Raw genomic sequence first — 71,114 nt, forward strand, 5'->3', positions numbered from 1 at the left:
TCTACTACTAGAGTCGGTTTACAAAAATTGACAAAAGCGCGTACCTACAATACATTGTATATCTATTCAAATACACCAAAATAAATATTAAAAAATTAATAAAATATTATAATACTAACCGAGCAACCGAATGTGACGTACAAAAACTCAAATCGGTCACCAACATCTGTTTTAATATGTGTCACCGTACCCGGATTATGTTTGACCAGATTGTGACAATACGCCGGAAGTTTGGTAAAAGAATCCTCTTTCGTACCCCTTAACAACAACAATGCATATTGCTTCGCACGCCATGCCTGATGGTATGAGATATTGATATTCATTTGAGCATTCATATCATTAATAATATCTTTTCCCCGATAAACTCTACTATAGTCTTCAACCAAAACATCAGCAACATATTCACCCAAAACATATTTGTTTGCTTGTCGATGATTAGGTTGCAAAAATGTTGAAGAACATGTGTGTACATTAACAAATTTATTCACTTGGAAAAGTCCATCAGAATTTTAATTGTTTTTGCTCTTAGTAACCAAGAACAATTTTTGGAAACACACACAACTTCATACCTTGATTTGGTGGATCTACTTGTCCTCGTCTGGAAACCTTCTCGAAGACATTTTTTACCAATACACCGCTTTAAAAGTTCTTTGTTCTTAAATATACTCTCACATTCAATCTTTTGAAGATTAATGTCTACCATCTGTGTTGGGATATCTTCATTAATATCAACTGGGCATGCTGGTACAGGGGGCATACCGTGAAAAAGGTTATCGGGAAACTTAGCTTTAACTTCATCACCCAACTCATCTCTATCGGAATTGCTTTGTAGCTCGGTTATATCTAAACGTACATCACCAACATCAACATAATGCCCTTAAACATGCTTTTTTCATTTTTTTTTTACTTGAATTTTTTTTCTTTTTAGTTTTATCTACCACACGCCTATTCATAACTTTAACTTCTTGTTCGGCAACATCATCACAACGACCACCCACATCATTAAGATATGTACCAACATCATCATCACCAACAGACTTGTAATTCTCAGGATCCACATAGTGAATAGGTGAATAACTAACATTAACATTTTCAGCAACACTGTGAAACTGAGGTACACTAGGAGTATTGAAAGTACCTATCGGATCGTTGCTCCCTTTATAACTTCATAAATTACCAACAAGCTGATTTCCAGTTTGACTACCCCCATTAACCTCCTCAACTTCATCAACCACCACAAACACTTTCACAGCCCTTCATCCACTACATTTGATTACGTTTATCAACATTCTAACATCCATGTCTTCAACTATAGCTATATAATAATTTAATTCAAGATGATGGAAACAAAGACTAATTCTATATTTGTCTAACAAACCAATTTTGCTTCTCACCAAAGATATAAAATCACTATAACTAATATACTCAGAAAATATCAAAACAAATTCAGAAATACCTCCCTGTGGACATACGTATTCCAGATTAGTTCCATTAACTTGTCATCTCCCACCGGTTACAAGACAAACCAAATATTCAATCATTTTTTAGAGCAAATTTTAGAGAAACTTCCTTAACAAAATAACAACCAAATTGATAATTTTCTACAAAACTTTTTATATAGCAACATGATTTCGTATTCAAACTGAAAAAAAAAAAATTAAAAATCGCAAAATGGAACCAGAGTAAATCGCAGATGGGGCTATTCCATCTGCGATTTTACCCTACATTTTCAATATATATAAAGAAAAAAAAAACACCTACGAATATACAAGCAGCTAAAGCACAACTGTGCTTTAGCTGCTTGTATATTCGCAGATGGAAAGCTCATTTCGCAGATGGGACTAATCTATCTGCGAAATTCAAGGCTATTTTTGCAATTTGGTTTTATTTTTTTTTTTTTTGTTATTTTTGTAATGTAATTAATATGAATAGTTATTTTTTTTTTTTTTAAGGATTTTCCAAACTAGACAAAACTCAGAACAGAAGTATAAAGATATAATTAAAGCATTTTGAAGAAGTTGAGCATTGTGAATTGTGAGTTGTGAAAAGTCTTCCCGTGGGTGAAGTTCGTTAAACCACCACCTGTCCAGTTCAGCTCACTCACAAATCTAACGCCGCTCTCCCCTCGTTCATATCGCCATTGATTTAACTCGACGCTCCTTCCATTCTCTGGTTTCGCCGCCCTCAAACCCTTACAAAATCCCTACAAATTTCCTCCGACATTGTCTCCCTTTGATTCGATCTGAATCTCTATACCTCCTATACTTGGAGTTACCGTCCTCCTTCATCAATGGCGTCCTTCGCTGTTCCTTCGCCCAAGACATCGGCTTTGTTCGCGGTTCAGCCAAATCACAAGCAGAGTCCTAGTCCCAAGCACCGCAACAACTCGGTTGCTCTTTTCCAGTCGGATTTGAAATCCAGCCGTGCATTGGTTGCTGGATCATCTTCACTGGGATTTCAGGTGTTTGATTTTTGCTTTTCTTACTGAATTTACTTGAATCTAGGATATTAGTACATGCTTGATGTTGGACTTACCTAATTGCTCAAGTGATTGCATTTCAGAACTTCTTTTGCATATTTTTAGATACTTTATCTCTGCTTGCGTAGTCCTTAGACATTGTATGTTTCAATTGATTAGCTAATTTGTTAGCTAGGAGTTCGACTTTCTTTGTTGTTATCGGCATCTTTTGAGTTTTTCGAGATAAAAAGTAGTCTTATAGCACGAGAAGCTTTTATTGCAATTCAAATTTGTAAATGTAAGATGATTTCTTCTTAATTGGTTATTTATTTATCTATACCGAGACCAAAACTAGTCTAAAATCATCAGTACCAAGTTGGAGACATGCTAGGATGGAAGTTTGCCGAAGCATATGAACTCTTTCTTCCATGGATATCTGTTGAAGAATTTTGCTGGTTTGCCTCCTGTTACTATTGGTTCAATTTAAAGATGGAAGAATCAGGGTGAAGGATAAGATAAACTATGCTTATTCCTGTAAGGAATCAAGAACAAAAAACCGACACAAACCAACTAATTAAATGATGGGGATTACATTGATCATATAACACGATAATAATCTTGGCTTTTCTTTCTGAATTGCAAATTCTTGGCTCTATCCAGAAAGATTTATTTGCTTATTTTTACCTGTAGACATCAAAGAAGAACCAGAAAGATGGTATGAGAGTATCTGCTCAGCTTAATAAGGTTAGTTAATTGGTGCATACATTTCTATGTTGCCTTTATCCATATCTAATACCCTTTATTCTTAAGGTCATTGCTCTTCAGGAAACAAATTCATCACCATCTTCAGAGAAAGCAACAAAGACATCCCCATCAGAAACCACCATCCCTGATGATGCAACAATTACTGCATTCATGAATCAAGTGGCAGAGCTTGTTCAGTATGTGAAACCACTTTACATACAGTAGACACAAGTTTTGTATAATATTTAATGCATGTATTTCAGGCTTGTGGATTCAAGAGACATTGTGGAGCTGGAGCTAAAGCAACAGGGGTGTGAGGTTGTTATAAGAAAGAAGGAAGCTTTGGCACCACCTCCAGCATCTCCTATGGTTATGATGCAATCTCCACAACCACAGGCTATGTATCAATCACTACCACCTCCACCTCCCGCTCCTTCTGCATCACCACCACCACCACCACCACCATCAGCTGCCCCTGCAAAGCCAAAGTCCTCCCATCCTCCATTGAAATCCCCCATGGCTGGAACCTTCTATCGTTCTCCTGCACCAGGAGCCCCTGCCTTTGTCAAGGTAACTTTTCATACTCACATGCTTCAGAATTTTAGGGTTTAGGGTTTAGGGTATCTACATTGTTATTGTTGGGAAAGATTTAAAAGCATATTGTTATTATTGATGTAAAAAAAAATAGAGTACATTGCCTATATTTGGTACAAAGAGTAAAAAATATGGTGTATTTGTTGACATTTGAGGTTGGTATTTTGTTAACGTATGTTATGTATTACAGGTTGGAGACAAGGTTAAAAAAGGTCAAGTTATCTGCATTATTGAGGCAATGAAATTGATGAATGAGATTGAGGTAACTAATGTTGTTGCACTTTCTTTTCTTTAACATTTTGGGTTATTCATGTTAACTGAATTATTTTTTGTAAGATAAGTTGTCAACTGGAATAACTATATTTAATGTAACATAAAATGATAACAAAATCTCGTATGAGATGTGTATCAGCCCAATTAAAGCATGTTAGAAGATATAATAATAATTTCTATTATTTTGTTATTAGGCTGATCAAGATGGAACAGTAGCTGACATTGTTGCTGAAGATGGAAAACCAGTTAGCCTGGATACGGTCTCTCTCTCTCTCTCTCTCTCTCTCTCTCTCTCTCTCACACACACACACACACACGGGAAATTTTGTTTTTTTAAAACAGTCAAAAAAAAATATAATGGTTTAATCACTACCTAAAATTGAATTGATTGATTTTTTGTGTGTTTAAGTTTAAAGTATGACTAAAAATTAGCATTGCATTGTTGGAATGGTTGCAGCCTCTGATTGTTATTGAGCCATGAAGATTGAAGAGGAGTATCAGGGCAACCATGTGATAAATTGAGCGAGCTTAATTAATTAGACTGTTTTTGTTTTTATTTTTATTGTGGTCTTGTTATCAAAATTTATGTAACAGATTGGTTTTGTTCACTTCATTTCATGTAAGATAAAATAACCAACCAACCAACCATTTTTAATGAGGATGTTGTTTAGCCAAGCCGTTGTTTTTTTTAATCATGGATGAAATAACAAGTATGTGTTAGTGTTGAAGCTATGATACATTTACGCAAATTAATATTTCTGTATGAAAATAAAATAAAAATAACTGTCTTATTTATTTAAGCTGAAAATAAATATATGTGTTCTTAGCAAAATTTCAGTTTTATGTTATGGATAACATTCCATGTTAAAAAGGCCACTTTCATGGTTTTGAAAAACGGATCAAATTGGAACACAAAAAATCCACTTAAAGGGTTAACCCACTGTCCCACTATACCCAATCATAACAGTATAAACGGGAAAAAAATATATATTCAAGAACTCGGTATCAGTAAAAAAAATTAAAATTAAAAGAAAAACTTTTATGGTTTCAAAATTCTTATTTTGGATGATTTGTATTGAGAAATCTTCGAAAAAATTCTAAAATTTTATCTTAATTTACGAAAAAAAATCCCAAACTAAAGTTTTTTCACGAAAAACTATGAATTACCGGTAAAAATTGACAATTTGACCCATTTTTTGCGGTTTATCAATTTCATTTCTTATCTGGTTTCATTAAAGTCTCGTTATCTTATCCTAATTAAATGGAGAAAATTGTCAAATCATCACTAAAATTTATTAGTTTGAGACTTATTTATAAATTATGATAAAATAATGAGACTTTACCCGAAGCCGACAAACCGGGAAAAAGGGATTAAACTTAAATCGTCATTTTTACCCATAATTCATATTTTTTTTAAAATAAATTTTAGGATTTTTGCTCATTTATACTTTTAAAACTATGCTATCATATTACTTATAAATTGAACGTGCAAACACCTGGCCCTGTAACACTGCCGCAGCCAGTGGTCTTCTTCTTTGTTGTTCATCGTCTCTTACTGTTGTATTTTGGTTTCAGAAATCCAGTGAACGAATTCGAAAACCATAACTCAAATGGAATCGAGACTTTCTTCACTTTCTTTATCTGAATCAACCCACCAAAGCCCTCAGAATTCAGGAGTCAAATCTTCACCATCTTCAGTAAGTGTAAGTCGGCTATGGAGACCAGCAGCACAGAGAAATATGAAAAATCAATGGTCTAGATTGAATTCTCTTAGACATGAGTGGATATCTTCATCTTCAACTGCGAGATCACACGCCACTTCACTCGTCAATGCTTATCTTTCTCAGAGGCATTTTCGCAAACACCTTCTTAGCAATTTCGCTGTGAATAAGAATGCTCTAAATTCTAGTGTGAACTTCATTTATTTGCGGTTGTTTTCTGCTACAGGTACATGAAGGATATGGAATTGGGTGTTTTGAGTGACATGGCTGACATTCAGAAAAAAGCTTGCTTGAAGTTATTAAAGCAACAGGTGATCAATTGTATCTTTTCATATTGATTCCAGTTGTGTTGTAGCATCTGAGCTTGTAATCGTAACCTAATACGACATATGAGGGTTGAAAGATTCAAGATTGAAGCTGATTATAGTAAATTCAAAGAGCCGAGTTTCGGTTTCAATTTTGTCGACAAATACTATATACTAGTATTAATAGCATACTGTTCATTTCAGTATCTTAATTCATCATATATTTTATGTGTTCTATAAATCGGATTATATTTTAATCTTCACTCATTTCTTGTAGGTTCTTCATCAAGATGAACTCATATCATCATACAAGGACATGGTAAGTGCATTTCAATAGTGAAGAATTAAACACCATTATACCCATTTTATATTTATGATCTACAGGTGACTACTGTAGTCAACATGGTCAACACAAGTGCATCCATGAGATGTTTCCTAAAAGGGGCAACCAATAGCCCCTTCATACAATTCTCTAGCACTTCTGAAGACACAAATGACAATGGTGACGGTGGAGGGATACCAGTCTTTACATTTTACCCTATATCTACTTTTGGTATGTCACTATTGTCTATAGTAGAATACACATTAAAAAAAAAGGTAGAGAAATTAACACTAATATTTTATTTATTTATAATGATGCTAGAGAAATTAGCTTGGGAGATGGTTGAGATGTTTAAGTTGGAACTATATTTAAAGGTACATTTTGAAAATGCAACATATGTTTTTCACTTTTTCTACAAACATTTGTTATAATATATATATATATATATATATATATATATATATATATATATATATATATATATATATATATATATATATATATATATATATAGTTTATATGATTTTACCATGGTTTGAGCATGAAAGTGCAGCGATTACTTGTGATAGAGTTTCTTTCACTTAGAAGCAAAGAAGATCCGATTAATAAAAGACTGTGTTGGTCGGATGAAATATATGAAGGAGAATTTGGTAATTTAAGTAGGTGCAACTTGGATCATAGAGAAGCTCCAGAATCAACTTTTGTACAACCCAATTTCCAACCAGATTCTGATATCTTACAGGTATATATATATATATATATATATATATATATATATATATATATATATATATATATATATATATATATATATATCACTCTAATCAAAGGGGTTGTTTCTTTTTTTCCCCATTCATTAAGTTCTATATGGGTAAAGTGGCTGAATGCATAATGTTAAAGTGTTGTGTATCTTTTTTGTTTTGTGCATCTGAGTGAGAGACTAAATGACCATTTTATCCTTGCATTCTAACTTTTTTGCACAAAATTAATCAATTTTAATGTGAAAGGGTAAATAAGTAAAGTGTTAGTATCTTAATGCATTAAGTCATTTTGTCCAGATTAAGTGTTTAACCCATTAGCTCAAGTATTGTAATTCAAACTGAAATACAAATACACCATTTGAAGATATGAATCTTTTTTAACTTTATTTGTATTATTTTGCAGGTGTATTTAACAGCCTGGCTGACTGATGTCAATATAGATAAGCTCAGGTACGAACACTTTTAAAACATTTTTTTTTTTAATTTCAATATAGTAAATTAATTTGATTATAGCATTACCTGTGTAGTTTATCACTATCTAAAGATGTTTGCATACATACAGGGTTGATGATATATTTTCTGAAGTGGGAGAAGACATGCATGTTAACTATGTGTGAGATACTGATACCTTTGTTTAGGTTAAAGAAACTTTGCTATCTTTTATGTTGCTCGTTTTTTTGTTAGGGTTAATGCAAGAAATAGTTATATATTTTCATTGATTTGTTTATTATAGTATACTATATTCATTTGTTTTTATTATTGTGTGTATTTTGACAAGTCTATTCAATTACCACAATAATATTCACTGTTATAATTTTGTAGATTTTTTAAACTTTAATATTTATAATAAGAAGAAAAGTTGAGAAATACAATGTTATAATTTTGTGGATTTTTTAAAATTACAGTGTTTTCATATAAACAATTCAAAACGTGATGTTGTAACCGAAAGAAATGAAAACTGGATGTTATAACTTATAATACATAAATATTGAAAGTACATTATCATTTCTTATACAGCCAAATTTCATTCTTTAAGCAACAAACATTTGAAAATTGGCAATTAGATTGGTTTTATCTTAAACACGATTGAGTACGAAGGTTGATAGTTTTGTATTTTTATGAAAATATTACCAAGTTAGTTGTATTTTTTGTAGGTTTTTTTTTTTTTTTTTCTTTTTGGTACATTTATTGAGATTAAAACGAGATCTAATTTTACATTTTTCTTAAAGAGAGTTAAATTCATATCTATAGAACCATGTTAAACTTCTTTTTTCAGTTTATGCAATAAAATGGAATTCTTGCCGGTTTATGTAACACTATCTTGATGCATCCAATTTATGCAATATAGTCTATCGCTAATCAATTTATGCATGTATAATTTGGTTAATTTTTAGCAGGAAATTGAAACATGGTTGTATAATTTATGTCAAAATCTTTTTTTGTTATATGCATTTCACCTCTCCCCCAAACCTTGCACTTTGCAATATCAAGGAGCACGACACAGTTCCGAAAGGGACTGGTTTATTACCAGCGCCATAGGAAATCCATTTTTTTAATACCAAAAAACAGTATAACAATTTAGCACTAGCTATATGACACCTACATGATAGAAATGTACACGTGACACGTCAGCAACAAAATGGAAGTTGCAGTCTTGGAACATAAATTACTTGTAATGATGCTGAGGTGTTAACCGTTTTAAATTAGGGAAGTTGTTTCTTGTAATCATTTTATATTAAATTTATGTTTGATGGAATAGTTGCAAAGTTAATTGTTTGTTAATAAAAATAGATGTTTGATAAACTAGTTTAAAAAAATGTAAATGACAAAATGGCATTTTAAAAAAAGGGAGAATTTCGTATAAGAAATAATTCAATATTATTAGAAAATGTATGATTAGCTAACTAGATAATTCAATAGTACTCCAAAAACATGGAACTACTAAAACATTCATAAAATGTGTTGATTTGATTTTTTAGGACGAGTACACCAAGCCAACGTTAGGTCACCCCTCCTTATGAGTTTACTTATGACCATGCATTAGTAATTTAGTATATGCTTCTTTTGAAGCAACATAAATCTAAGATGTAAATTTATGATAATAAACAAGTTACAAAACTATCTAAATAATTAAGAAATAATGTCTAGGAGAATTTTAAAAAGCTTCGTAAACTCTAGTCTAAAGAGCCTGCTAAAAAGTTAGCTTATAGGCTGATAGTTGAATTTATCAAATATCATAATCTAAAAAAAAAAAAAAAAAAAAAAAAAAAGACATAACCTTGATAAAAAAAACGATCAGTTTGATTTGGGTTGGGAATAAAAATTCTAAGCAACTATAAGCCAGCAAAACGTACAAGGTCCAAATATTCAAACCGTATAAACCATTTTTACTAGTTGGAACCGATATAAACCAGAGCTGATTCAAAATAACAAAAACTGTAGGGTCAATGAGCAATTGAAATATATTAATAAAATGTCATGTTAAACCCCTGAACAATCTTTAATGGCCAAAAAACATCTTATAACGTTGTGAAGTGATGCATTTTGCTTACTGGAATTTGACCCTTTGTTTCTGATTGACAGTGAACCGAAATAAGTCCGGCAAATGAGGCGAAAACATAGTTTTTTTTTGTGTGCTTCGAATAAGATAATAATAAGAGTGAAAATATTTAGGGAACCCAACAGAAACAGACAACAAATTCCCATAAAATACATATCTGATCTTGATCCATTCATTCATTCATTCATTAAACCTCTGAGATTTAGAACATTTTATCTACTACTCATAAATGGAATTTTGCTAACTAATTGGCTCTTCTTCAACTGTTCATTCCCACATCTACCCCCCACCCCAAAAGGAAATCCCACACTTGTATCTCTCTCTCTCTCTCAAGAATATGTAAGTAACCTAAAGCCCAACCTATTTTACTCACTTTCTCCTCCACCTGCCTTTTCCATAACTTTTTGGTAATGCACATGCACATTACGTGCAAGAAAACTGATGAGGGTAGCAAAAGGGCAACTTGATGTTTTTACCAATTACCATTACCAATCAATCATCATAGTGAGAGGCATTGTACCCTTTCCGGAAGATTCTTTGGCAATTGGACTGCAATAACATATCTTTGAGGGGAAGGTTTTGGTGCATTTGCAGCTGCATCAGCAGTTGATGATGAACCTTCAGCATCCGTTTGTCCCCCCCTTCCATGGAATTTCGCAAAACGATTGATGATGCTGAATTTCTCTAAATCTTGACATTCCACTCTTAAATCCAAGATTGATGCTCTCTTATCCAGTCTACCACACACAACAAAAACAAACATCATCAATAATCCATAACCATTACCATATTATAAACCCTAAACTGCACTACTTTACTCTTTTTTAGGCAAATCAAAAAAAGTTACCTTGAAAAATCATTTTCTAGACTTTTTGATTTACTCACGCAGTCTTCCACAGCTTCTTCAAGACGACGATCCTCGGTTTTCTCAGATTCTTTGCTTTTATCAGAGAGGCTGCATTTGCCCAAACAATATACAATATATATAAATACAAGAATGCAAAAAGCTTAAATGATTTAAAAAACATCTCAAGGATCTTTCTTACGAATTTGATCCACCATGAGAATCATTACAACTTGTTCCGGATGATACTAAATTGCATGCAGTTCCTAAAGCCTTTCGAGCCGCATAAAAAGCCACACTCTCATAACTCAAAGTAGCATCAGTTGACAGAATAGTGGCTGGGGGAGGAGGAAACAGTTGCTGCATCAGCTGTGTTGATAAGATAATACGTCTCTTTTGTCTTGGCACGTCTTCAATCACTTCACCATCATCTTCCACCTGTCACCACCATATACTTATTATTAGAAACTACAAAAGAAAAAATATATATACAAGTAGTCAAAAGAAATTAAAAAAAAAAAAAAAAAAAAAGCACGCCTTTTCCATCAACCGATTCGCTGCTCCACACCATTCCATTGAAGCAGTACTGCAATCAAAGAAATCAAAAACAGGTTAAGAAAACAATCTTGTATGAAAGAGGAAAGACGTGAATGCCCTTTTGACACGTACCATATGTCTTGATGACTTTTAGAAGCCCCTGAAACCTCCTTGAGCCAAGGATGAAGTTCAGGTGTAGAGTACTTGCGCTTCTTTGATCTCAAAGCAACCGAATTTTGAACACTGATGTTTGTTTGCAATGGAGGGGAGGCAAATTGCTCGGGTGTAAAAGATGAAGGAATCAAGGGTTTTGAGATAACGACAGCCTGGCTGGGATCAGCTGCAGCACTTGCTTGTTCCTTATCATGTGCCTCCATAGTCTTTACAGCATCAGGTCTTTGTGACATCATTTGACCACTTTTCAGCACTGTTCCGTATTGATCAAACCAGGATGGAGCCATTTGGGGATTTACATGAGAGTGTTCAATTTTGACACCAGGAAGGATGCTTTGAGACCCGTTTTGATCAGATGCAGATGCAGATGCTACTTCTTTTGCAGGAATCTCAGAATCTTGGACTGTTGGTTGCCCTGACCATGGAGCTACATGCTGACCACTGTCGTCTTTCGGTCTCTTTGATATGAGGGTATTTTGGTCATTGTCCATAGCCTTCATTTGGTTTGGTAAAGAATAAAGAGTATTTGGTTTAAGAGAACGACCAAAAGCTTCAATATCCCTCTGAGATGCAGTAGGGTTAAGAGATGATGACTCATTGACATCTGTCGTTTCCTTTTCAGATGGGGATTCTTTTGTTGGCTGCTTTTGTTCCTCTACATTCTGCTGACCTGAAGATGTCGATTCCACTATATTTAACGGGTGCAATGTGGAAAGATTTGATTGGCCTTGGGCTTGGGCTTGGGCTTTGCGAGCTTGGGCTGCTGAAAAAAGTTGTTGAGTTGGGATATTGGCCCATGCATTGGGCAACATTTTTGGGAATGCAGTTTGTTGAGAGTTTCCACGAGGCTGAGCAGCAGCAGCAGCAGCAGCAGGGAATTTCTCTTTCTCTTTCTCTTTCTCTTTCTCTTTCTCCCCTGTTGAAGGCTGTGAAGCAGAGTTTTCATAAAGACCCGAGTTAAGTGATCTGACACGGGTGGCTTCATCTGCTTGCCTGATTTGAGGAGTATGATGATGCCCTTCATTGCCAGAATGATTTGTGCCCCTTGTCTGGTTTTGAAACTGATTTCTTGAATTTGGAAAATCAGTACCCAGAGCTGCAGAGAAGTTGGTTCCCATCTTATGCCCCCCTGAGCTTTCACTTGCACTTTGTCCCGAGATACTTGTTCTATCATTTTTGAATTCTCCACGTGATGCTTCTTGGAAAGGAGGAAAAGGGGACAAATTCACATGACCCTTACCTCTTGAATTAGCCTGAGCCTGAGCCTGAGCTTGGGCCTGAGCCTGGGCCTGGGCCTGACTCAAAGAATTAGGTTTAATGGTCTGCATAGCCCTCTGTGATGGAGGTCCGAGTTGTAAACCAATCCCCTGAGAGTTGGATGACTGACTTCTTTGGTGGCCTCCAAAAGATCCATCAGAATTTTCTGGTTCAGGGATCTCAGATGACAAATTGCGTTCTAATGAGTTCATTTGCCTTGCAATTCCACGGTCTCTTGATTGATCCACCTTGTGAAGAAGCTCCAGCATATTTTGACTGTTAAATTTAATAACAAAAGCCATCAAAATGACATTATAAGATCATGTACTTTCTTTTTTATTATAGTAAATCAAGAAAAAAGAGACCCGCGACTCAAATAGTATACCTAGGTTGAGATGCCTTATCTGATCTGTCATGAGGAGCAAAAAGATCAGGCACATGACCAGGAATCATACCCTTGAAGCGCATATCATGTAACCCTTTTGGGACTCCTTCAAGCTCCTGAAAGAAAAAAAAAAAAAAAAAAAAAAAAAAGGTGTTCATATCTAACTAGAAAATATCACATGAGAGAGAAATATTAGGTATGAATATATACAAAAAACCACCTTTCCCACTTCAAAAACTTTAGTGGGTTGACCTTGACCACCAATTTTGGCATGTCCAAAATTTCCTTGAGAATGCTGAAGGGGGATGCCCTTTGTATTGGCAGCTTGTGTTCTTCCATAGGGCATTCCAACATCTTCATCTAAGTTTCCCATTGGATGATACTGAAACTTTCTTTGAGCTGAAGGCTTTCGGTTACCCTGATTAGATAAACTTTGTTTTGATCTCGAGTCACCAGCATCTGATGAAAAAGTCTCCCTTTGGCCAAGAGCATTAGGAAGGTGAGATGAACTTGACCTGTAACTGTCATTAGAGTTCTCCCTCTCATGCATCTTTAAATCTTCCTTATCAGAGCTATTAAACGATGATTCAGACACTTGTGGGCCCTTGTTCACCCGACCCTGTGATCTCTCTGAGTTCTCACTTCCTCTAGATTTAGAATCAACATGTTTCCAGTAATTAAGTTGATTGTTGTTTGGAGAAAATTGGTTGCTGCCTAAATTTGGAGCAAGACCTCCTCTGTTTACAGTCTCCCTGTTAACATTGGGATGAACACGGGAATTAATACCAGATATACCCTCACCTTGTCCTTGACCCATTCCATTCTGCATCACTCTCTTCCAATCATTGCTCTGATGAGATTGCTGCAGTGAACTGTTATCCTCATTGATATTGAAACCAGTGTTAGAAGGTGGAGGAGCAGACTCATTCGCATTCCAATGATTTTGTTTGGTATTTGGCTGCTGCTGCTGAGAGCTTTCATATAGCCGGCTTTCTTGAGCTCCACGGTTTAACCAATTGCTTCCTCCTGAAGTATTTTGATTCATCTGTTTAGAATGATTCATATTTAATCTCTCATCGTTCTCATATGGATTGTTCTTAAACCCCATGTTTCCACGATGCTTATTGTTCATATTGCCACCATCAGAGAGAGGAACAGATCCAGGATTAGGCACGTTCATATCATTCTGTTTGACCAATGGAACTTCAGGATTCTGAAAATTCAAATCAGGCCATTCTTCCTGTACACCTGCACCACTGCTAACCGTTTCTGCTACTGCAGATTGCATCAGAGCACTCCAGCTACCACTCTGAAGAGAAGAAGGCAAACCACTTGCAAACTCATTATTATCATCCAATAAACTAGAGACACCTCCACCTGTGTTTTTACTAGTACCAAAAGCTTCCCAAATGTTAGTATCATCTGAACCAAATAAGATCTTCTCCTCATCAGGATCTAAAGCAGCTTCACCACTTGCTGATTTATCCTCTACTACAGGCCCAAATAGATCCTGTGCTACATTCTGTGAGGAGGCTTTTACTTGCTGAATGTGCCCTTGTCCAGATGTGTTTCCAAATAAACTTTTACCAGGGACAACTTGCTGTTCTGGAATTACATAGTGGTTACCAGGAAATGGATTTTGTGGTTGCTGATGTGGAAATTGGTTTAGAGGCGCCCGTGAGCTGGACACAGGTACTCCATACAAGGACTGATCAACTTGTTGATGAACAAAACCCATTGACCGCTGGGGTTGACCCTGTTCAGGGGAAAACGCAAGTCCACCCTGCACCTGCGGAGAACCACGCTGCAACCAGTTTGTGTTGGCATTACCAACTGCCACCTCAGCCCAATCAGAAGTTGGAGTGCCATTAATGTGACTTCCGGAAGCTTGTCTTGCAAAGAGAGAAGCTTGATTTAATGAGTTTTGTTGTTGTCTTTGAAGCTCCTCTTGCCTTTGTAGCTCTTGTCTTTGAAGCTCTTGCATCTTCCTGAGCATCAGTTGATGTTGAAGTTGCTGTATGTCACCGAATCCAGGCTGCTGCTGCTGCTGCTGCTGTTGTTGTTGTAATGGTTGCATAAAGCCTGGATATTGATTGTTCATTTGATGTTGACCTTGACCTCCAAAAAGGTCAAAACCACTATGAGCTTCTGAAGCTTCTGACCTAAATGGATTCTTTGGAGGTTCTTCGGGAACAGGTTCCCGTTGTGACTCATAGAATGGAAAGCCCCTTTGGTTTACATTGTTTCGACCATACTCTGTTTCCACTCCCAGAAAATTTGCTTCATTTGGTGGTGTTTGAAAGTTTTGGCGTCCATACATGTAGCCATTTGAGTTTGACTGTTCGTGGAGGGACAAATTTTTAGCAAACTCAGGCCTTGTTTGTGTAAGGTTGAAAAGATGAGGGTCAACACGTTGACTTCCGTGTCCTCTCTCGGTTTCTGTTTATGCATGAAAAGAAAGTGAGGATAAAAAGTCAAGTAAACATCAAAAAGCTTGCAGTTATGAGTGAATTATGTTTTACCTGATTGTTGTGGATTGAAGTTTCTTGGACTCGAATCTGAGACACCAAACTGTTTCTGATTACCAGCCCACAGATTGTCATTTAAAGGCCAATTCCCATCCCCACGTGGGCCCTGGGATAGGTTGTCTTGTGCAAAGAAATTGTGAACCCTATCCCCAACTCCGTTGCCAGGCATTAATGATTCAGGCCCCAAGTTTTGAGGCTAAAACAAGGTGTCGTGTAGATTTACCTTCAACAAGTATCCAAAATATAAAAACCTAACCAGCTTCGGTTACAAATCCAGTCCCTTGAGGTCCCAATTGTGTGTAGTTTTCAGCATATATGAAGTAATCTCATGTCACACTTCCATCAAGTCAACCAAGCTTTTGGCATATCCTGCATACAAAAAATTCAAGTTATGGATAACCAGTTAGCTATAGATATACAAGGACAGCATGCTCAAGAACAGATATTAATCCAAATGATTACTGGATGTGGACAAAAATGTATCAGAACCTCCTTAGATAGTTTTCTGGAGATATAATTTAGAGAAATTTTAAACCAGAAATGGATGTGCTTGCACTATAAAAGGAATTTCGAGTTTTCGACTCTCCTATCCCACATTAAGTGTTTCCTTTACTGTTAGAATCATCCTACATTAGCTTCTATAGAAAACCTGTGGTGATAAACAAATAAGCTGCTCCAAAAGTTCCAACAACTTCAGATTGTTCTCTTTTAGAACTGAGTCTAGGTTGAATAATGTTGCAAAACAAATTAGATGCAACTAATTAGTAAGTTGTTTATTAGAATCCATGAGTCCAAACAAAGAGTTTTAAGTAAATCTACATAGACAAAAGGCAGTGAAACCCCCTTGAATGTTTCCTACTATATGCTCATCTGCTCTTTATTAGGTGTCCTTGTTGTCCGCATACACTTTTATTTGTCATGTCTCAATAGTCAATACGTTATAACTTTAACAAAAAAAATCTTCATATCTGTCTGGTTACTCAGCACTATTTAGTTCTGTATCAATAAAACTACACAAAAACAGCACAACTAAGGAAAGAAACCTAGAGCGAAATTATAGAATCATATAATATGATTCGTTGATACAAGAATGTTTGCTAAGGCAACAGCAGACTAAGCAAGATTATGATTGTCAATGGGGTTTGGATTGTTTGTTTCATGAATCAAAATATCTGATTTTGACGATTATGGTTCAGCTTTATTGTTAGAGTTTCATCAGTTATAACAACCAACTCAAAGAGAAAAGGGCCACAGTAACGATAAATCTATCAGCTTGAGCAACAGTTAACATGTATTGCAGCTTATTTTTTAGCATCACGGTGTCATTAATATACATCTCCAGTTTCTAGTTGGTTAAGACTTTTAAGAATAGCATAACTCATTCTCCTAGGTCAAATCTTTGAAGGCGCCAAATACAGTGCTTCAAGTAATCTATATGTAATATATGTAAGATGTTGGACAATTTTATTATGTGATCATGATATCAAAAATCTACATGCAATATTTAGCACAACATCAATAGCACATGCTTGGTTCCTTACAATAGTAGCATTCACATGTGTAATCCTATACTAAAGCCAACAAATAGCTTGAAAGAGAAGTTCCTCTTCAGAAAGTGAATACTAACTAAATATTCTCGGCGACCTCACTGTTTCTGTGAGAAATAACTCATGACGACTCAAATTCCTCAACTTTGACTATTCAAAATTCAGAAGACCCTGCTTCACTGAATTACTTAATACCAAATAGAAACCAATGTATGATGTGTCAGGTTCAAAAATACATTTAAAATCTGACACTCAAAGTAATTGAATGAACTGGTAACATTTGATTAGGGAAGACACGGGTGCAGACATGCAACAAACTATCTGCTAAAGCAATGACTGCGGTTAGGGGTCATTCTGGTAGGCCTTAGTGAGCTCATATCAGCTTTATAAGGTTAGGTATCATTGCTCTTAACTAAAACACACAGTCATATACGCCTTGTTACCAAATTCATTTGCCTCTTACACTTAGATAAAGAAACACTGGTATAGTGTAGCTAACTGAGCATTAGTGGGTATATAAAGAGCTGAAGCTTTCAATAAACAACGCTTCACAAGATTCAATCAAAAGTCATATTATAGCTCCATATTTGGAACCAAGGAGGTTATATGAAGTTAGGTACTATCAAAAGAACACACCCACACAAAACTCTATGGCATAACACAAATAGCAACAGTTAATCAAAACAAAAAGCAAGTTAAGCAAGCATATACTCCGAAAAACAATACTAACCAAGCCGCCACAGTCGTCACCACAACTAACCAGCTAAAAATCAGGCTAAACACACGAATATACATACATTGCATGGATAAATAAGAAAACCCCTTGAAGATATTCACGTTTAAAACCCAAAATTCCTTACTAAAACGCAAAATCTGCACAATATAGTGAGAAGATCAAATTTGCTAAACGTTTTCCACACCGAAATTCCATTCAAATCAACAGTTTATTTAATCAGAAAAGAAGAAGAAAATACCAGGCCAAAGGCGTTACCATCGAAAAGTAAAATTAAAGGCTTTTGCTTTTTGGATGATAAAAAAATTAGGGTTTTGAGGGAAATGAAAAAGATGTGTACGAACTTACTTAGAACATTGAAGCAGAGACGTCGGTGGAGCTGAAAATCGGAGCTTCGTAGAGCTTTAACTTCGGAACTAGGGTTTGAATCGGTGAGAAAAACGGGGGAGGTCGAGAAGATGAGGGATTCAGAGAGAGATAAAGTGATCGTGTGAAATTTTCAACGAACTGTAGAATGAGAGCCTAGGCCCTGGACCTAAGCGGAGGTTCGGGTGAGTACGAACCGTGTGGTTCGGATCGAGCCTGAAAGATTGCACCTCTCCCTCTCCCTCACCTGGTTGTTATTAATAAGAAATTCGAAAGAGGGTATCTATACATCATTTCAAAAACAAAATAAGGTAGAATATGGACTTTTTTTATTTTAGTTTTTCAAATTAATTTTATGAAATAATCATAAAATAATATATTTTTAGAACGGTATTTCTAATCGACATATCTGTTTTAAACCGAACTAACTTTAATCCCTAACGAATTGACGGAAGACGTTATGATTGTGTTTGCTTTTTTTAATATTATTTTTATTATTTATATCTTCTCTTGAACATAATATATATGAGAAATTTGTATAAATAAGACAAAAGAAATAAAAGTATTTATTTATTTATTTTATAGAAAATCTAAAAAAAAAAAAAAGATTTTACAATTGAAAAACATTTCTAATATTTAGTTTCCAAAGTTTGTTATTTTTCTCAACTTGTTTCTCTAAAAAAATCCTATTTATTTCTATTTTTCAAATTGGTTTTGTTGTTTTTTATTTGCTCTTTTTGGTTTGTTTTGTACAAGATTGTTTTTTATTTTTTGTTTTTTGTTAATTTTATTTGAATTTGAACATGGTTTTTATTGATATTTTGAATGTCATGGTTTTCAAAAATGGTAGACAATGGTGGTTGTGATAATGGTTTTAGTATAGTTGCTGAAATTTGATGATTTCGTTAAATTTAATTTAATTTAAATAAAGAAAATAAATTCTAGCATACAAAATTTTTTTTTTTTAAAAAAAAAAAAATTCTTCTATGTACACATTGAAACTTTTGCTCCATATTTTCGGGTACGCGCTCACTGTCCTTTAAGGACTTCAGAGGGAGTGGTGCGCCGAATTTTCACATGGTGAAGGACCCCATTACTGTCAGGAAATGGATCGCAGACATTGAGTCTGCGCATTTGACGAGCTTCTACCCAGAAGGGTCGAAGGTCCGCTTTGTTGCGGGGTGTCTGAGGGATAGAGCTAGAGACTGGTGGAAGTCAGTTGGTGACTCATTGGGAGCCCCAGTCGTCGAGGCTATGACGTGGTCAGATTTCGTGACCAGATTCAGGGTTGAGTTTGCGCCAGCTGTAGAGCTTCAGCAGCTAGTCAGAGAGTTTTATATTTTTAAATGACTTGTTTGGATGAGGTAATTATAATTTATTAGCTAGAAGAAGATATATTAATAAAATGGGTTTCCCAACCCCCCGGCTATGCGAGGATTTAGGGGAGGGGCTCGCTCTTTGCACGATATGCGAAGACATTGTAGTACATCACGACCTTTCTCCTGATCAGTCCTTCTGTGGTTTGGGTAGGATTTGAATTAACTTGGTTTAATCATGTGGAGTGTTTACCATGTCTTCATTCACAACCAACTAAGCCATTAAGTGATTGTTTATCAGTGCATCTAACACTGAGCATACCAGAGAAAAAGAACGTCTCGTAATCAATGTCAACGGTCATCAAAGGTTCTTGAAGCTTCCCTAACCTAGTCAACGATATATTAATATTTAATTTTAAATCATTGTAAAATATTAAATATCAATACATCAATAACTTATACTTCATCCACACAAATCATGTCATGCTTGATGTGTAACTCATCGGTTGTGCACTTGAGTCCCACACATCGTTGTGCATGATGAACAACGCCTCGCCTCCTTACTCCATGTGCCTCACACACACTCATCACATTTTTTCTCATCATGTGAAATTTCATACTACTTTAGGCTTCGAGTGTTTATGAAACAACTTCTCCTCCCAAAACAAAAGTGAATCCACCTACCAATCTCCGACTTAATGAACCTAATATCCCCTCTTGGGCCCCTTATTATATTTGAAATTCTTAAATACAGGTTATAAACCTACATGTTAGGGCTTGGATAAGGTTTATTTATTATTTAGTCAAAGACTTCTACTAGTCAAATGCAAAATACTTGTTTTACCATTTACTGTAGAAAATTCCCTTTCTTCCACACAAATCGACGTCAATCTTTATAGGGACAAGGCTTTAATGATACATATGACAATGATATCGAAAATTACATCACAATGTTTAAGCCTGAAAATAGAAACTCATACTTCACTAAGGTAATGATAAGCAATTAATCATTGGGGTATACAATATAAAACTAAACAAAACAATTGTATGAATGATCACAAAACCAATGTAACACCTCACAATCACATACCCCGAAGTGATATTTCCAACTGCTCTATCTTCTTAGCCATATCATGTTTCCCACAATTCTTTAATCCATCAGTCACCATATCAAAATGTCGTGACATTGGTGACAATTTAAACTCAATCATCTCCATCAAATAATTACCAGCTTCAACATATCTCCCACCACGCACACACATCTTCAAAATCATACTATAAACAGGTCGATTTGGTGGATGCCCTTTCACCTTCATATCACTAAAAAAACTAAACGCATCATCAAACCTTCCATTCCTAAAAAGCCCTTTCAAAATCGGAGCATATAAACTCGGGAACGGTTTATTCCCATCTTCAATTGATCTATAAAGAACACTAAACGCCTCATCAATCTTCCCAATCTTTGAAGTTGCAGTGATCATGATCTTGTAAGTATCGATATCAGGACATAACCCTAATCTACAAACATCATGGTAGAGAGCGATACAGAAATCAATCTCACCCCATTCGCATATAGCTTCTGATAATGTATTAAATGTGGTGACATCACATACGAAGCCCTCTTTTGTCATTTTACGCACTAACCCTTTTGCTGATTCAAGATAACCAGCATTCAATAAGCCATCAATCAAAAGATCACGACCACGAACAGGTGGATTGAACCCCTTTTGACTCATTTCTTCTAAAAAACTTTGGGCTTCTTTCATCTTTCCAGCAGAGCACCACCCGTTGACTAAAATAGAGTATGTTTTTTTATCTGGGGTTATTCCTTTACGGACCATTCTTCTAACCAAAGCATATGCTCCTTGAAAATTCTTGACTTCACAAAGGGCAAAGAGTAAGGAATTGTGTATTTCAGTGGTTTGGGTGCAATTAAAGTTCTTGCATTTGTTAAAAAGCTCAACAGCTTGATCGATAAGCCCGTTTTTGCCATAATGCTCGATTATAAAAGAAACAACGGATGATGAAATTGGGAGTTTTTGGGTTTTCATCTGGTGTGCGACCTTCCACATGGTCTCCCAATGGCGGGTTTTGGCTAAGATTTTGAGGAGTTCTTCAAATTCAACGGTGGTAGGTTCGTATTGGGGGTGTTGGGTTCGAACCCAATTGAAGAAACGGAAAGATTCGATACCTGAATTGGAACAGCTGCGGAGTACACGATAAACAAGCTCTGAATTGACGATTCTGGAAATGCACATTTTGTTTAGGGTTCTTTCTAAGTAGATATCACGGCGCACAATGTTGGAAATGTGATGAATTGTAGCAAAATAATCGTCGTTTGTTTCGTGGTCTCTTGCCCTGCCATTACCCATCTTGCCATTACTCATCTGGTCTGTCATGGCGGTTTTGAGGGTTCTGAAAGCAGTGTCGATGGAGAACGTGGCGGTGGCGGTGGTTCTTTTTACCGACGTCAATCTTGTAAAGAGAATCATTGGAGATGGATACGCTTTGTATTTTCTACTCCCAATTTCACGGTTTGTTTAGCAATTCAAGAAATTTGATACCTGGATAAATTTACAACGAGGATAAAGTCGATCCAAAATCACTGAACAATTTTACCATGAAAAACATATGCTTTTTGCTATAAAGGATTATCAAGAGTTTGAATTGATACCTGGAACGAAGGGGGAGATTCTATTCGGAATTGGGGATTTTTGTAGAAGAGAAGACGAGAGAGTTGAATATGAGAGAAGGAACGTGTGATTGCGCCATTGTAGTTTATCGATATGAAAGGTTGTTGTGTTCCTCTGTGGCGGAAGAGATGTATGATTACCCGTTAACGACGACGACTGCTGTTGCGACGGAGTTAGGGAGGGGATGCCGGGACGAAGGAGGAGACGATGGTTGGACCTAAGCCAGGCCCAAATAAAATATTATGTCGAAGCATTTGGGTTGGGCCGTTTCTTCCTAAAGGAAAACAAAGATAATAAATATTAGATAAAAATTAAAAAAGAGATTGTTTTACTTGTGCTTTTTAGTTATTTCTATGACTAGTATATATGTGAATATTAACTCAAAAAAAGAAAAAAATAATAATATTTACCTCTAATGGGGCAAAGAAAAAAAGAACTCTAAGCACAAATATTAAGGTTAGGTATCATTGCTCTTAACTAAGTATACAAAATATAAAAACCCAACCACCTTTGGTTACAAATCCAGTCCCTTGAGGTCCCAATTGTGTATAGTTTTCAGCATATATCAAGTAATCTCATATCACACTTCCATCAAGTCAACCAAGCTTTTGACATATCCTGCATACAAAAAATTCAAGTTATGGACAACCAGTTAGCTAAAGATATAGAAAGACAGCATGCTAAAGAACAGATATTAATCCAAATGATTACTGGATGTGAAAAAAAATGTATCAGAACCTCCTTAGATAGTTTTCTGGAGATATATTTTAGAGAACTTTTAAACCAGAAATGGATGTGCTTGCACTATAAAAGGAATTTCGACTCTCCTATCCCACATTAAGTGTTTTCTTTACTGTTTCAACCATCCTACATTAGCTTCTATAGAAAACTTGTAGTGATAAACAAATACAAATAAGCTGCTCCAAAAGTTCCAACAACTTCAGATCGTTCTCTTTTAGAACCGAGCCTAGGTTGAATAATGTTATAAAACAAATTAGATGTAACTAACTAGTAAGTTGTTTATTCAAATCCATGAGTCCAAACAAAGAAAGAGTTTTAAGTAAGTCTACATAGACAAAAGGCAATGAAACCCCCTTGAATGTTTCCTACTATATGCTCCTCTGCTCTTTATTAGGTGTCCTTGTTGTCCGCATACACTTTTATTTGTCATGTCTCAATGGTCATACGTTATAACTTTAACAAATGTCATCATTAAAAAAATCTTCATATTTGTCTGGTTACTAAGCACTATTTAGTTCTGTATCAATAAAACTACACAAAAACAGCACAATTAAGGAAAGAAATCTATTAATATGATTTGTTGATACAAGAATGTTTGCCAAGGCAACAGCAGACTAAGCAAAATTATGATTGCCAATGGGGTTTGGATTGTTTGTTTCATGAATCAAAATATCTGATTTTGACAATTATGGTTCCTGCTTGGATCTAAACCCCAGCAAATGGTGACTAACTAATGGTTGTTAATCAATTTTCAGCTTTATTGGTAGAGTTTCATCAGTTATAAGTAACAACTAACTCAAAGAGAAAAGGGCCACAGTGACGATGAATCTATCAGCTTGAACAACAACAGTTAACTGCATTTGCATCACGGTGTCATTAGGATACATCCCCAATTTCTAGTTGGTTAAGATTTTTTAAAAATAACATAGCTCATTCTCCTATGTCAAATCTTTGAAGGAGCCAAATACAGTGACTATCTATATATAATATACGTAAGATGTTGGACAATTTTATTATGTGATCATGATATCAAAAATCTGCAAGCAATATTTATCACAACAGCAATAGCACATGCATACAATACAATAGTAACATTCACATGCATAATCCTATAGTAAAGCCAACAGATAGCTTGAAAGAGACGTTCCTCTTCAGCAACTAAATATTTTAGGTGACCTAACTGGTTCTGTGAGAAATAACTCATGACAGGCTCAAATTCCTAAACCTTGACTATTCAAAATTCAGAAGACCCTGCTTCACTGAATTACTTAATACCAAATAGAAACCAATGTATGATGTGTCAGGTTCAAAAATACATTTAAAATCTGCACTCAAAGTAATTAAATGAATTGGTAACATTTGATTAGGGAAGACACAGGTGCAGACATGCAACTAACTATCTGATAAAGCAATGAACTGCGGTTAGGGGTCTTTCTTGTAAGCCTTAGTGAGCTCATATGAACTGCATATAGACCACATCAGATCAAAATTGAAATATAACCTAACAAGTAGCAATCACTTTGATGAACAGGGGCAACAACACAAGGGGTAGGATCGACAAAATCAAGCCAAAAAAATTGATGGAGAGAGCGACACAAAATGCTTACTTTCACCATCGTGCTTGAATGCTGTTTGGGATTGGGATTGAAACAGAATAATCGAGTTTTAGGGGAAAAATATCCTTACCAAAAGTTGAGTTGTCGATGAGGGACCTGGAAGGCTTCGGCGATGACGGCACTGGCGAAAGATCCGGCCGGCTGGTTCCGAAGATGGAGTGGATGAGGGAACGTCGTGTGTATTGAAAGAGAAGAGGGAAAGTGGGGCTGAAATATCAAGGGAAAACCCGGAGATGATGCCGGAGGCGATGCAGCTGGAGCAGGAGACGAAGGCGCCACAGGCGAATCCGACGGCGGCGGCAGGAGAGGGGATCGGAGTTGTAGCAGTGTGGAGTGGAGGAGAGGCGTCGTTGATGGTTGGGAGGGGAAAAAGAGGCTGCGTCGTTGTGGGCAAAACAGGAAACACACGTTATTTTTTCGGATGCAGTCACTGATAAATTAAAAATTAAGAGGTGTTTTTTAACCGACAAAATTGCAAAAATATCCGTGTTATGTAAAATTTTGGGGTTTTAGTAAAGGGTGTTGCTAATAAGACACCCCTTTGACACCCCATTGACCACTTTTTAAAAAGTCAACCAATAATTAACTGCTTATAATCAGTTTTTCCGGAAAACAATACAATTTCAGCCAATAAAAAATTTTTAAAAATTAATTAGGTTGTCCATATTGCAATATAGGGTGTCTTTTTAGCCAATCCCTTTAGTAAATCATGACTTTTTTGGATTGGTGGTCCTTTTGAGCTAGGTTCTTTGTGTTTTTGGTCCCTCAGTAAACTGAAAATACTATTATGCCCTTCTGATATATTTTTTTATGTTTTTTCTATTTAATTTAAATGAAAAATAAAATAATTGCCCAATTTGGGTCTCACTTCTCTCTCTCTCTCTCTCTCTCTCTCTCTCTCTCTCTCTCTCTCTCTCTCTCTCTCAACCTTATCCTTCTACACTCTTCCTCTTGAAGGCCTGCTGCTCATAAAACAAAGAAGGGAACAAGAACCTCTAAGGGCAGCCACCCACGACTACCCACCGTCGCTAATGCTGTGGAGTTCCGGTCATCACCGCCACCACCAAGCTGTTGTTGTCAGGGAACTCCAACCATCACTAGTCACCGAATTCGGTCACCACCAATCCCCGTAGAGGGTAAGCCGTAAACAAAGCAACAGAAGCCGCCGGAAGTCCACCACTCGCCTACATCACTCAGTGCCACCACGTCTCCGTTACTGTGAAGCTCCGTCGTCATCAGTCGTTGCTTCCTCTTGACCCCTCATCGAACTCACCGGAGCAGCAAGAAAATGAAGCAGTCGGAGCTATCGTCGACCGCCATTACATCCCACCACCACTGCAGTCCACCACCATCGCCTTGCTGCCATTAGTAAGTATGTTCAAGTTTCTTTTGGGTTTAAATTCGTCCCACCGGATACCTGCATCTGGATTCGTGGGCGGTGACAGGTGGTGGTGGGGACTGTCCACCACAGCAACGGCGGCAAGTAGTGGTTGCACAATAGCTTCGTTGCTTCCGTCTTCCTAATACAAGGGTGATCGAAGAGGAAAAAAGGAGCAAGGATTGGGGTTTGTTTGGGGTTTCTCAAATCAACACAAAAGAAAAAGAGATGGGGTGAGGCTGGAATGGTTTTATGGTGGGCTGAGATGTAGCGATTCACGGTGGAGTTTGGTGGTCGAATGGAGGCTAGCAGGTGGTGTGGTGGCTATCTCCAGATTGTCGGAGGTAGCAGCCCCTTCTTGTTCGTTGAAATCGGGAACAAAAGAAAGAAATGGGTATACGACCCGGAGAGAGAGAGAGAGAGAGAGAGAGAGAGACTTTTATTTTTTTAATTGGTTAGATAAATAAATAAGTACTTAGATTTTAAAAAAAATGAAAGAAATGAAAAATAAATAACCTAAGAGTATTACAGTCATTTCACTATTTAGAGGGACCAAAAACGCAATGAAACTAGCTCAAAAGGACCACCAATCCAAAAAAATCGTAGTTTGGACTAAAACCCCAAATTTTTGCATACCACGGGGACCAATTTTTGCAGTTTTGTCTTTTTAATTTAAGTGGCATAAAATAAGATGCTATCAAACACCCTAAATCTAAATTTTTAAGAGGTTACCTCTTGATTTTTCAATTAAGAGGTAAACAAACAACCCCTTACTTGGAACATTGAAGTAGAGACGTCGGTGGAGCTGGAAATCGGACATCGTAAAGCTTTAACTTCGGAACTAGTGTTTGAATCGGTGAGAAAAACGAGGGAGGTCGAGAATATGAGGGATTCAGAGAGAGATAAAGTGATCGTGTGAAATTTTCAACGAACTGTAGAATGAGAGCCTAGGCCCTGGACCTAAGCGGAGGTTCGGGTGAGTACGAGCCGTGTGGTTCGGATCGAGCCTAAAAGATTGCACCTCTCCCTCTCCCTCTCCTGGTTCTTATCAATAAGAGCGGTCCGAGTTAATTTTTGAAAATAAGGACTAAACGTGCAATTTGAGACATGGACCAAGGACGAATCGTGTAATTTACTCTTTAAGTAATAAAACTACTATACATACTGGTGTTAGCCAGGGTTTTCATATAATACACTATTATACATATTGGTGTTAGCTAGAGTCTTCTTACTATATATTACTAGCTTGCAATACTGGTGGTAGCCAGGGATTTCATACAAGAACTTTCATACAAAACAATACGATATAGTTGATGGTACAAGGCATACATACAAGTATTTTCAGACATGAGAACAGAATTCAATAACGAACATACAATTGGTCTTAGGGTTTAAGACTACTTTTCATTACTTAAGAAAATATTGGATTTTCTTGGAAACATACAAACATTTCTACAAATTCATTGACAGATTTTCACTACAAAACATCGCTTATGAACTCGCTAGCTTTATGTTAATACTCTTTCAAAACTGTTTGTATTCTCAGGAAATTAGTAGACAGGTACCTCCTAGAGTTTTGAGAAGTTTGAGCAACTAAAGTCATATTTTTATATTTTATTTACACTTTTAATGTATTCAAACAAGTCTTAAACAGATGTAAACCTTTTTCATATATGTATTCAATGTTTGGCTGTGTTTACTATGATTGCTATGATACAATGGTTGTGATACTACACATGACGTAATCCACCCCCGAACGTTTCCGTTGTTCCGGTTTGGGGGTGTGACACTAAGGAAGATGTTTACAATCCAATAAGGCCGAAGAAGAGTCTTATGGCCCAAAATACTATTGCTTAATTAAATTCGGCCCAACTAGGCCCAAATGTGGATTCTCGGCCCAAAAGAACCAAGTTGAGAGGTTATCGGCCCATTAGGGCCCAATAAGGAAGTTTTGGTCCATTAAGAGGGTTGACCTGAGAATCCAAGGTCAAAACCTAAAGCTGAGTGAATATAGCTTATTGGGTTAGGTTTAGAGCTTTCACGAGGAAGTTTCGACTCGATTCAAGTTTTGGATGTATCAACTGATATAACAATGAAGTTTGGTTCACATTTAAACATAGCGTTACATAGTTACACAAAGAATTATCTTGTACATGAATAGGAAAACCTAGCCCTAAAATACTAGTTGTGACATTGGGCCTTGAGTTGGACCTTTCTATTGGGCTTTGGTGATTAGGCTATTGATGGGCCATCCAAGAACAAGTATATGTACTATAATATTTGGATGGGCTTTAGGGTAAGGCCCATGTGAGGGTTTGGGCCCAATTTGGAGATAAATGGGCCATAATTGGGCCTTGATGATTATGAGATATTGGACCATCGGAATGCCAAATGTTTGGACTAGAATAAATGGTTGGGCCTTAAGGTAAGACCATTGTCACAACTAGGAATTTTAATGCTTTGTAAACATTAAACAAGGATAACCTTGCAACTAAAACTTGAAAGCAATGTATGATGCTTATTCAATGACAACAAAAATTCCGTCAAACACTCTATTCAAAACACTCAAATAGTCAACAAAAGGTTGGAAACCTTAGAAATCCCGGTTTAAGTCCATTATGGACTAGGATTTCTTTATTGGGCCTAATGGGCCAATAAACCTCCAATGTGACTATTTTGGGCTTAGAACTCTTAAATGGGCTCTAATTGGACCCACTCTCACGAGACTTAACCTTTTTGGGCCTTATAAGCCTAAAATGGACTAGTTTATTTTTAATGGGCCTTATTGGGCCATAAGTAATTTAAATTCCTTATTAGGTCATAAAACCTAACCTTTTTAAGTCATATGGGCCGTGAGACGCCTTAGAGGCCCAATGGGCCAAAAAATTTATTTGAGCCTCCTAAATTCGAGCATGGGCCCAAAAATGACTCCTTCCCTCTCTTTTAGCCCAACTCGGCCCAATGAGAAAAGAAAAATGAATAAAAGGAAAAAATGGGGAATTATGGGAGGAAGACACATCATTTTTACATATTGGATATCCATGCTAGATTTCCCTCCTCCCCATGCATCCATCACTTCGTCACTTCTCTCTCCCCTCTCTTCTTCTACTCTCGGTCGAGGATCATCAAGCACACACACACATCTTCAAACTCTCATCCCAAACACTCTCAAGCACATCCTCTTCTCCATTCAAATTTTCGAGATTTTAGAACATTTCAAGGAGGTTCTTCTACAAGAATCATCATCCTAGGTAATTTGATGTTTAGATCCATAATCTAGTCTCTTTATTTCATAAAAAATCTCTTCTAACCTCACACGAACTCATGATCATCATCCTAGAAAACTCTAAGTTCAAGATCCACCCAAGAAGGCTTCTTATGACCAAATTCTTCCATTTTCTTTCTTCAAACCCGAAGCAACAAACCTAAGGTGAGTTCATACCCCTCTATTTTCGGTTTTCATATGTTTTATGGGGGAGAATGCAAGTAAAATGTGAAGATCTATGTGTATTTGTATGATATGTGTGATTTCTTGTGTTTTTATGATATATATGTGCTAAAAATGAAAGATATTTCGAGATCTATGGTTCAAGAAGGAAAAATATGTGACCTAGTTCATATTTCACTTAACATGTCAAGATAAACTAATATACAAGCTTTAAAATAACACACTACAATATATAACTCATTATTGGACTATTTTTGTCAAATAAACAAAAGTTTGGGAAAAAATTGTCATTTACGGTTTTTACAAGGTTCGAAATGCCAAAACAGTTAAAATGGAAATTTCTATAAACATTACGTTTTTCAAAGGACTAAAAATGAAATTTGTGGCTTATTGGGCTAAATTTTGGGCTTTTCGGCCCATAGGCCCAAAGTTGCGAAAAATATGGATTTAAGGGGGCTGAAATGGTAAAATTCTCAAAACAGTGGGTAGAAAGGTAAATAAGTCTATTTCTGGGGTTTAAAATGATCATATTTGTTAAAAAGGATTGAAAATGCAAAGATTTTGGATTTTGGGTAAAAAGTGTAAAAATTGCGAAAAAGGTGGACTAAAATGAAAATCTTATAACTAAAGGGTTGAGACTTTCTAAAAATTTACTTTTGGGCTTAAAACATTATTTAAATAAGTATTTGGGTCAAAGATGTCAAGAAAAATGGTTCAAGGACCTAAAATGTCATTTTTTTTTATAAAAAAGGACAAAAATTGCCAACTTTACAAAATAAGGGGCTGAAAAGGTCAAACTAATGTTTTTTGTTCAATTATGTTGATAATAATAATAATTAGGTCAAAATATACAAAATTTTATAACTTATGGGTTGTAAATAGAAAAATAACTATTTTATAAATCTATAAATCGTTATAAAACAAATTCGTGATTTATACGACATATCGATTAAACAACTCACAACATTAATTCTATGCAAAACAAGTAAAACGTTCAAATGGTTGGGCTTGAGAGATTCTAATCATGCTTAATGGACCTTCGTGACTCATTAACATGACTTTTGGGCCCAACATAAATAATACATGTTATTGGGCCTCTTGCGACCCAATTACATGCTTAAGGGACCCTCAATGGTTTTTACATGCTATTGGGCCTTAGTGGACCATTAGCATTACTAGTATGGTCCAAATAAATCATATGCGAAATGGGCCAGTGCGCTTTTTCGTATACTCGACAGCCTTAAATAACATACGAAACTAGTAGGGCCTAGTAGTCCTCTTCTCCCGTCTGTTAGGCTTACCTTCTCTTCAAGTAAAATAAAGTTAGATCATTAATCAAGGTTAATCAAATTCATGTGGATTTAGTGAATAATAACGGGTGACACCAATAAGTGTCGGTCGTAGTCTGTAGTTGTAATCAAAGTCTTCTGGAGGGAGAGCGAGAGTTTGTGTATAGATCTATACGGGGGTGACTCCCCCACACCTAAGCTGTTCGCTACAGTTAGACTCGGTCAGTCTAGGGTGACAAAGTCTTACGATCAAATTTCGGACATCATTAATCAAGGGAAATCATATTCAGGCGAACTAGTCATTATCATGCATGGTTATAATGACTCACGTAGAAATCCGACATCATTAATCAAGGGAAATCATATTCATTCGATGTAACGATTCAATAAAGCAAAACAATCATAATTTTTATCGAAAAACATCGGGTTTTCCGGGAAAACCAATCTTACTCATTTGTACTTTTGAAAACTTTAACGCAAAACTTCTCATTTATTCACGTATTGAAATCACTCACGCACATACTTACAGGATCATCACCACATTTTCAAGAAAAGTTTTAATACAGAAAATATCGGATTTTATGGGTTTTTCAAATGACATAAACTATTTCACATCAAACACGCTTATGAACTCACCAACATTATATATGTTGACCGTTTTTCAAAATAACTTGTATTATCAGGTAATCGTTAGGCAAGGAGGCATCCAGTGTGTTGAAAGTTTCTTTTGTAGTTGCTAATCACCAAAGTCTTTATATTTTGGAATCATGTAATGTAAACCTTGTACTTGATGTAAACAATGTCAGTTGTACTATGTAATGGTTGGTGATGCATGTGTTATGTTTCATGTATATTCATTGTGATGATATTTCAATTTAAGTCACGCGAGCCCTCAGACGTTTCCGCCGTCTGGTTCGGGGGTGTGACAACCATGTAGAGGTTTGGGCCTAATTTGGAAAATTGGACCATATGTTGGGCTTTGGTTCATTGTTTGACTTTTGGGTACTTGGAGTGTAAGTTTGGGCCTTGGGCTTGAATCAAGCTAGGTTGGGGGTAAAGTAGTGTTTGTACCCCAAACATGGACTTATGGTTATGTATTGGAACCCAATTATTAATTGGGTGTTGTTTTGATGTTGACAGTTCGGGAATCTGTCATCCAGCAGCTAGAGTTTTGTCCGCGGGACTTCAACAGTGTGAGGTGAGTTACCTTTCCTGTAGAAGTGTGTCGAAGGCACCAAGGCCGGCCCACTAGTAGTTGTTTATAATAGAGATGCTTGTCTTTGTGATAATTGTCTGGTATGCCACTATATGTAGAGATTTATGTGCTTGAATGCTATGTGATATGTGGAGTGGTAGGAGGGGTGGAATAGACCCCGTAGCCGGTTGAGATAAACCGAAGGGTAGGTCGGGCACCCAGATATGCCTGACAATATGTTATTATGTGGTAGTAGTAGGAGGTGAGATAGACCCCGCAACCGGTTGAAATAAACTGGAGGGTAGGTTGGGCACCCCAGATATGCCTGACAGGGTAGGTCGAGCACCCAAATATGCTTGACATGGGTAGGTCGGGCACCCTAGATATGCTTGACAGAGTAGGCGAGTAGGATGGACAGTATGTGATTATGTGGTATGATGGGGGAACTCAAAAAGCTTCGTGCTTACAGTTTTCAGTTTTGGTTTCATGTACTTTTTCTTCAAAAGGAAATGATCCGGCATGATTGCAGCGCATCACACTATGGTTTTCTGCACACGAGATATTTGGGAGTTGTACTCTGGTTTTATTGTTATGACATGACTTGGTTTCTTGAGATATTAGTTTTGATTATGATATGAGATGATACTATGAATGTTTTCAGATCATTGGTTTTTACAATTATTTAATTAAAAATGAAATTTTTGGTTATGAATTAATAAAAAAACCAGACCTGATACCTGTTGAAGTTGTCAAGATCGAATACGAGGGAAAGGATGACATCCTTGATGATTATGAGAGGTATCAACAAATGAACGTGTCATCCAACATTTACGCGAGGCATACTCGTATCACATCCTCGTCCAAGAAATGATCAACCGGGTTACTGAAAACCTCCTCTACTTATCTCAACTTGACCGAGTCACTCACTCAAACACCTGTTTCCACAAATTCCGTCGATGACAAACGAGCCCATAAATATTCATCAAACTGAAGACAATTATCATACAAAATTCACTCATTCCAAAGTAAAGTTTATATTCATCTACCTTAAAGTATAGTTCTTTTATGTCGGTGGATATATAATAACTTTTTTACATAACATGTAGCGCATACAAAAAAGTCCCTTCTACGCATGCAATACCAAGGTACCTACATGACTACTTAATTATTTAATTATGTTTACTATATTTCTACTTAATACACCACATGATAACGAGTATTGAAACCGAACTATTGAGAAACACAGAAAAAGTACATATTAAAAAAAAAAACTATTTTTGTTTCAGACAAGTTCTTCGGATTTTAGATAAGAGTTTCTATTTCTAATTACATTTTTTCCTAATAGAACACCATAAAATGTAATTTAAAAACATACACTCGGTACACCTAATCTTTTCTATTTATCCAACTGGTATGAAAAGACATTTAAGAGGATATGGTTTGTATCATATTTCAATTTTTCTTTAATAGATAGACCACTTACACCGTTGTGTACACTTCAGATCACGTGTATGAAACAACATGTTTTCCAAAACAATGGTCCTTTTTGTAAATTACAATAACCTTAAATTAGTAAGTGGTCAATTTTATGCATATACCTATATTTAAATTTCATATTATGTCCACAAACTCAACATTTTACGATAGAAAGATGGAGTTATTTGTAACACATTAGTAAAAAAGTTAAAATCAAATTCCAAAACTCCAGTGTCACGTGATAGATAACCTTAACGTTCTCAACTCTGCGGTATATATAAGCATGTCGGTTTTCTTCAGCGGCGGGAGGTCAGTCGAGCTTATTCTTTCCGAAATACTTCATCGGCGATTTAGAGAGAGTGAAGAATGGTGGGCGAAGAGAAAAGGCATCAGATGATGCAAAATTTGTTTGGTGATCAATCGGAAGAAGAAGAGGAAGAAGAGGTCGAATCGGAGCACGAATCAAATCGACAACCCGATTATGCATCCGTATGATTCCTCTCAATTTACTCAACTGACGCTAGGTTTTGTTTTTATTTAATTGTTTCGACTTTGAACTAAGAAAGAGAAGTTCGGTTTTTTGTAACATCGTATCGTAATTTAGTTTCATTTTTTTGATTTTGTAGTTAGGTCTTATTGTCTACAATTAGTATATCGTTGTTGGGGGTTTGAGTCTAACGGAGTTATTGCTTGTTTGAAGTAGAGAATATAAGGCTATAATTCATTATAGGGATGTTCTGCATAATCAGCTAATTAATGTGATTATTTACCGATTCTATGTCTGTTGGAGAAGTTCAAACTGGGCGTGATTCGTGAAGTAGTACAAGAACTTATTACAGGAGTTCAACTACTATATTTAATTTTGATTTGGAATAAAGTGTCCGAGAGTTCATTGATATTTGTTTTCTGCAACCTTATTACAAAGGCTGTTATGCATTTAGGAGAAAGAGGTATATTTGACTCTTTAGTGTTTAGAACAGAAGGTCTACTTTTCAACCTTGTGGAGTTATTGATCGACATTGCTCCTCAAAAAATTTCAAGTATAGCACTTGGTTTGACTCATGAAAGCCTCTACACAATCCTTTAAAGGAATAGGAAAAGGAATGATTTTTCTATCTCTAATTTCCTGGTTGTATTTGGTCATCTGGTTTCATGTTCAAATAAAGGTAACCTTGTGTTACTCTTGGTTGATTATAATAAAATAATGAAAGGGTAATCCTATAAGCCGATTGTTATATCACTACTTAATACTTAGGTTTATTGTCACCACATCAGAAGTTTACTTGAGTTAACTTCTAAGTGTTAGTTATATACTGTGGGGCTCGGGACATCATGGCACACTTAAATATGAAACACATGCTTATAAAAACACAATGTATTTCTATTCAATCGGGTTAATATATTAACTATTGCTTGCTATCATAATATAGAATTTTTTTTTTAATTCTACAATCATAGTTTTAGAACATCAAACTATATGGTACTTTTTAACCTGTCAATGAATTCTTGATTTGCTGGCGAATCATATGTAGCCATTTTTGTATCACATATCCCATTTTGACAAATAAAAAGATGTTTAAAAGATCATTAAAGAACTCGATACGAAAAAAAATATCATCAGTCAACACCCACAAACTTCCAACTTTCTAGTTTAGGCTTTCCCGAACTCTTTTCATTTGGTCAAGAGTGAATAGTCAGTGATAAGATACATTATCTATTGCTGTTTACATTTTATGAAAGAAGTTTTGATTCTTTGCATGCCAGATTTAGTGTTAACTAATATCAAGGTTTCTATAATCTTGATATTCTGAATTATCTACTTGCGACATGGATACACATATACTTTTATCTTGAAAGCAAAATTGATGATTCAGTTATGTTCTACTTCTACACAAGAAGCATTTATTATAAAGTATTGTATTTTTAATATAGTAAAAATATTTTTTTGTTGGTTTCTGCACACGCGTAGCATGCTTATGGTTAGTGACGCAAAATTCATGTTTTGATGTAATCAAATACCGCTTCAATAAACCTCATGCTTTGCTGTCATCAATAGGCATAAATTTGGAATATAAGATCTGCAAATCAGAGTGAGTGTATGCAAATCTTTTAAAGGCTTTATAAGGATTGAGTTGTCAAGAACTTGTATTTATCTTATAGATATATTGAATAATCTGAAAGGTAAAAAAAAGTGAGGAAGTGTTCTTTTTATCTTACTGATGCTTTAATTTAATGTTTAGGATGAAGGGGACATGGGGTTGAAGCCTGAAGGTGAAGATGTTGTAGAAGGTCAAGGGGAAGCGGAGGTGGGTAGTGATAGTGAGGGTGAAGAATTACAGGAGATGGATCAAGAACAAATAGAGAGTGAAGGCGAGAGAGACCAAAGCTCTCAAGAAGTAGATTTGGGAGATCAAAGAGAAGAAAGTGAAGGAAAAGATTCAGGAAGTGATCAACTTGGTCAAAAAGTTGTGACAAGTAGGAGGCGAGAAGTTGTGGAAAGTGAGTCAGAAAGATCAGAAGAGAATCAATATATGGATAATGCAGATGAAGATGTTGATCAACCCAGAAGTCCAAGGTAATGATGTCTGTCATAAAGATTTGTATACTCAAAAAATTTGTTTCCTTTTTTGGACTGAATGATTGTTTTACTCTTACATTCCAACTACCAATTTTAACAATCTTTATCAGAGATTGGGAGGAAAAAAGAAGGGCAAATAGGTAACGTATTGGTGTCTTAATGGGTTAAGCCACATTAAGTCATTATGTCCAGATTAAGTCAGATAGAAACAACCATATATATATAGCTGTCTAGATTAAGTGGTTAATTAAGTAAAAAGAAACAGCTCCTTTGTGAAAGAGGCGTCTACTTATGCAATTGTAAATTTGGCAGTAGGTCACCTGAAGAAGAGAAAGATGAAGCTCACATATCACAAACAGCACCAGAGATTCGTGATGTATTTGGGGAATCAGATGATGATGAAGAGCCAGCAGAATACGATGCTGTTCAGACTCATCTTGAGGAGGATGCCAATGTTAGTATCTGTTTTTTTTTAAAAAAATATTTATTATTATTATTATTATTATTATTATTATTATGATAATGTGTTTTTTATTCCACAGAGATCCCCTATGGAAGAGGATGAAGGTTATGAGAAAGATCTGAGACCAGAGGACATGTTAGCTGATGAAGAGGGTCGTTATGATTCTGAAGAGGATCATATTATTAAAGCTAAGGAGAAACCAGTGGGACCCCCTATGGAGCTAGGGATACCTTTGAGACCTCCTCCCTCACATCCTGAAAAGGTTTAGTAAATTTTGATTTGCTGTTATAATTGTGAACTTCCGTGATGTGTATTTAAATCCAAGAAATAGCAATGTTGTTACATTGATTTGTTTATCATAGCATCTTACTTTATTTTTTCCTATTATACTTTAAAAAAGCTACCCAATTGTAGCAATATGATCCAAATACAAAGCTTTTTTGGTGTTTAATGGTTTAATAAGGAAAAAGTTGCATGCGATAGAAAGAAACAAAAGTAGGAGGCTGTAATACAGAAATAAATGAGAGTAGATTGCATGTTAGACATAAATTTGAAAGCTATTATTTGCATACTATATCTAAATTACATCCTGTTTTTTGTCTTGCCTTGGTTGCAGATGAATATGATTAAAGTCTCGAATATTATGGGAATTGATCCGAAACCATTTGATCCAAAGACCTTTGTTGAAGAAGATGCATTTGTTGCTGATGAATCTGGAAATAACAAACGTATTCGTTTGGAGAATAATATTGTTCGCTACAGGGCTGTTAGAAATGCTAATGGAACAACCTCTGTAAGTCATTGATTTTATTTGGATAATAATTAAAGTAGCAAACTCGTATGTATGTATGTATGTATGCAGGTTGTTAAAGAATTTGTATGGTATTTTTGAATGTAGTATGAAAGCAATGCACGGTTTGTGAGATGGTCAGATGGCAGCTTACAGTTGCTTATTGGGAATGAAGTTCTTGATATTTCAGTGCAGGATGCGCAACATGATCAAGCTCATCTTTTCCTTAGACATGAAAAGGTTTGGTTTTTATTTTCATGTAAAATACAATTACAATTTTACTTTTATTATGTTAACAGCATTGGATTTCATGATTGTTTTGGTAGGGAATACTTCAGTCGCAGGGGAGAGTGTTAAAGAAGATGAGATTTATGCCTTCATCCTTGACTTCTAACTCTCATAGATTATTAACTGCACTTGTTGATTCGCGTCATAAAAAGGTGTTTAGGGTGAAAAAAACTGTCACCGACATTGATCCCGAGAGGGAGAAGGAGCAAAAAGAGAAGGTTATTATATTATATTATATAATACTCTACTAATTATTTAGGAATTTTGATGATTCATTCATTAATTAAGTTGATTCTTTCTTTTTGTATATAGGCTGAAAGTCAAAGTATTAGGGCCAACGAACTTCTCAGTAGAAAGAAGGAAAAGGTTAACCGCAAATACACACCAACTGTGCGTAAGGAGCGACAACTTTCACCTGGCTTCCTGGAGGATGCACTTGAGGAGGTATAAAATCTCCTTCACTCTCACTGAAACTATAATAATAATAATAATAATAATAATGAATGATTTGGTAGATTTTGTAAAAAGTAAATAGCTTGATATGAATAAAAAAATATAAATTGGAAGTATAATGTTGTAATGGAAAGAAATGAATAGATTGTGATTTGTTGAATCAGGACGATGAACAAGATTACTATGATTCTCGGCGTCGGCGCCGCTTTGAGGAGGACCTGGAAATGGAAGCACGTGCTGAAAAGCGTATTATTAATGCTAAAAAAGTATATATAGCTTCTTCAACTTCAAAAGAATCATCTTCTCTTTTCGTACCTTTTTCTAATATAAACATATTTTGTCTTTTTTTTTTTTTTTACAAAAAAAAATAGTCTCAAGGAGGAGGGCACAAAGATACCCCCCGCAAATCGTTGCAAGGCATGAACATGAAGTCATCTAGACGTGGTCCGCCTGATGATTATGAAAGCGAACGGGAGGAGTCCGAATATGAAACTGAAGGTGAGGAAGATGAGACAGAGACACGTAGAGACCGTTATGATGATGATGAGGATGAGTATGAGGAGCCCTTGGCGGATGATGCTTCAGATGAAGAGAGGGTACTTTTTTTTTTTAAAAAAAAAACTTTTATCATCTTGTTATGTTATGTTAATCGTCAAATCGTTCAGGAGTTGAAGCACAACAAGGCTGCGCGGCAGGAGATAGAATCAGAGGAGGAGTCTCCCCCAAGAAAGGCTTCTGCTTCTGCTTCCCATCGTAGAAAGGCGCTTGTTTATGACAGTGATGAAGATTAAAAAAATATATATATACTTATATATTTATATTCTTACAAATTGGTACAAGATAGGAGGGGGGAGCTTCATTTGTATGGAAGGAATATGGATTGTCTCTTGAACAAATTTGTGTTTACTTATTAAATCCAATACATTTTGAACAACCTTTTCCTCCATGGCCCATGCACTTTCTCAGATGTCCCTAACTTTTCATTCCATTGCAGTCAAGTTTGCATGGGACCAAAACCAAACTTAGTGATGGATGGAGATTCCTAACCAATCAAGTTTGGTTAAATTAGTTAAAATTGGTTTCAGTTATTGAATAAAATCGGGTTTAGACTTGTATCCAAACTGATACAACCCAAGTGATTCTTGAATTCGTGTTACTAAGTTATAGAACTTGGCAGAGTTTCCAAACATGGCTTCGTTATATGACAAATTAGCGATTTTGATATAGTTCATGATCATGAAATGATGGGTTGGTTGGCCTTTTCTAAACCTGTTATTGACCTTAACATTGCTTCAACCACAAAGATCATGACTTGCTCTTGCCCCATGACTCTTATGCAAACTCTCAGCTATCATGGTGAAAGCATAATGTTGTATTAGGAAGAAATGAAAGTGGGATGCTATAATAAACATGAATGCATTGAAAGTATGTTGCTATTTCTTGCAAAAAAACATAAAAACTAAGTATTGTTTGGAAAACCTTAGCAGCCCAAGTCCTGCATTCTACGTTCATTTCAGTTTATAATGTTTTTTCATATGAAGACATCGTACTTTGAAAAAACCTATCAAATTCTAGGATTGTAATATATTGTAGCAATGTGTCACAACTAGGAATTCTAATGCTTTTGTAAACATTAACAATGACGACATTTGTGACTAAAACTTGAAATTATGCATGATGTTTATTCAATAACACCAAAGTTCCATCAATCGCCCTATGCAAACACTTCAAATAGTCAACAAAAGATTGGAAACCCTAAAAATCCCGGCTTAAGTCCATTATGGACTAGGATTTTCTTATTGGACCTAATTGACCAATAAGCCTCCAATTTGACTATTTTGGGCTTAGGACCCTTAAATGGGCCCTAATTAGACCTCTTGCATGAAACTTAACATTTTGGGCTATAATGGGACTAAAATGAATTAGTTTACCTTTAGTGGGCCTTGTTGGGCAATAACAAACCTAATAAGCCCCAATGGGCCGAAAATCTTGTCTATAAACATCATAATCTTGAACCAAGGATTTAAGTGGACCCAAATAAATTCACTTCTCCTTTCCTAGGCCCATTCTCGGCTAAAAAAAAAGAAAAAAGAAAAATGAAGCATTATCCAACAAGAGACACATCACCATTACATGATGGACTTCCATGCAACTTAACCACTACGTAATCCCAAATCTCATGCACCTAGGTAACCATCACATCTTCTCTTTCCCTCCTCTCTTATTCTCAGCCGAAGGAAAGAACACACATACAAACAATTTCAAACTCTCTCTAAGTATAACATTCAAGAACATCCCTCCTCTTTCATCAAAAAGTTTCGAGACTTACTAGCATTTCAAGAAGGTTACATCCAAAAATCACTCCAAGTTGCATACTAGTAGGTAAGATCTCACAAAATCTAAGCAACCTACTTTCTTTTGAAACTTATTCACTTCTCTTACTCCTTATTTTTGTGATTATACTTTCTTAGAACCTCTTTAAGTTCGAAAATCCTCTCAAGGAATTTGCTAGAGCCAAAAGCACATCAACTTCTCCCATTTCTTCTTCAAAACCGTGATCAACAAAGCAAGGTGAGTTCATACCTCTGTGTTTTTGGTTTTTACTTGTTTTTGGGGAAGAATATAAGTACTATGTGTGTATGTTTGTCATATGTGATTTCTTTGGTTTATGTTGTGAAAATATGATGTTATTTGCTAAATCTTGAAATCTATGGCTAAAGTGTGGAGAATACATAAACAACTTACTTCAAAGATCTAAGGATCTTTAGGCTTAAGAAGTGAAAAAAGTCAAAATCCTTATAAGTGTCATTTTTGCCAAAATAATCAAAGTTTGGGTAAAATATGGTATTTTCGGTTTTATAAGGACCAAATAGTATTATTTACATAGAAATCTAACTTTTATGAAAATAACACTTGTCTAGGGGTCAAAAACATAAATTGTAGCTTAATGTGCTTTAAATTTGGGCCTCACGAGTTTTGGGCCCAAAGTTGCGAAAAATGAAGTATTTGAGGGGCTGAAATGGAAAAGTTAGCAAACTATGAGTTTAAAACATAAATAAAACTGTTTTGAGGGCTGAAAATGACTTTGATGCAAAAATTAGACTAAAAATGTAAAGTTTTTGATTTTGGGGTAAAAATGGTAAAACTTGCGGAATTTGAGCCAAAAGTGTAAACTTTTTACAACTAAGGGCTGGAAATGATAAATACAATAGTTTTGGGCTGAAATTATTATTTAAATAAAGTTTGGGTCTAAAATGTCAAGAAAAACGGTTTAAGGACCAAAAATGTTAATTTTCATAAAAGGGGACTAAAAGTGCCATTTTTATAGATAAAGGGGTTGAAACGGTCACACTAAATGTTTTTGGGCCAACTACACAAATACTAAATTATTGAGTTAAAAACATTAAGTTTATAACACATTGTTTTATATATATATATATATATATATATATATATATATATATATATATATATATATATATATATATATATATATATATATATATATATATATATATATATATATATAGAGAGAGAGAGAGAGAGAGAGAGAGAGAGAGAGAGAGAGGTTCAAATGTTTTCAACAAGTATTGTGTGCTTCTAACAACCAATCAGAATTAAGCAAAAATAAATTCAATAATAAATTAGAAAATGGTATAATAGTAATATTGGCTACATTTAATTTTGGTAAATATTTAAAACTTTTAATGTCCAGGGAAACTAGTTTGTTAACCCTAGAAAAACACTCACCATTCATCCTTAAATTGCTTCTTCAATCTTCACCATCGACTCCTTCATTATACCAGGAGATAAACCCACCATGGCGGCCATCATCTCCACTATCAATCATCAAGTTTCCGGACCCATGACTACGGATAAATTTCTTCTCCAATCAGCCTGTAAGTTTCTTTTTTCTTCTATTGAACTCGTTTTTTTATTTAATCGATTTTATGTATTTGGTTTTGGATAAATGATTTTGTGAACGACATTTCTAAAAAATCGATGATTGCAATCTGTTTGGATGTATTTCTTTGCATTTTATTTGAACCAAGCTGTTAAGTCCTTTCCAATTAAGATCTCCTAATTCTGAAAATTCACTAGTCGAATCAGATTTACGTTCTCTTAATTCAAGTTTGGTATAGCTGCATTTGATTTCTGATTATCTCAACATCTGTAATTGATTTCTATCGATTTCCCATGATATCATGAATCTTTCTCCTGCTTTCGGTTCAATTCCTGGTGTTATGAAGGTGTTTGGTGTTTAATAAAACTTGTTGAAGGTGTTTGACATTGTATTTCAAGGTAAAGCTAGGATAATTTGATAATGCACATAAGCTGTTTGATAAAATGCATAAGAGATGTTTCAAGCCAAATTCTCAAAAACTGACTAATTCCATATTTAAAGCATAGTTTCTAGTAATCTTAGACATATATTATGTTATATTCTATGTATTATGTCATATTCTATGTATTTTGTCAAAATGTATTATATGTATTCTGTCATATTCCATGTACTATGCCATATTCTGTGAGAATGTATTCTATCATATAACATGTATTCTGTCAGAATTACAAGTAACATATATTTTATGCAATATGTATTATGTCATATAACATGTATGCTGCCCTCTAAATGTTCGATGAAATGCCTATATATAAGACTCCATCTTTTTCATTGCAATTTAAGGATTACATGACTGTATTGCATATATTATACGCATATTGGTTTTTAACATTTTTTTGATGATTTCTTTGTCTATTTATAAGGATCATGGTCTTTGTTGATACACACCTAGCACCAACATTATTATTCTAACTTCATTAATTGTTTTAGATGAATTTTGGCTTGTTTGATGATAATGTCTAACAAGTGTTTGTTGAAATGCCTGAAAGAGAATTTAATGAATTTAACCTTGTGGTATGCATTCTGTCCGAATTACTAGCAACACATGTTTTATGTAATTGTTTAAAAAGGTAAATAATTTGTCTGTGTATTATTTTCGTTCAATTTGTGATTTTGAATTCCAATTTCTATTGTCCTTCGTTATTGTATATTTGGAATATAAAATTGTATTAGCAGTAAATACGATACTTTTGAATGTATTATATGTATTCTATCAGAATGTATTATGCCAAAATAAAACTATGTATTCTGCCAGAATGTATTCTATGTATTCTACTAGAATATATAAAGTGGTAGTTAATTGCAAGTAAATGTTTTAAACCAGTATTAGTTTTTGTTGTATTTGTGATAGGAATGGCTGGAAGAATGCGTTAAAGACCTAATAGGAATAACTTGAAGAATGAATAAAGTTTGATCATATTCACAATTTAAGAATGTTGTTATTTTTTTTAGAATTTTATTCATTTCTGTTGATATTCTTTTAGAATATGTATAATTATATTAAAATGTATAAGGCTTTTAGTCTGTAAGAATATGTATGAATTTGTATTTAAGTTCAGATGTATAAGAATATATTAGAATGTTGTTATTTTTCAACCCCTGATTCAAGAATTTTGTTATTCTTCAATAATATTCTAACAGAATAAAATTCTGAAAGAACATCTTTCTAACAAAAAATATTCTGACAGAATAAAATCGGTTATGTTTACAAATTAAGTTAAAATTAAAATTGAATTAATTAAAAAAATCAGATTTTTTAAATTAGGAGAATTAATTATCCCTAAAAATCCGAAATATTCCTTTTATAAATGTAGTTAATTGTCCAAAATACCCTTTTGCTAAAAATTGTGTGATTATATGGTACATGTTATCCCATTGTAGTATCATACAATCTCAAATCATGTCCATTGATTACTTCCATCCATTGGTCCAGATCTGTGCATTCTGGCACACAATAGTTAGTAAAAACAAAATAACCTAAGCCTATATATATATATATATATATATATATATATATATATATATATATATATATATATATATATATATATATATATATATATAGAGAGAGAGAGAGAGAGAGAGAGAGAGAGAGAGAAAGGTAAGTTTAATTGAGAAAATAAAAAAGGTTGAGAATGGGGGAATCATTCTCAGTCACTTATTTATTTTTGTCGCAAAAGCATCTGTTGTACTAACGGAAATGGATAAGGAATACACATGCGTTTCCAACAAAACATGTTTCCTTAAACTATGCTAACCATTACTTTAATATATACGAAAACATAGTTTTTTTTTTTTTTTTTTTTTTTTTTTTTTTTTTTTTAATTTTTAAGAAGCTATTTTTATTGAAAAATGATTTTAAATATACCAAAATTCATGATTCTTTATTCTCTACAAATAGACATCCATATTGATATACTTTTAAGATAAAATAATTTTTTTTTTATATTTTCAGCGATCGTTATTCATAAGTGAATAAAAATGCATCAGTTTTTTGTTACAGTACATTCATTATTCACTTATGAATAAAAATATATAAATAATACTTTTTACAATTTAAGTTTCATTTATACTACTTATTCATATATGAATAACAAATTAACTGTAACAAAAATCTGATAAATGTTTTATTCATATATGAATATAAAATATGACAACAACTAATACACGTTTTATTCATATATAAATATAATTTATGACGAAAGATGATGTAAAAAATATATTTTAAATAAGAAAACTTTATTACGTGTCATTCATATATGAACGATACTTAAACTATAAAAAAAAGTTAAGCATACGTTTTATTCATATGTGAATAACGAATGTACTGTAATAAAATTCTGATAGATTTTTATTCACTTATGAATAACAAGAGCTAGAACTCTAAAATAAATAAATTTTTTATGTTATCTTAAAACTATGTTAATATGGATGTCTATTTATAGAGAATAAAAAATTATGAATTTTGATATATTTAAAATAAATTTTTGATAAAAATGGCTTTCTAAAAAAAACAAAAAAAAGTATGTTTTTGTGTATATTAAGGTAATGATTAGCATAGTTTAATGAAACATGTTTGGTTGGAAAACACATGTTTATTCGTTATTCAATTCTGACGGTACACCTAAGTGTTTTGCGGCAAAATAAATGTGTGGCTGAGAATGATTCCCCCATTCTCAACTTTTTTTTCTCAATTGAACCCTCCTCTCTCTCTCTATATATATATATGTATGTATATATATATATATATATATATATATATATATATATATATATATATATATATATATATATATATAACACCAAAGCTTTGTTATAAACCAAACGTCAGTATTTTAACACTTCGAATAAACATAGAACTCACAACAAATACCTACATTACAAACTTAAGATCAATAAATTATAAATGATTCAATGGTTGGGGTCAAATATCTCCTATTCGTGCTATTGGGCCTTTGTGGCCCAATATCATGATTATTGGTCCTAATATATTCAAACATGTTTATTGGGCTTCCGGTGACCCAATTACATACTTAGTGGGCCTTTTAATCTGTCATTGGGCCTTAATGGTCCATTTGCATTGCTAATAAGACCCTGAACCTTTATAATATGCTTAATGGGCTATAACGTGTCCGTAGCATACCCGACAGCCTGTAATAACATACAAAGTTAGTGGGCCTCCGTAGTCCTCTTCTCTTCGTCTGTTAGGCTTACCTTTTATTCAAGTAAACATAAATCAGCTTGTTAAGCCAGGTTATTCAATTTCAGTTGGATTTAGTGGGAAATAACGGGTGACTCACTTGGATAGTTTACTCTTATACTATCAACTCTACTATATACTAGTTCTCTATCCTAACATACATGGACATATTAATATACTGAGATAACTTACTTGGATAGTTTCTCAGAAGATTAACAGCTTTCTGGGCGATCCCACTGGTGGGCAACGCGCCTAACGAGTATTAACCTATAATAATATTACTTATTAATCCTTATGACAATCTGGTAATGAAAGATAGATTTTTCACTAAACCCAAACTAATACCGAGAATTCTATCAAATAAGGATCAACCAGGCAAAACAGTTGGGAGGTAGGACCATTTCGACATACAACCTTTCTGAAATCCAACAACCAAGTCAATGTGACCATTTTATACACCTCTCCTATAAGTAGATCAATCAACATTATGATTGAGATTACTAAAAAATCTACTATTTACAGGTTCCTAATCACGATTGTAATTACGAATATAAGCTATGCTAAAAGCACAGTAAGCATGGCTTGACTACAGAGAGTTCTAACAATAAACCCCAAAAGTCGTGGGCAGGACCCCGATACCGAGCACTTCTTTCTGCCCGACTATCTGCCTCAGAGCCTTGCTACAATGGGATTTCTCGGAATCTCAAAAGAACCCCACGAAATCGGACTCAAAGGACCAGAGAAAGATGTGTGAATTTATATGGAGAAAAAGAACGAGCAAATAGGGTTTTTATAGTGAAACTCAAGATACGCGCGGATCGCCTGGTCGGGGCGCTCCACGCTCTTGGTCGGAGGCGGGGGTGTTGGCCTTTCTAGAATTTCTCCATGTGTTGCAATATGGTTGGTCCATGTCGTCATGTCGGACGAATAATGCACGCTGCACTGCGCGCGCATGCGTGTGAATTTTTGATTTTTCGAAAAATCATATCTTTTGTGACATCCCCAAAATCACGGCCAGAAAAAACCGGTTTAATTTATGCTTTTAAAATAATTTCAGAGTAATCCTTTGATTAAAAGAGTTGCAGAATTTGTTCCCAAAACGGAATATGATAAAATAAGATTTACCAAAGCATTTCTTAAAGAAATGTATTTTCATTTTATAACAAAACTCGGGATGTCATGTTCCGATAAACAGACCAAAAACATAAACATTACAAAACAGACCTTACAACAGTTAAATATAACAAGTATATAATCCAAAAATAACTTGACAAGTTATCCAACTTATGCTCTGGTGCCACTACCTATAATACAAAGAAAATTAAGTGGGTCAGGCTTGGGAGCCTGGTGAGCATATAGGGTTTTCAACCCACAATACATAATTAATTTAATTTCATCAACCAACAATAACTCAATTATCCATTCCCGTTATTCTCACTTTACGTCCCTAAAACAACTAACACAAGGGACCTATTCTTAGAATATTTTATCGGGGCAACAACACATGCTTCGAGGGTTCTTCAGCAATATAAGTCAAATAAGGCAACCATGAGGGGGATGGAATACAGCGAATGAACACCCAAGTTCATTAACACCTACAGGTTATGAGCCTGCTGGTGTTCCACGGGACTGTCTAGAAAGAGTCCGTGGTCGTCATCTAAATTCCGCTAGATGACTGGATCACAATGACATCGAGGCCTCTCAACATTTTTTATTTCATCACACATCACTATCTACCCATGTTCTACCCACATATTTGTAGATAAAATATACTTGTTTATATACAACATAAAACCTGTATAACAAATTCTTTCGACACTCATATCACATGACAAATAGTATATATTAACATAGCATGTATTTTACAGAGTATAATTTATATATGTGTGTTAACATAAAGCAACCACACACACTTACCCATTCCAAATAACGAGATAATATACATATAACACATAGCACGCATTTTATAGAGATACTTCATATCTATGTGTTAAAAGAAAGTAACTACACACTCACTTGATCAGAAGATGATCGGACAACACTATGACTCTAAGAGTAGTATTCTTCAGTGAAACCGGGATCACTTCACACACCGGACTTCTCGCGGACAGAGCTTCGGCTCAGAAACTCTTTTCTTCTTGGGATCTTTGGGCTTCAGGACTTGCTTCGGGTCTCAGGATGATACCGGGGCTTCGGGGGTACTTCTTTGCACGTAAATCGAGGTAATATGGGTGCGAGGAGGGTGGATTAGCAACTTTGGCCGGCTGCCCCTTCAAATCTATTTATAGGGCAAATTTCTCATTTTCCACGTCGTGGGCACTGTTTCCACATCGTGGGCTTGGTCGTCACTGCATGCATCATCGCAAGTTGGGTCTGGCAGACTCCAGGAGGCATCAGAAAACATGCTACGTCGTGGGCACTGTTTCCACGTCGTGGCCACTGACACAGCTTTGGGGTTCGCGCCCCGAACTTCAGAAATTCATAACTTTCGCATACGAACTTCGTATTCGAAGTTCTTTATATCGACGCGTAGGCAAAAACAAGATCTACAACTTTCATTTAGACTTCGTCGGCTAATTTTGAATTTATTTTAAATATATTATAAATATATTACTTTTATATTATTTTTAGTAGGCCGAGACAGGAAAACTCCATTAGAAATTCATAACTTCTTCATCTGAAGTCCGTTTTCGTCTGTCTTTTCACCGTTGGACTACTATCGACGAGATATTCGATTCTCGTTTAGATTGTTTCGGATAAAAATCACTCGATCTCATATTCGAGTATTCGGGCTGCATACCGCTAAGTCGAAACTTCGGAAAATCATAACTTCCTCATACGAAGTCAGATTTGGGCATTCTTTTTATGCACGCTCTCGGTTTAACATAATCTACATCTTTCGTTTAGATCGCTAAATCCAAATATCGCTCTATCGTAAATTCACTATTAACGTCGAGCTGTGTCGTGTCGGTTCTGTTGCGAAACTTCGACAGATCATAACTTTTTCGTTATAACTCGGATTTCGGCGTTCTTTATATGTACGGAATCCTTGTAACATATACTACAACTTAATTAAGATTATTCCTTCAAAATAATCTTCCATCAAAAAGTCATTTTTGACGCTTATTGTCCTTAAATTGACTAACCCTAATCTACGGGCGTTACATCTTCTTCATACGATCTCCGTTTTTGACGTTCTTTATATCCACGCGTAGTTATCGATGAGCAATACAACTTTCATTTAGACTCTGTCGGCTAATTTTAACTCTATTTTTAAAGTTATATTTTTAACAGACTGAAACTGTTAAAGTCCATGTAAAAATCATAACTCTTCCATACGACATCGGTTCTCGACTGTCTTTATATCGACAGATAGATATTGACGAGATCTTCAACTCCTGTTTAGATTGTTTTTCCTAACAATCAACCATTCTCCATTTTGGTTTCTATGTCAAATATTACTGCCCTGAAACTTCGAAAAATCATAACTTCCTCATGTGAAGTCAGATTTGGACGTTTTCTATATCCACACTCTCACTTTTATGATTACTATGAATTTCGTTTAGATTACTTAGGCTAATAAGTAATCTATCCCTGATTCATAATTTCCGACGCACTTTGTTTGTATAAGATTGAACGCAAAACTTCAAACAGTCATAACTTCTCCATACAAAGTCAGATTCTAACGTTCTATATATCTACAAAATTCATATTGGTGTTTCCTACAGGTTTATGATGATTACTTTTGTGACAAATTCTGAAAATTATCAGTGATCGTTAACATGACAAATGTACTAGACTAAATATTAGTCAATCTAGGATAGAAATATAAGGCGTCACATTTCATAATTAGCCAAAGCATATATATATATATATATATATATATATATATATATATATATATATATATATATATATATATATATAATTTAGAAAGTACACGTCGACGCGGTCCTGGAAATATAAAATTTAGGAAAATCTGACTCTGTATGAATTAGATATGATTTTGTAAAATTTAAAAATCAACCGCGCACACAAAGTTACAACGTCAAAAACTACGATGAGAACAATCGACTTTTGGGAGAAGTCACCAAAAGGAGAAACATAGTACTACTCAAAGCAAGAATTTGAGACAGAGAAGGCCAAAATTAGAACCTGTACGAGATATTTATTATTTGTATAAAATCATAACGATTATAAAATCATCATACATGGTATTAGTTAGATCCGGATAACAATTATGAGGAACTCATGTTAACATTGTCTATCGCGCCTTAATTTGATAAGCAATACATACAATTATATGTAATAATACTAAGAACATTAGACAAAAGGAAAGTCATGATCATATAGTTAAATAGGTTGGATAGGATGATACCCTGTTAACCTACCTTTGGAAGGGCAATACCCACTATAAGGAGTTCCTAACTAACTCATGGATGCGAGTTTAGGATAATAATAGTGCATATAATCTATTATATAGTAAAATCCTACAAAACATTTTAAGATATAAAACTTGTGAATTCACCAACATTACGTCGACCCATACAAAATTACATGTATTCCTAGTACACCCTGAAGCAACGAATGATCGATGAAAGTACCAGAAGCCCGTTAGCGTTTATCTTTATGCCTAACTGTTAAAACACATTTTGCATTAGAATTGTTAATGTAATAGTACTTCCAGATATGTCTCGATGTAATGTTATTTTATAATGGAAGTAATATTTATGTCACATCTTGTTTTGTATTGTTCAATGTATGTTCAATATTTGTGATCCAACGTCCTAATGTCGCGCTTCCCAGTGATTCCGCCGCCGGCCGAGGGTGTGATAACTTTGGCTAAAAGTAATATATCTCTACTTCGAATTTTATAAACAATGGTTTATATTGAATTTTATTGGAATGTGAAAGCGGGGTATTACACTTAGGGTTTAAGATCTTGCTTGATTAACTAATTGGAATGGATAAAGTTGGAAACTTTATCCATTAAGACCATTGTGTAATTCAGATATGAGATTTGGAGCTTCTGGACTTAATGGATTAAATCCTTAAAGTGGAAGGTTGTTAACCAAATAATCGAACCAGAACTTGCTGGAAAGTGGTTTGGTCCGATTTCCGCTTTCCCCAATTCAACAATTTCAATTTTCGGTTTCGGTACGGTTCGGGCCGGTTCCGGTACCAAACACCTTCTTATATAACACATTTCCTAGTAAAACTGAACCGAACCGGTTAGTCGTATTCAGTCCAGCTCTCGGTTCCCCATTTACTCCTTAATCGGTTTTTGGTTCTTTCGGTTCCGGTCTTGTTCATTTTACATCCTTGTGTATTCGTAATCAACACGTGTTTATATTATTCACGTTTAATATTTTGGTTTCATTGTATCAAAGTCGGATGAGTTTCTCAATAAAATTCAACAGATCATGTATATTAATGTTATAACCTCTTTATGTAATATTAATAACTTTAGTCCTTCTCTACTATTAGGCTAATGAGCGTGATCTCTTTTGTATCCATTAATATTAATACTTAGACCAGAAAATAGAAATATTAATGAATAAATCATTCATGTAAGAAGCTTGATATAGCAAAATGGTCATTGTATATTTAAAAAAAATATACATAAATGGTCCATGTATCATACAAAAATGGTAATGAATCAAATAGTAATTACAAAAATGATCCTTTACGAAAGTACATTGTTGTAATTAAGAAACATTCATATGCATAAATGATCCTTTTAGAAAGTACATTGTTTTAATTAGGAATACTTTGATGATATCTAATAAAAGATCCGTAATGTAGGAAAACCCAAAAAGGCAAAAACGGTCCCTCATTAAATTGGTCTAGACTATTTGATGGAGACACTAAAGCTATAAAGAAACGTGTTTTAGACTATTTGACTATATAAAAAGTAAAAAACACAATTGTTGTACATAGAAACAATGATGAAAGAAATCACATACATACATACATACATACACTCACACAGTAACACATACAGGCATATACACATACTTTTTTAATGTTAAAATTTTCCTGTAAATTTGAAGATATCCTAGTTATAGCTGGAAACAGATTAAACCAAACCTTATTCAACTTGGGTGGATTATTCAGTCGACATATAACACTTCTCTAACTCAATTTTCAACTTTAAGACAAATTTAAAATTCATGAACATTTTAAAAAGATTTGTCCCCAAAACTTAGATAAATAAAAGTACAATGTTATTTATTGCATCAAACCTTAAAAGCAATACAACCTAAAACAACATACTTTCTTTAATTCTCTATTATAGCATAGCGTTACACCTAATAAAACAACATTCACACTTTTGAAGATTGATTAAAGCAAATTAATCACCAAAAATAAAACAAAATCACAAACCTACAAATGGATTCTAACTTGTTTGATGTCATTCCAAAGAAAACAATTATATGTACAACACAGTTTCCGCCATCAAAATTCATCAGGAAAATTTAAGAAAATGAAAGTACCTTGCATTTAAAAATGAATATAGAAAAGTAAGTTGTTAAAAAGTCTATGAAAAAGATAAGCAATCTCACCTTTGATCTTTTTATATTCTATTTTGTCCTTTTTTTAACTCATTTAATGTATGAGGAGTCTTTTGGGCTAATGAGATGCACTGAATCAAACATGAGTTGTAGCTATACTAAAAGATGGAAAGATTTGCTGATAAACGACTGAATCACAGGGATCATTATCTTATTTCATCAACAAGGAAAAGATCATTGTCGTATACATTATCTCAATTTACATCAATAAACTTAGAATATAATAAATTAGCACAATGATAAACTCAAACTACCACTTGCGCTCATGCCTAGTTATAATTTAGAACGTTACATCAAAAAATTAAGATTTCAATATCATTATAGCATCTGGAATTCAGGAAAGATCAAGGGAAAGATCACGAGTATCTGACCAGCCCTAATAGTGGTGGCCCCTAATTGTGGTTCTATTGCAGCAGTGTAAATCATTCAATCACAAAAGATTGATATATGGATAACCAAACGGAGTGCAGAGAATACTTACAAAATTAGGGAAATAGCTAAAATTTTTTTCCTCTTTTTCAACCGAGGATGAACCACTGACCTAGCGAAGAATGAGAAGCAAAAATTTGGGATTAGGGCTTTGATATGTTAGGATGGATCTTGATGAAAAGAGATGCAAGCAGCGAGAGAGATCTGGGCTTGTTGGCACTGAGACCGCTTGAGAGAAGTCCCTTTATTGCGACAAAGGGTCTTTACGGCCGATGACTCATCAGGGCAGATGAATGCAATCATGCATTCAGCAAGGGAACGATTGAGGTGGCGGCAGGCCGCTTCACGAGATGGACCACTAGGGACTCGTTGATGGCACTGCAGCAACGCCCGGTGAAGTCGATCGCACTCCGGCGGCACCTCACCTGACATGTTTCGTTTTGTTCGCTATGTGCAAAACATATTTTCTGATTTTAGAAACATAAAACAAGAGGAATACACGTTTTTATAAAACCAGTAATATCGAAGTAAAAGAGAAATGGAATGAATAAGATGAAATATTCGTTATCTCATTCATCTGTAAAACTAGTCAAATATATACAAAGACTAACTACGCATTGGAAGCTAACGTAAATCTAACTGAATACTAACAGCGCTGGTTAACTTGCTTAACCATGATTAAAAACTAACTACTCTCTAACAAATACTAGCTTCCATAACGTCCAAAACGAGGATATTTGGCTTATCTTTTTTAGAGACAAAAGTTCTTTTTGGAAAAAATAAAATGTAAAAGACGTTTGGTAAAATGATTTTAGAAGCTACTTTTGAATTTTGATATAAGAAAAATTGATTTTTTGGAAAAGTCAGAAAAACTTTGACATTTTGTAAAAGAACTTTTGCCCCTCAAAAAAATAAGTCAGCACCCCTTTAGTCAATAATCAGTAAGTTTACTTTAATAATGAACTAATACTTTTATAACGAAAGGATAATATAATAATTTGCAAGTATATTTTGATTGATAGGTAACATATAAAAACGAAAGCTGATTTTACCGGTCAAATAGATGATTTATAATTCCGAGATCACAAATTTTTGCTTACGTTTATTGAAAAAACTATGTATATCTTGTTCTACCCCAGCTACAACACCCTGATGGTCTTCATAACTATGAGTCCCACACTTCCTACAAAATTTTCCCAATGCTTGTTACCCGAATGAAATCTCATAAAACAATCATAATTGGAAAACTGGAATACATAATAATATAAAAGATCAAGTTAGGCCACTATGGCCCCAAGCAACAATTTCCAAGAGAAAAAAATAAAATATGTGCACAAATCTGACAACATAAAAGAAAATAGCAAAAAAAAAAAACATTTTCAAATACATTACCAACATGTGGTAGCAGAAAAAGCTAAAACAAAACACAATTCGAAGGATCAACTCAAGAATTAACCTTTTAACTAAAGAATTACTTATGAAAGACGTTTAAAATCATAAACTTCTCTCGAATCAATCGTGGCAATATACAACTATGAACATACATAGAAACACCCTAGCAAGTTAATCGATGTGATTAGCTTGCATTTTGGCATCCTCACCATTATCCAGATCTAAATGATTCAATACCTCTCAAATAATGAATCTCTTAAATTATCATTTTACCTTTTTTGTTTAAAAAATTGTCATTTTACCAAATAAAATGAACAGCAAATAAAATACCAATCTTTTAAAGAATTACAATTACATTATGACATAATTGATAGTTTTGAAACATACTAAATAACATGTTATTAACAAGATTTAGTTCGAAGGAAAAAAGTCTGATGCAAATTCTCCAGTTCTATTTTATGATGGAAGCAAATGGTGATTGATTCCTTGTGTTCAACAGATGGTGGTATCCAACATACAACAAGTTTCTTTGAGCAAACACATACCACATTTCAGCAACAAAACAAAACAAACCCAAAAAAACACGAGATCATAACAAAAAAAATGGATTCAGAATAATTTCTAACATTTCAGAACTATTTCAGCAAAAAAATAAATATTCAAAACAATACCGGCGGCGAGCAGATTCCTGCGACGTAGAGGACGCAAAGGCAGCGCAAGATGAAGTAGCGTTGACCAACGACGAAGAGGGAGGAGGGAGAAATGGTTATTGTTGCGAGGAAAAAGTCAAGAATTTTGGGGTTTGGTAGATGGCATCTACAAGAGATGATTTTTAGGTGACTAAAATGCACAAAAGGTGTAACGCCCCATTCCCGATATGTATTTAAATAAGTGTTTCCATTTTTTAGGAGAACTCGGCGAGTCCGTTGCCCAACTCGCCGAGTAGAGACGGGATGAACACGCGTATTTAGCCGGCTGCTTGGCGAGTCCATACGCTGGACTCGGCGAGTTTGCTTGTCTGGAGGAAACCCTAATTTAAGGGTTTTGGACCTATTTAAACTTCCTTATGCGCCTAACTCGTCCCTTTTCACCCAGAGCATCTGATAGCAAAACCCTAGCCGTTCTTAGTGTGTGTGTGTGTGTGTTCATTGCTTGTAAAGGCACCTTTGGAGTAAGAAGGAGAAGGTGGAAGTTGGAGAGCCCAAGAAAGAGGAAGTAGATCCGGATTGTACACTCTATTGGTCATCTTTTCTGGTATTCAATTCTATACCTTGGCTTTTGATCACATAGATCTATGTTGTCCCTAATTTGTGGGTTCTAAGACTGTAAAACCCCAAATTCTCTATGATTAGGCCTTAAGGCCGGGTTATACTTCAGATCTGGACACTCATGGCATGCTAGAAGTATAAAGTTTTGGTTGTAATTGTGATTGAAGTCCCTATTGAGCCTAGAACCCCATTAAGAGCTTATTTTGGTCATATGAAGCCTTTAAAGGCATGCATGCATGTAAAGTTAGCAACTTTACGTGAAAAGCATGCCCTAGAAGTCCAGATCCATGATTGGAATCAGCTGCATGGCTCAGATCGGAGTTGTATGGAAAAAGGACTGAAAGAACTCTGCGAGTCCCCAGGCTGACTCGACGAGTGGTATGAAGATAGCCGTCGACTCGGCGAGTCCAATGAAGTTTGCCTTAGAACTCGACGAGTTGCATGAACAACTCGGCGAGTTGGATGAGTGTTCCCAAATAAAGTGTATCAAAGATCAATGGCTTCATTCCTTCGTAGTTACATGTAAAGTTAGCAACTTTACGTGTTCAAATGAGTCCAAGATTTCAGATCTACGAGTTGGGAACCATAGAGCGGATTCAAAAGCAGTATATGGAGTCTACACGTTAGAACTCGATGAGTAGTTCGTTAGACTCGGCGAGTAATTCGTCAGACTCGGCGAGTCGAGTCGCGAGTCCCCGTCTTTCTTTGAGTCGAGTGTTCGGAGTAAATCAGTGAGTGAAAGAGGGACTCGGTGAGTAGAAATTAGAGTCAGTAAAGGAAGGATTCGGTGAGTCTGTGCCCTGACTCGGCGAGTCCGGTCAACGGGAAGTTAACTTTGACCAGGAGGTTGACTTTGACTAGGGGTAAAATAGTCATTTTACCCTCAGTACAATTATCAGTAATTAATTGAGTGTAATTATGGAAATTGTAGCCGGGGAGATACCGGAGCAGCAGCAGACAGTTTCCAGAGTAGTTTATTTAGCAGCCAGTACACGAGGTGAGTTTCCTTCCAGTTGGAATGGGTCTACGGCCACAATGCCGACCCGACTAGTTAGCAGTAGTTCCGGGCTTTGGTCTGATGTAGCAGTTAGTGTGTTTGATGCCTTCGTGGCTCAGACAGGTTTTATGCATTATGTGTTTCGGGCTATGGCCTGGTGCAGTATGCAGTATATGTGTTTATGCTGGTTGGTATGATTATGTGCTAGTTGATATGTGCTTATGCTATGCTATGCTCAGTTAGTTCCGGACTTCGGTCCGATGCAGTCAGTTCTGGACTTCGGTCCGATGCAGCTTCCGGACTTCGGTCCAATGCAGTGAGCGAGGCCCAGTATGTGACTTATATGTATTGTATGGTATGTGGTAGTTTGGGGGAGCTCGCTAAGCTTCATGCTTATAGTTTCAGTTTTGGTTTCAGGTACTTCTGCAATAAAAGGGAAGAGCTCGGGCTGATAGCATCGCACACACCACAACTTCAGCAGTTTTTCCTGGGAGTTTGATTGGACATTTTCACATGTTTGATACAGTTTGATATGACACATTCCATTATGTTTTGAGAATTATGAAATACGTTTATTAGTATGGTTTTCAGTATTATGATTTTAATATTATAAAACAAAAATTTTTGGGTCGTATTTTTGGATGTTACAAAAGGTCCCGTGCAAAATTGTCATTTTGGTCCAAAAATGTTTGGACTGACACCAAAAGTCCAAATTTTTTATTTTGTAGTTTGTTTGGTCTGATCTGTTTTGATTTTTTCCAAAATGATGGATTTCCCCTTGTTAATATGATTTTCTCTTTTAGTTATTTGTTTTTTTTATTTTCAGATGTAAAAAAATATAAAATCTCTCTCTCTCTCTCTCTCTACACACACACACCCACACACACACATGGCATCCACTATGAAACACACAAACAAACAACAAATTTATTTTTTTGGAACATATACTCGTAACACACAAAACTCATTTTGTTTATGGATTTGTTCTTTAGAAATAGATTTATGGGTTTTTGATTTCTAGTGAAACATCCCAAAATTCATGACAAAAAATTTAATTTTTTAAATCATAAATAAACCTTAGCTATTAAAATCATTTCATCATGATGTGTGCAATGCAGTCATCCCGAGCTTTTCTCTTTGCTACCAGAAGTATCTGAAACCAAAACTGAAAATTGTAAGCACGAAGCTTAGTGGGTCTCCCCAAACTACCACATACCATACAAATAATCACATAAAAACATTTCGTGGGCCCCGCCCCACATCAGACAATGTTCGGCATCGGGCCCCGCCCAGCATCAAGCAAAGGTCAGTATACATATAAACATATCAACAATACAAATAGAATAATCACATAACATAAACATATAGACATTCTTCGGGCATTGGACCATAATCCGGAAACATACAAATACAGACACATACAAGAATCACAAAGACATCAAGTATACAAACATTCCTCGGGTACCGCCTGACATCGGACCTTAGTCTGGAATACATACAATCATACATACGTGTGACATCCCCAATTTCACGGCCAGAAAAGACCGATTTAATTTATGCTTTTAAAGTAATTTCAGAGTAATCATTTGATTTAAAACTGTTGCGGAATTTGTTCCCAGATAAACATGATAACTATGTTATCAAATCATTTCCAAAGAAATGTATTTTATTCACTTAAACCATTGGGATCTCATTGTCATTACAAAAACATAAGCATACACAAAACTTACATTCATTTACACTAGTGATCTACTTCTCTTTTAATCTCTCAGTGTAAAGCAACTTCGTATCGATACCTGTGATACAAATAAACTCAGTGGGTCAGGCTTGAGAGCCTGGTGAGCATATAGGGTTTTCAACCCACAATAAATAATAAACTTATTAAGTTCTCAATCAACAATAAATTTATTAATTTCATCAACCAAAATAACCCTAATTACCCATTCCCATTATCCTCACTTTACGTCCCTAAACAACTATCATAAGGGACCTAGCCTAAGGATTATCACTAGGGGTGACAACATTGCTTTAGGGGTTCCTCATCAAGTTATGTCAAATAAAACAAACATCGGAGTGACAACATTGCTTTCCCTCAGCAAGTTATGTCAAACAAGACATACTATCATAAAACAACCAACAAGGTGACAACATTGCTTTCCTTCAGCAATTTATGTCAAATAGGCATGAAGTCACATCGTCGCCATGTGCTAGTCCATAGCTCTTATTCATCGACGATATTTCCCACGGGTGTTTTCCCCGCAATACATGTCAATGGGTTTTCCATACAGCTGATGAACATACTAAGGGGTTTTCCCCAGCCTTACTTGCCCTAAAGGCACTCATGAGGGGAATAGAGTACAGCGAATGAACACTTAAGTCCATTAACACCTACAGGTTACGAGCCTGCTAGTGTTCCACAGACCATCAAAACAGTCCATGGTTGTCATCCATACTCTGCTGAATGACGGGGGTTTTAGAGTACAACGAATGAACTCTTAAGTCCATTAACACCTACAGGTTACGAGCCTGCTAGTGTTCCAAAGACCATCAAAACGGTCCATGGTTGTCATCCCTACTCTGCTGAATGACGGGGGTCAACGTTTGGTAAGGGCTTTTCTCATATTGCACCACTCACGCCAACATCTGCGTAAAAGCTTTTCCCATATTTCACCACTCACTTTCAACTCATGATCTATATCACTGATCATCTCATCTATCCAACTCACTTTTCATCACACACCCATTATTTAACTCATGATCTATATCACTAACTCATGAAGCTTGTCCAATCACTTCATAAAAGAACAAAGACTCCAAAGTTCTTCCAAATAAAAGTATAGGGAAAATACTGATAAAGTACTCCCGTACGCTCCCGTACCCCGACACGTAATGGTGTCAAAAGGAAGAACTAATGGATGAACACAAAGTTGAAAAATACCTAATGAACATATAGTTCAAACATACGTACCGATTACAAGTCTACTAACGTTCAACTGGGCTATCTAAAATAGTCTGTAGCCTTTGTTTATACTCTGCTAGATGACTAGATCATCTTAACATCGATACCTCTCATCACTTTTATTTCATCACACATCATCTAATTCATCTACCCATGTTTTACCTAACATATTTGTATATAAAAATATATATACAGTTTAAAACTTGTATAAAATATCAATTCAACAATCACTTCAAATAAACAATTAATATATTTACACATAGCACGTATTTTAAGGTAAATACTTCATATCTATGTGTAAGGTGAAAGTGACTATACACTCACCTGATTTAATGAAAATCGGGCAGCAAATCGTTTCCTAAAACGACTGTTTCTAATAAAACCGGGAGTTTTATTGAGAAACCGGGCTCTGCGAAAGGTCGGGTTTCAAAACCTAAAAGATAAATTTTCTGGGCCTTCGGACACTCCGGGACGTGTTCCGGGTGTTGGAAATGATCTCGGGGCATCGGGGGAAGCAAAAATGGCTAAAATATTGAAAAAGGGTGAAAAATGGCCATTTTCCAAAAGTAGCTGGAAGATCTCGCAAACCCTCTATTTATAGGGTGAGATCCGAAGTCGGCTTAGAAGAGGAGTCATCAAGCGAGACACGCGCCAGCAGGAGCTTCGGACACGTATGCGAGGGTTCGGACACGCAAAGGGCATGTGGCGCCTTCGGATTGGGCCAGCGAGGCTCGAATGATGAGTCAGAAGCGAGGAGTCGGAAGATCATTGGACCACACCCTCGGTCCAATCAGCAAGCGACACGCGTGTTGCGCACAGGCTATGCATGCGAGGATCACGTGGCCAACACCATTCCTTGCGAATTTTCTCGAAAATTGTGCCCATTCTTGTAAAATCCATAACTTTCTCATACGGACTCTGCTTTTGACGTTCTTTATATGCACGCGTAGGTAAAATTACGATCTACAACTTTCGTTTAGACTTCGTCGGCAAATATTGACTTTAATTTTTAAATTATTATTTTTAACAGATCGGGAAAGGAAATCCGTTAAAAATTCATAACTTCTTCATCCGACGTCCGTTTTTGTCAAACTTTTTACCGTTGTGCTATAAATGATGAGACCTTCGATTCTCGTTTAGGTCGTGTCGGCTAAAAATCACTCGATCTAAAATTCGAGTTTTTAGCTGTCTACTGCTAAGCTGAAACTTCGAAAAATCATAACTTCCTCATACGAAGTTAGATTTGGGCGTTCTTTTTATCGAACTTCTCGGTTTAACGAACACTACGAGTTTCGTTTAGATTACTAAGGCTAAAAAGTAGTTTATCGAAAACTCACTTTTTACGACATTCGGCCCCGTGCCGGTTTGTCGCGAAACTTCGATAGGTCATAACTTCTTCGTTATAACTCGGATTTCGGCATTCTTTATATATCCGTAATCCTTGTCACGCCCAATACAAGTTTCTTAATTGATCTTGGCTTTATCTAATATTTAATTTTGATGCTCATTTTTATTCTTAATTATTTAAACCCTAATAATTAAGCATAAAACACATAATTCACCTAAAATTCACATAATTCCCCTTCATTTCTTCAAAATGAGTTACAAAGGTTTACCTAGACCATTATGTAAATATTAATGCCTAGTCTAGAAACACGGGCGTTACAACTCTCTCCCCTTAGAATGATTCCGTCCCCGGAATCACACATCGACAAACAAATACGGGTAGCGACTCCTCATGTCACTCTCCGTTTTTTTCCCAGGTGAGATTTGGCCCATTCGTATGTTTCAAAGCACAAGCACTAAATCGATGACTTTGTGTCACAATTTCTTAGTCTTACGGTCAACAAGTGCCTCAGGTTCTTTAATCAACCTCTTGTTTTCATCCAACGTTAATTTAGAAATGAGAATTATGTCGGGCACATCTCCCGTAAATTTTCTTAAATAACACACATGAAAGGTGTTATAAATATCCTCTAGTTCTTCCGATAATTCTAGATTGTAAGCTTTATTCCCGATTCTCAAAAGAACTTTAAATGGTCCAATAAACCTTAGACTCAACTTTCCCCTCCTACTAAATCTTATAAGTCCCTTTCACGGCGAGACTTTAAGTAAAACCGAATCTCCAACTTCAAATGATATCAGTTGTCTTTTCTTGTTAGCATAGCTCTCTTGAGCAGCTAACTGATGGGTTTTAGATATAAGAACATCCTATGTGCTCATACAATCCCTAATGCTTGGATCTAGGTTTCTCTATTGTACATGCAATTCATCCAAGACTATAAACCCTAGATATAGTATATTATAATCAATATAACATATGAATTACGGTTTAGATCATACCTTGATTGTTATGTAGCAATAACAATCTCAAATCTTCCTTGTAATGACTTTAGAAAGCTTAGAGTCACAAATGTCACTCCTCTAATGGTTCACAAACACCAAGAGCAAGAGGATGAAGAAGAGAAGGGAAGGAGGTTGCCCAAAACGTGTACAAACCCTAGAAGGAGTCTTCTTTTCGTTTTTGGGGCTTAAGGGCACTTTAAATAGAGAGGCTATTAGGGTTAACTAATAAGGAAACCCTAATTTGGATGCTTAAGCCCTAAGCAACCCATGGACTCCTTCCTTAACAAGCCTTGGACGATTTCTAATGGGTTTCCCCATAGAATTCGCCCAACCTTATATTATAAGGTAATCCATAGCCCAATTGCAATTATGTTATAATTACAATTCCAGTCCCTTAAGTTTAATTAATCTCTTTTAGCCACAAACTTAATTCTTATTAATTCTTGACTAATATTAATTAAACAATATGATTTCTCCTTTCATATATTATTCTCATAATATATTAATAAATCATAATTAATCCTTTCTCTCCATAATTCATCTTATCAAGTTGCTTTGGTGAAGGCAACCCAAAAGGACCATGCACCATCGGGTCAAGTACATACCAAAATAGTTATGGACTTAGACACTAATCCAACACTAACATCCTTTCCCTAATTAATTTCAACTTTTCAACAGTCTGATGGACTATTTCAAGTCCCATAAACTGCTTTTCCTAGCTTCCAGTCAACATGACAGCATTCGACACTTTTCCCCATACAAAGCGTGATAAGGTGCCATCTTGATGCTTGAGTGGAAACTATTACAATAAGAGAATTCTACTAGAGGTAAGTGTTTACCTCAGTTACCTTGGAATTCCAGGGTACATGCTCTCAACATATCCTCCAATGTTTGAATTGTTTGTTTACTCTGACCATCGGTTTATGGATGGTAAGTTGTATTCAAACACGACTTGGTACCCAATTCCGCTTATAGACTCCTCCAAAAACCTTGAGGTAAAACGGCTGTCACGATCGGATACGATCGTTAACGAAACATCGTGAAGCCTCACACTTTCCTTCACATAAGAATTCGCAAGTTTATCCATAGACCGTTTCTCATTGGCTGCTATGAAATGCGCATTCTTATTGAAGCGATCAACGACCACCCAAATCATGGCGTGACCGTTCCTTGTTCTGGGCAGTTTAGTCACAAAATCCATAGTGATACCTTCCCATTTACCCATGGGTACAGGTAAACGATCTAAACTCCCATATGGTTTCTGGTGTTGTGCCTTAACCCTAGCACAAGTTACACACTCAACCACATACTTAGCAACATCGAGCTTCATCGTCGGCCATCAGTAATAGGGTTTTAGATCCCTATACATTTTCGCACTGCTGGGATGAATCGAATACATGGTTTTGTGAGCTTCTTCCATCAGAAGATCTCTTACTCCTCCCATCTTAGGTACCCAAATCCTATCTTTGAATACCTTCAGTCTTTGACTGTTTGTATCAAACACCAACATTTTATCCCAAACGTTCCTTCTTTCGGTCATTTTTCTCTAAAGCTTCCTCCTGAGCTTTCTTTTATACTTCCCACAATTGTAGAGACAACTTCAATTCTACCCTCTCTTGGCCTTTTCTTTTCAAGATTCACCTTCCGACTGAGAGCATTAGCAACAATACTTGTGTTGCCAGGGTGGTAAAGTATCTCTCAGTCGTAGTCCTTGAGTAACTCTAGCCAGCGCCGTTGCCTCAGTGCATACGCTATCACTTCATCCCTTTGGGTCAGAATACAACCTAACCCAACTTTTTTAACAACGAACGCAATACTTCTATTGATCGCTTTGATCAGCCTTTACTTCAATTCGGCTTAAGTCAACTGCTACATCAAACTTGGTTCTCTGAACCACATAACCAACTCATCGTAGTCGGACTCAATTCGATATGACCACTAGGGTCGGAATAACAGTCATCTTCTTAGTCATTACCGAAAAGATGGTAACGACAGACTAGAATAAGATGGAATCAATTATGAGTTCCTTGGTAACCATGTGACTTTCCCTGATCCAAGTGTGAGTCCTGTGCTTCCATGTAGCACCTGGTTCCCGGTACGTACTTCTTGTAATTTTAAATTCTTAATTTTTTTTTGCATTTTGCCTTGGACTCGGCGAGTTGAAGGACCAACTCGCCGAGTAAGAGCGAGATGGGACACAGGGTCCGCACCGTGGACTCGGCGAGTCGGTCTCCCGACTCGGCGAGTAGGCCCTGTTTGGGCAAAAACCCTAACCCGAGCATTGTCACCCTATTTAAGCACATTAACTCGGCCCCTTATCCTTAACACTTCCAGAGAGCTGTAGTGAGAGTCCCTAGTCCCCCATTTTGTGCTTGTGAGTGAGTCCTTGCTTGGTGAAGGGAATTGGAGCTTAGAAGAAGAAGAGAAGAGTTTGAGGAGTGTAAGAGAGGGAGTAGATCCGAAATCTACTTTGGGAGAAGCTTTCATTCAGGTAGTAAAGTCTCTACCTTGATCTATAGTTCTTTAGATCCCATTTTGTCCCAATTTGGTGGTTTGCAAGCCCTTAAACACCAAACCCCATGTGTTTGTGCTTAATAATCCGAAAGGACTTCAGATTTAGACTTTATGGACGTGTTAGAAGCATAAAGTTGCTGTGGTTGAAGTGATTAAGGACCCCATGAAGTGCATGACCTCTTAAAGAGCTTAGAATTCCATTTTTGAGCTTATAGGGCCATGCATGCACGTAAAGTTTGCAACTTTACGTGTTAAGCATGCCCTAGGATCACAGATCTGTGGTTTTGAAGAGTTGCATGTCTTAGATTTGGCTCATATGGGAAATGGGTCAAGGGACTCGGCGAGTCCCAAGGTGGAACTCGGCGAGTTCTATGAATACGGCCTTAGACTCGGCGAGTTGGATGAACAACTCGGCGAGTCCTATGAAGGTTGCCTGGTACTCGACGAGTTGTTCTTCAAACTCGGCGAGTTGCATGAACTGTTGTTGTGTACGAAGGGTTTAAGTGCCAGAAGTCCAACCCTTTGTGTTTTCACATAGGATTAGCAATCTAACGTGTTCCGTTAGTCCCAAAAACCCTAGATCCTCATAAAGGATGTTCGGATAAGGATCTGGAAGCGAGTGGGGAGTCTGCTCGCATGGACTCGGCGAGTTGTTCATGGACTCGGCGAGTCAGGTCAACTGGCAGTTGACTTTGACTTTGACTCTTGGTTGGTTAGGGGTAAATGGTCATTTTACCCTGAGGTCGGTTAGCAATATTTGACTAAGTGTTTTGTGGGAATTATTAGCCAGAGGATTTCCGGAGCACCAGCAGCAACAGAAGACAGTTAGTTCCCACACCGATCAGCAGCTACTTTGAGGTGAGTTACCTTCCGGTAGCGGTGGGTCTACGGCCACAATGCCGGCCCACCAGTAGGAGTTGTATGTTAGATGATTGTCTTTGTGATAACATCTAGGTTTGCTACTACCTGATATGTTATATGCTGGCATGATATGTATATGTGATAGTAGTAGAGTTCGGTTGTCAGGACCGAAGGGTAGGTCAGACACCCCAGATATGTCGTATAGTATGTGATAATACGTTTATATGCTGGCATGATATGTTATATGTGATAGTGGTAGTAGCAGGGAATAGTCCCCAAGTTTCGGTCGTTAGGACCGGAGGGTAGATCGGACACCCCAGATATGTCTGATAATGTGTTATGTTACGATATATGTGATAGTAGCAGTAGGGGGTGAAATAGTCCTCGAGGATCGGTTTTTAGGACCGATGGGTAGTCAGCACCCCAGAACGGCTTGACACGGGTAGGTCGGTACCCCAGAATGGCCGTACCGGGTAGGTCGGGCACCCCAGAATTGCCCGACAGTATGCATGATATGTGATTGTATGGTATGCGGTATGTTGGGGAAATTCACTAAGCTTCGTGCTTACAGTTTTCAGTTTTGGTTTCAGGTACCTCTTCTTCGAAGGGGAAAGAGCTGGCGCGGTAGCGGTACATCACACATGCTTTGTATTCCACATTATGATATCTTCCTGGGGAATTGTACTCTGACACTTTTATGTTTATAACAATGTTTTTCCGACATGCAACATCTTTTGTGAAATGATATGATCGTTGAATGATTTATTCCTATAAGTTTTGCTAAGTACCTGTTTTAAAAATGAATTTTTTGGCTCGTATTTTTGGGATGTTACAAGTTGGTATCAGAGCCCTGGTTTGAGGGACTCGGACACACCTTCGGGGGTGTCTGAACTCAAATCGAGGGATTGAAAGATTTTAAGAAAGAAAATGTTTTTGGAAAAGCTAAGAAAAGTGTTTTAAGAAGGAATGAAGTGTGTGATGTGCGCGACCGGCCAAGCTCAAGTAAGTATTCCCCAAAGTACCCATATAAGCTTATGTTATGTTATCAGTTTCAATAGAACAGCATGCTAGAATAGGACTAAGGATCTAGGAGTGATGCCTTATGTGCCTGCTTTATGTGCTTCAGTGTATAAAAACTGCATGTTAGAATTGAGTAGACAACAGTAGGATAGCCTGTTTAGGTTATGCCTGATAGTATGAGTTTAGCACTGTATGCTAGTTCAGTTTCTCTCTACGAGAACAGATTTGCTTGAGATTGTTCCCTTTTGCCTGAATGTTGCTTGCTTTTGTGCTTTGTGGGATTCTGAGTGATGGGAGTTAGCCATTAAGTGAATACGTCACGTCACATGTGATCAGGGTTGAATAATCTTAGAGTGCTGGATTTGGCCCTATTGCGCAACTCTCGTTTGAGTCTAACCGTTATAGGGACGAATCTGTTACTCGAAGGATTATCTGAGCCTCATCACATGTGATGGTGTTCAAGTAATGGCTAACTGGCATCACAAGGAGGCCTTCAGCAGCTGAGGACCGGGTCGAGTGGAGTTAGAGATTTTCCTAGGGCAAGCCTAGGATGAGTATAGCGGTGATCAGCAGTAGTGACAGGGACCTGGTGGAGTCAAGGCAGTCCTTGGAGAAGGTACGGATAGATGTGGAAGGTAGTATGGGCCCATACTACTGAAAGCAGAGGATCCGTACCCGAACCGAGGAAGGCTAAGATAAGACCAGGAAACTTGTAGTAGGTGTGATTCCTCCAGAGGTATCGGTATCACTAACGATTATTATTTATGTATTTCAGAATGGTGGTACTACGCTCGAGGCTAGCAGTTCGCAGTATAGGAGAGGGATCGGGTTCGGGATCAGGTTCCGAGCCAGTAGATGAGGGGCTATGCGAGTTCATCGTGTCAGAGATCACCAGAGGAATCCTTGAGTCGACCCCCATTATATTCGGGTCAATCAAGGAAGGGATATTGGAGTTGATTGAGGATCGCCTCTGGGCATTCAGGAGCGACATGGCATCTGGCCAGTCGGGATCTCGCACACTGTCCTTCAAGGACTTCCGGGGCAGTGGTGCACCGGATTTTCACGGGGCGAAGGACCCCATAGCTGCCAGACGATGGATTGCAGACATTGAGTCTGCATAGACGATTAGCTTCTGCCCTGAGGGGTCGAAGGTGAGGTTCGCAGCAGGGTGTTTACGAGACCGAGCTAGGGATTGGTGGGAGTCCGTGGGGGACTCGTTGGGAGCCTCGGCTGTCGAGTCTATGACTTGGTCGGACTTCGCGACCAGGTTCAGGGCAGAGTTCGCGTCGGCTGTCGAGCTTCAGCAGCTGGCCAGGGAGTTCTTGGATATGAGGCAGACGACGGAGACTGTGGCGGAGATCACCGCCGAGTTCCGAGAGAGGGCATTGTTGGTGCCCCAGTATGCGGGTGATGAGGACATAAGGAGGACCCGCTACCATGATATGATTCGAGCTGATATTCGGGAGCATGTCAGTTTTTCAGCTTGCCCCACCTTGGAATCTATGATTGCCAGGGCAAGGGAGAGGGAGATAGATCTGGAGCACATCCGGAAGAGGAAGTCAGAGGAGGGACATGCAGGAGGGGCTTCGGGGAAGAAGCCCAAGGGATCAGATGGTAGGCCGAAAGGCCAGTCAGGACCGAGCTGCTGCAAGAAATGCGGCATGCCTCATGAGGGGGCGTGTAGGTTGGGATCGTCGGGCTGCTATAAGTGCGGAAAGACGGGGCATTTCAGCAGGGATTGTACCGCCCCTGCACCTGTGATTCAGACATCGGAGTTGTTGTGTTTTCACTGCAACCAGAGGGGCCACAAGAAGGCCAATTGCCCCCAGTTGACAGCATCAGCGCCGATCAAGGCGCCGACTCTAGCTACCCTGCGGATTACAGATGGCCGGCAGGGCAAGGCAGAGGCTCCAATGGTGAGGAGTCGGGCATTTCAGCTGACGGCAGAGGAGGCACGCGCCGCACCCGATGTGGTGACGGGTATGATTCTTTCCCTCTACTTTATTTTTATGATGTTATGATATTGATATGTGCTCTGTGTATATTGATAGTTAGTTTTGTTTACTTCTATTTATAGTTTATTTTAGCATATTTCATTCTTAATTTAGATAATTTCCATGCATATTTTCCCTTTTGTTATTTCATGACTACTTCGGGTACTTTCGAATCTTGTGAGCATAATTGCAGGTTTTTGGGTCTAGCGGAGCGGGAGTGTTCGGGACGTATGGGAAGCGATGAGATTTGGTAGACAAAAAGGATGTTAGGCGTGGTGATTGTGGAAATGATGCATGGAGCGTGCTTGATGATTATTTGAAAGCATGGAGAGAAATAAACTTTAAATTTGCAAGATGCGGGAGTTTATTCAAGCGTGCGTAGATTGTTAATTGGGTGAGTGCACGAGCTTTGGAGGATTTGAAGAGGTCAAATTGGGCTTAAAATGAAGAAAAACTTGAAGAAAATGGGCTAGGAGGTGATTGGATTCGATCTGGGCTAGTGGGATATGCTTTGGAGGCCCAAAATCTCAAAGAAGCCCATGTCAGGCACCACCCGCGCAGCAGCACGCGGGTCGCGCAAGGCTCTGCAAGGGTAATTTCGGAAATCCATTTGGAAGGCTATTTGAGGAAGGTTGGTGCCCATCTTTTGGAGACTCTTGGACATCCGATTTTTGGAGATTCTCTCTGGAGTTTTGAAGACTTTTGAAGGCCAAGAACACTTGAAGAACATCATATTTTTACCTCTTGATTCTTGCTTAATGTTTGGTACAATTTTCTCTAACTTTGTTTCTTTGAGTTTAGCCATGCTTGGCTAAACTAATCTTGGTTGACTTTTGGTTAATCCTTTGAACTTTTGTTGAATGTTGAAGAATCCATGAACATCATGTTCTTAAATCTTTATGGGAATGTTTTGTGTTTTAACATCTTATCACTACTTGTATGTTTTAGTTCATGAGTTTAAATGTGTTTGTGGTGATTAGTTGGCTAATTTATTGATTAAGTAAAGGATCCTCAAATTAGCAAGCAACAAATGATTTTTTGTGTTGTTTTTGCTTCACACAATCATAAAAACATTTCCTCCAACATGGTGGTGAAAGCATTTGACCCCTCTTGGATTTGGTGACTTTTTGGTTCTTAATGCTAGTTGACTTTCACTAATTACATGCTACTTGGAATTAGTGACTTTGACTAAGGAAATTGTTATGAGCTTCTCTAGCCATTTCAACAATTAAGAAAAGTCTAGGTAATCTCAAGCTCTTTGGATTACTATAGCCAAATTAAGGATTTAAATCAAAGTATTGCACCATTGGATTCTAATGATATGTTCATCAAAAGTCAAAGTGAGGAAACTTTAAGTCAACCATCTCTCTCTTATTGATTTTACATCAAACTCTTATTTTTGTTGCATTTGTCTATTTAAATCATAGTTAATTCTAGTTTGTTTCAAGTATTTCAAAAAACCAAAACCCCCCATTTTATTTTTATTGTCATTTTACAAGTATTTTTACAAAGAGATTTTTCATAGAGTTATAAATTGAACCAATCTCCGTGGATTCGATCCCTTTACCACTATACACTATTTTAGTGTGTAATATTTAGGGTTATTATTTGTGTTGGCCTCGACAACCACCAAATTTTTGGCGCCGTTGCCGGGGATTGGCTTATTTTTAATCAATTTGTTTCTCTATGCCTAGATCTCATTGTGCAGGTACTCAAATTTAAAATCCCGAAATTAAAAAAAAAAGTATGGTTCGGAAATGAACACTCCTTGCACCGAAGACCAACTTTCTGAGCTAGCTCAGTTAGTTATGATGATTGAAATTAACCAAAGTGTACAACCCACACCTCTTCTTCGTGATTTTTGTGCCCAAAATGGACATCATTCCGACATGTGTCCATATTTAGAAGGAGAATGGGAAGAAGTGCAAGAGAAAGGAAGCTACTACTGGTCAAACCAATGGAGTTATGATCATCCTCAACATGATCAATGGTGGGACAACAACCAAGTTTGGGAAAATAACCATTACCAAAACCCATACCAAACATGGGGAAATAACCAATACCAACCAACTCCACTGTTCCAAGAACCCTATCCTTACCCTCCTCAACAAACTGAAACGCCAAGCATGTCCTTAGAGGAAATTGTGAAAAGCATTGCCACTTCTACCCAATTTTTCCAGGAAACAACTCAAGCTAGCCTCAAAAGCTTAGAGCAACAAATAACACAAATTGCTCAATCAATTAGTATAATGGAAGCTCAAGAAAAAATACCATCTGAAAAGAGCCCATCGCATAGCGCATGTTCCATTCCTTTGAATGATGAGAAAATTTTTGATGGCCCAAGAGTGTTATATGAAGAAGAGGAAGAAGAAGTAGAAGTGGAAGAGGTTGTTAAAGAAGAAGAAGAAATTGAAAAAGCTGACAATGAAACTATAGAGGAAGTGATATAGGTTAATGAAAGATAGGTTGATCCACCCACTACCATTGAGAAACTAACTCCATTGGTAGACCAACCACAAGAGCCAGAAGCGATAAATTTGTCGGACTCTTCAAAGGATACGTATCACAAGAAAGAAGACGCCCAACCGGTCACCTACTCAAAAACCATGTCCAAGAGTTTAGAAAAGAAGGAAGAGTTGGTCACCTTAATGAACAAGTACAAGAAAGAATATGGTTGGATGATTGCTATTATCAAAGGTCTGAGTCCGGTATGGTTCTCCCATAAAAAGAAAGTCAAATACAAGAAAAGAGTCCCAATGGAGGTGTGGAAATTAAAAAATGTCGACACGGGGAAAATTTACAAGGTTAATGGACATCAATTGAAGCCATTCAATGAAGTTTTTGATTCAAATGTCCAAGATGTCGTCCATTTGGACCCCCCAAAGTGTTAAAGTGAAGTTTGGAGGCGTCTCGCCAAAGACGTTAAAGAATGGCATTTTTGGAAAGCATTGTGCTTTCGTGTTTTTAATTTGAATAAATGAGTTTTGAAGATGTTTTTGGGATTCAAAAGAGTTGTTTTTGAAGAAATCAAGAGTTTCTAGGTGTTTGGGGCCTTCTAAAGCAAGAACGGGTGAAAAAACGAAGAAAAATGAAGCGAAAATGAAGATCAGGATCAGCGGGTTGCGCGACCCGCGTGCTGTTGTGCGGGTGGGTTGCGCGGCCATGTGTGATGAAGCGACATTGGCCCAAGATTTAACTGCAAGGTCTGCGCGACCCGCGTGCTACTCTGCGCGACCCGCGCACTGTGCTGGGCAATTTGGGCTATTTTTGGCTATTATTTGACCAGGTGTTGACCAAAGGTTTTAATGAGTTGACCTTTTGA

General features: G+C 36.3%; 6 protein-coding genes across 10 annotated transcripts; 3 read left to right on the forward strand and 3 right to left on the reverse strand.

Annotated features, from left to right (window-relative positions):
- The first annotated feature begins 2,014 nt into the window (after window positions 1–2,014).
- On the forward strand, window positions 2,015–4,744 carry LOC111891077 (biotin carboxyl carrier protein of acetyl-CoA carboxylase, chloroplastic). Of its 2 annotated transcripts, none has more exons than XM_052764167.1 (7): window positions 2,015–2,461; window positions 3,149–3,202; window positions 3,284–3,399; window positions 3,466–3,772; window positions 3,987–4,058; window positions 4,264–4,329; window positions 4,527–4,744. In XM_052764167.1, the coding sequence occupies exons 1-7, from the start codon at window positions 2,291–2,293 to the stop codon at window positions 4,548–4,550; spliced, it is 810 nt and encodes a 269-aa protein (XP_052620127.1). In that variant the 5' UTR covers window positions 2,015–2,290; the 3' UTR covers window positions 4,551–4,744. The 2 variants fall into 2 exon arrangements, with proteins under 2 accessions (XP_052620127.1, XP_023742932.1); XM_023887164.3 differs by having other exon boundaries at window positions 2,017–2,461; window positions 3,269–3,399.
- Window positions 4,745–5,536: 792 nt separating this feature from the next.
- LOC111891081 (uncharacterized) lies at window positions 5,537–8,001 on the forward strand. Its single transcript, XM_052763975.1, has 8 exons — window positions 5,537–5,918; window positions 6,017–6,101; window positions 6,373–6,414; window positions 6,480–6,648; window positions 6,739–6,791; window positions 6,971–7,159; window positions 7,582–7,628; window positions 7,741–8,001. Exons 1-8 carry the CDS (start codon window positions 5,680–5,682, stop codon window positions 7,793–7,795), a joined length of 879 nt encoding a protein of 292 aa, XP_052619935.1. The 5' UTR covers window positions 5,537–5,679; the 3' UTR covers window positions 7,796–8,001.
- Window positions 8,002–9,877: 1,876 nt separating this feature from the next.
- On the reverse strand, window positions 9,878–18,331 carry LOC111891080 (uncharacterized). 2 transcript variants are annotated; one of them, XM_042902416.2, is made up of 10 exons: window positions 18,092–18,331; window positions 17,741–17,883; window positions 15,458–15,832; window positions 13,156–15,374; window positions 12,936–13,051; window positions 11,252–12,826; window positions 11,120–11,168; window positions 10,785–11,020; window positions 10,586–10,693; window positions 9,878–10,475 (listed from the first exon to the last, which is right to left on the reverse strand). In XM_042902416.2, exons 3-10 carry the CDS (start codon window positions 15,630–15,632, stop codon window positions 10,238–10,240), a joined length of 4,716 nt encoding a protein of 1,571 aa, XP_042758350.1. In that variant the 5' UTR covers window positions 15,633–15,832; window positions 17,741–17,883; window positions 18,092–18,331; the 3' UTR covers window positions 9,878–10,237. The 2 variants fall into 2 exon arrangements, with proteins under 2 accessions (XP_042758350.1, XP_023742935.1); XM_023887167.3 differs by lacking the exon at window positions 17,741–17,883.
- A 1,986-nt stretch (window positions 18,332–20,317) lies between these two features.
- On the reverse strand, window positions 20,318–24,890 carry LOC111891083 (pentatricopeptide repeat-containing protein At5g18390, mitochondrial). Of its 2 annotated transcripts, none has more exons than XM_023887172.2 (4): window positions 24,546–24,890; window positions 22,627–22,736; window positions 22,100–22,392; window positions 20,318–21,989 (listed from the first exon to the last, which is right to left on the reverse strand). In XM_023887172.2, exon 4 carries the CDS (start codon window positions 21,915–21,917, stop codon window positions 20,508–20,510), a length of 1,410 nt encoding a protein of 469 aa, XP_023742940.1. In that variant the 5' UTR covers window positions 21,918–21,989; window positions 22,100–22,392; window positions 22,627–22,736; window positions 24,546–24,890; the 3' UTR covers window positions 20,318–20,507. The 2 variants fall into 2 exon arrangements, with proteins under 2 accessions (XP_023742940.1, XP_023742941.1); XM_023887173.2 differs by having other exon boundaries at window positions 22,529–22,736.
- Window positions 24,891–33,544: 8,654 nt separating this feature from the next.
- Window positions 33,545–38,767, forward strand: LOC111891075 (protein LEO1 homolog). 2 transcript variants are annotated; one of them, XM_023887162.3, is made up of 11 exons: window positions 33,545–33,750; window positions 35,502–35,836; window positions 36,152–36,293; window positions 36,382–36,564; window positions 36,919–37,095; window positions 37,201–37,332; window positions 37,419–37,598; window positions 37,693–37,824; window positions 37,998–38,099; window positions 38,205–38,429; window positions 38,499–38,767. In XM_023887162.3, exons 1-11 carry the CDS (start codon window positions 33,628–33,630, stop codon window positions 38,622–38,624), a joined length of 1,857 nt encoding a protein of 618 aa, XP_023742930.1. In that variant the 5' UTR covers window positions 33,545–33,627; the 3' UTR covers window positions 38,625–38,767. The 2 variants fall into 2 exon arrangements, with proteins under 2 accessions (XP_023742930.1, XP_023742931.1); XM_023887163.3 differs by having other exon boundaries at window positions 36,155–36,293.
- A 13,367-nt stretch (window positions 38,768–52,134) lies between these two features.
- LOC111891082 (uncharacterized) lies at window positions 52,135–52,991 on the reverse strand. Its single transcript, XM_023887170.3, has one exon. The coding sequence runs from the start codon at window positions 52,871–52,873 to the stop codon at window positions 52,601–52,603; it is 273 nt and encodes a 90-aa protein (XP_023742938.1). The 5' UTR covers window positions 52,874–52,991; the 3' UTR covers window positions 52,135–52,600.
- Between the last annotated feature and the right edge of the window lie 18,123 nt (window positions 52,992–71,114).

Source organism: Lactuca sativa, chromosome 5 (genome assembly GCF_002870075.4).
Source record: "Lactuca sativa cultivar Salinas chromosome 5, Lsat_Salinas_v11, whole genome shotgun sequence".
NCBI lineage: Eukaryota > Viridiplantae > Streptophyta > Magnoliopsida > Asterales > Asteraceae > Lactuca > Lactuca sativa.

What these genes read in the sequence shown, in the direction of transcription:
- LOC111891075 (XM_023887162.3), top strand. Translation starts at nt 33,628, where the DNA reads ATGGTGGGCGAAGAGAAAAGGCATCAGATGATGCAAAATTTGTTTGGT. An exon ending in TTTTCCTTAGACATGAAAAG is followed by an intron (nt 37,333 to 37,418) that starts GTTTGGTTTTTA and finishes TTGTTTTGGTAG; the next exon opens with GGAATACTTCAGTCGCAGGG. An exon ending in GTATTATTAATGCTAAAAAA is followed by an intron (nt 38,100 to 38,204) that starts GTATATATAGCT and finishes AAAAAAAAATAG; the next exon opens with TCTCAAGGAGGAGGGCACAA.
- LOC111891082 (XM_023887170.3), bottom strand. Translation starts at nt 52,873, where the DNA reads ATGTCAGGTGAGGTGCCGCCGGAGTGCGATCGACTTCACCGGGCGTTG.
- LOC111891080 (XM_023887167.3), bottom strand. Translation starts at nt 15,632, where the DNA reads ATGCCTGGCAACGGAGTTGGGGATAGGGTTCACAATTTCTTTGCACAA. An exon ending in GATAAGGCATCTCAACCTAG is followed by an intron (nt 12,827 to 12,935) that starts GTATACTATTTG and finishes TAAATTTAACAG; the next exon opens with TCAAAATATGCTGGAGCTTC. An exon ending in CGAATCGGTTGATGGAAAAG is followed by an intron (nt 11,021 to 11,119) that starts GCGTGCTTTTTT and finishes TGGTGGTGACAG; the next exon opens with GTGGAAGATGATGGTGAAGT.
- LOC111891077 (XM_023887164.3), top strand. Translation starts at nt 2,291, where the DNA reads ATGGCGTCCTTCGCTGTTCCTTCGCCCAAGACATCGGCTTTGTTCGCG. An exon ending in TATCTGCTCAGCTTAATAAG is followed by an intron (nt 3,203 to 3,268) that starts GTTAGTTAATTG and finishes TTTATTCTTAAG; the next exon opens with GTCATTGCTCTTCAGGAAAC. An exon ending in AACCAGTTAGCCTGGATACG is followed by an intron (nt 4,330 to 4,526) that starts GTCTCTCTCTCT and finishes GAATGGTTGCAG; the next exon opens with CCTCTGATTGTTATTGAGCC.
- LOC111891081 (XM_052763975.1), top strand. Translation starts at nt 5,680, where the DNA reads ATGGAATCGAGACTTTCTTCACTTTCTTTATCTGAATCAACCCACCAA. An exon ending in TTACCCTATATCTACTTTTG is followed by an intron (nt 6,649 to 6,738) that starts GTATGTCACTAT and finishes TAATGATGCTAG; the next exon opens with AGAAATTAGCTTGGGAGATG. An exon ending in CAGATTCTGATATCTTACAG is followed by an intron (nt 7,160 to 7,581) that starts GTATATATATAT and finishes ATTATTTTGCAG; the next exon opens with GTGTATTTAACAGCCTGGCT.
- LOC111891083 (XM_023887172.2), bottom strand. Translation starts at nt 21,917, where the DNA reads ATGATTCTCTTTACAAGATTGACGTCGGTAAAAAGAACCACCGCCACC.